Source organism: Mauremys reevesii, linkage group 3, assembly GCF_016161935.1.
Source record: "Mauremys reevesii isolate NIE-2019 linkage group 3, ASM1616193v1, whole genome shotgun sequence".
Lineage (NCBI taxonomy): Eukaryota > Metazoa > Chordata > Testudines > Geoemydidae > Mauremys > Mauremys reevesii.
The window spans coordinates 197,566,237-197,637,840 of record NC_052625.1 but is presented as its reverse complement, the minus strand read 5'-3'; the positions used below and the strand labels follow the sequence as shown (position 1 = coordinate 197,637,840).

The 71,604-nt window shown below is 43.4% G+C and overlaps 1 protein-coding gene and 4 long non-coding RNA genes across 12 annotated transcripts in view; 2 read left to right on the top strand and 3 right to left on the bottom strand.

The window, feature by feature from the left end:
• The window catches only part of LOC120402022, an 11,578-nt gene extending 9,924 nt beyond the window's left edge, over positions 1 to 1,654 (top strand). Inside the window, exon 4 of the long non-coding RNA XR_005596916.1 lies at positions 1,550 to 1,654. This is a non-coding gene — a long non-coding RNA (uncharacterized LOC120402022). The remainder of the gene's footprint in view (positions 1 to 1,549) is intronic.
• Positions 1,655 to 26,095: 24,441 nt separating this feature from the next.
• LOC120401897 lies at positions 26,096 to 39,872 on the top strand. Its single transcript, XR_005596819.1, has 4 exons — positions 26,096 to 26,378; positions 32,261 to 32,303; positions 37,757 to 37,855; positions 39,504 to 39,872. It is a non-coding gene; the product is annotated as an uncharacterized LOC120401897 (long non-coding RNA).
• LOC120401896 (antimicrobial peptide THP1-like) lies at positions 31,575 to 50,754 on the bottom strand. 3 transcript variants are annotated; one of them, XM_039532130.1, is made up of 5 exons: positions 50,662 to 50,754; positions 48,573 to 48,660; positions 33,194 to 33,317; positions 32,098 to 32,146; positions 31,575 to 31,776 (listed from the first exon to the last, which is right to left on the bottom strand). In XM_039532130.1, exons 2-5 carry the CDS (start codon positions 48,628 to 48,630, stop codon positions 31,765 to 31,767), a joined length of 243 nt encoding a protein of 80 aa, XP_039388064.1. In that variant the 5' UTR covers positions 48,631 to 48,660; positions 50,662 to 50,754; the 3' UTR covers positions 31,575 to 31,764. The 3 variants fall into 3 exon arrangements, 2 of the variants coding, with proteins under 2 accessions (XP_039388064.1, XP_039388065.1); XM_039532131.1 differs by lacking the exons at positions 48,573 to 48,660; positions 50,662 to 50,754 and adding exons at positions 34,637 to 34,724; positions 36,775 to 36,834; XR_005596818.1 differs by lacking the exons at positions 31,575 to 31,776; positions 32,098 to 32,146; positions 33,194 to 33,317 and adding exons at positions 43,089 to 43,283; positions 44,712 to 44,835.
• Positions 50,755 to 57,122: 6,368 nt separating this feature from the next.
• On the bottom strand, positions 57,123 to 63,743 carry LOC120400162. Its single transcript, XR_005595571.1, has 4 exons — positions 63,666 to 63,743; positions 60,827 to 60,914; positions 59,332 to 59,455; positions 57,123 to 57,311 (listed from the first exon to the last, which is right to left on the bottom strand). It is a non-coding gene; the product is annotated as an uncharacterized LOC120400162 (long non-coding RNA).
• Positions 63,744 to 67,525: 3,782 nt separating this feature from the next.
• Positions 67,526 to 71,604, bottom strand: part of LOC120401792 — a 6,135-nt gene continuing 2,056 nt past the window's right edge. For 5 of the 6 annotated variants that reach the window (XR_005596735.1, XR_005596737.1, XR_005596733.1 and 2 more), the window contains 3 exons: positions 71,006 to 71,109; positions 69,521 to 69,647; positions 67,526 to 67,732 (listed from right to left, as the gene is read on the bottom strand). This is a non-coding gene — a long non-coding RNA (uncharacterized LOC120401792). Of the gene's footprint in view, positions 67,733 to 69,520; positions 69,648 to 71,005; positions 71,110 to 71,536 lie in introns of all 6 variants that reach the window. The other variant, XR_005596736.1, reaches the window with a different exon arrangement.

The following is a 71,604-nucleotide window of genomic DNA, read 5'->3' as shown; positions in this document are numbered from 1 at the left end:
CAGAAACACTGTCCCACAGCAGACCTTATGCTTAGATCTGGTTACCAGTGATTTCAGTTCTGTGGTGAGTAACAAGACTCTCAGTTGAGTCTTAATCAGCTCTGTTAGTATACAGTGGAGAGAGAGAAGGAACCAAATGGTGTCTAGGATCCTTAAGCAGAATGCACGCACAGTACCAAGAACAAGTGCCTGTGCCCACCCCCTCTAAACTGCACTCGGCTTTGGCACCCATGTCCCCTTCCTAGCGAGTACTGTTTCATTGAGGGTGAGTCCCTCAATCGGGGCATGCCAAGCACAGTTCTGCTCCCTTTGATTTACACAACAAGGATAACCACCCATTATTACCCCTGTCTCAATAACAAAGAGACTGGGGATCCAACACCAGCTAAAAATGATCATTTGGGCAAGAAATCCCATCATGCTGAGCCCCTAGGCAGGGTGGGTGTGCCCAGGCAAACAAGGTCAGCTCCTGAAGTCCTCTTCCCCAGCTCATCACTAGATTTCAGGGGAGAACTCATTCAGACTCTGCTTACATCAGTGACTGAAAACAAGGGCATATAAAAAAAAGTGTCAAGGAACCTCAACTTTAGATGTTGTTACCTACCCCACCTATAACGTCTAACTAATTTTAACAAAGGTAACAAAATATTTGGTTTCTATTAAAGAAAGTGATACATTTGAAGTGAAAATCTGAAGGGTGAACTTAGATAATATCTATGTTATAAGGCCTAAACAACCACAAGGCCTGATTAACCTTAACATAATCATCAGTAGTATTTGTAATCATATGATGCAATCTGACTATCTCACAAATAAAGTGTAGCGATTACACGACTACTGGTACAGAACCACTTAGAGCCGTATCTCTTAATACTGATTGAATAGTTAGCAACATTATTACTATTAAATCAATGAGTCAAATGACTTTGTTGCAGCATTGATGAGTTATGAAAATCATACAGAATCATCCAAAAATGTGAAAGGACTTTACATAAATGGACATTTCTGCCAGTAGCTCAAAGTGCTGACAGAGAAACTGCCACTTGGAGAAGGACACAGAGTCATGGCAAGTTGGCCAACGGCCACAGCGCAGGGAGGCATATGGGAAGTGGCCTACAGAAGTGTATTGCTGGTCAGAGCTAAACCAGCAGGTGTTCGTTATATGTCCCAAGATATTTTACAAAAACCATTGTGGTCTAATGTGTCTTATACAATCTGGGATGGCACAAGATGTTTTGCACAAAGACCATGAATATTCCAGAGACAGAACTGCAAGAATTCCAACCTCCAAATTATGGTTGGACATTTCAAATCTTCCCCACAAGCAAAGATCTTTCTGATTGGCCCACAACAGCCAATAAGAAACCAAGCATTCAAAACTGTATAAAACAGGCTGTTTCGGTCAAAGCATCACTCCCTGAAGCTCCTATAACTGGATGAGAGAGACGGCGAGCAGGACTGCCATCGCCTAGCTACTGAGAGTGCCCCCTGTCTGGTAACTACTAAAGTCGCTTCTCTTATAATCCCCCTATTAACTCTTCCTCTAAAGTTCTATCTAGGGAGATGATTGAGAGATCCAGAAAGAGAAGAAGAACACAGCTCTGATAACCCTTTGAGTGAATGAGCTACCTGAATATTTCTAGCTATCTCGAGAAACCACTCAGGACCACTGTAATGCAGAGATGGAGAGCAAGACTCCATGCCAGTTTTAATGGATAAGTAGCAAAATTAAATGTATTTTGTTTACCCAAATAGAAGCTTGGTTATTTTAATTTTACCTGAATTTAAACCATTTACAAGACAATTCCAGTTATGCCAATTCCCTGTATCCAGAAATCCTAGTTATCCAAATGCCCAATGTGTCCCCCCTGTAGTGCTGCATTAGTTAATCACCCACTGATGAACTAACCTTAGGGCTGTGGGAGCTGCGATTTGGGAGGATTTCCAGAGTTAGAGATGAGGACGAGGAGAAAAGGTGGGGAGGGAGAGAAAAACAAACTGGGAAGAAAGAAACAGATGAAGGGGTTTACGGTGAATACTGAAAGGCGAAACTTTGAGGAGAGAAAGGACAAAGGGAGACACAGCACAGGAGTTACGGGAAAGAGAACAGAGCAGGAGGGAGGAGAATGAACAGAAGCAGAGGAGGGTGGAGAAGAGAAAAAGGGAAGGAAAAAGGAGGAGAGGGGGCTTAACTACAGGACACAGGAGACTCCTTGTTGCTTCTTGAGGGCATGCTGACACTGAGTGTCCTGGGCTCCACAAACACCAGTGCAAAACTTGAGGGGTAGGGCCGGCTTGCTCCCCCGGGGCTGTCAGTGCTGGGAAATGTTCAAGCAGCACCAAGGAGGCTCTTGTTTCCCGTGGATCCTCCCCGTCTCCTTCCCTCTCTCCTCTGGCCTTCCTTCCCCTTTTCTCTCCCCTCCCCTCGCTGCCTCCTTTGGGGATCTGTCCATGCTCAGGGGGACCGCCATCATAACAGCATGCAGGGACAAAGTCCTGCTTGGCTCCATCCCCTCCTCCTGCTACCTCTGCCTTCTAGCACTAAATTGTCTTGCACATTTGTTTGTCCAAATGCCCAGTTATCCAAAGTTTTGGATGTCGCCCAGACCGGTCACAGAAATGGGAGTGTGTGCTTTAATAGAATGTGTGACGTATATGTGTATTTCCCTAATAAACTGAACCTTAGTTGTCTAGAAATTAGGCTAGCTCAGAATGTGATTGAGTGTTAAAGTTTTGAAATATTTGTAAAAGGAAAAGCAGCAAAGAATCCGGTGGCACTTTATAGACTAACAGACGTTTTTGCAGCATGAGCTTTCGTGGGTGAATACCCACTTCTTCGGATGCAAGTGGGTATTCACTTGCATCTGAAGAAGTGGGTATTCACCCACGAAAGCTCATGCTGCAAAAACGTCTGTTAGTCTATAAGGTGCCACAGGATTCTTTGCTGCTTTTACAGAACCAGACTAACACGGCTACCCCTCTGATACTTGTAAAAGGAAATATCTCCTCCATAGAAGATAGCTGAGAGAGACCCAGAGTGTTTCAGAGTTTAGCCTAGAAATCATACAGTGTTTGTGTTTGAGAGAAATTGACAGCTTCTTTCACAAAAAGAGGAAGCAGATTTGAATTGGCTGGTAAGCTCAAAATTGTTGCCACTATTGGAATATTTATTTAACCTTGAATATTTAGTTCAAGTGGCCTAAGAACAAAGAATATTGGTAACATTCTACAGAAATTGGAATAGTGATCTACATTATGTGTTTGGGGTTCAATGTGTGAGGACTAATTCAATTCTTGTTCTTAGTCAATACTTGTCAATACTTAAAGTAACTTTTCTGGTTTTCTAAATTGTAACTTTAGAGCTCTTTGTTAGAACTGCCACCGGCACTCCCATAATTCCGCTGATGAACACCTTTGATTAGAAATGCATAAGAATCTGCTTTAAAGGATTCCTAGTTCCATGTTGGTACCAAAGTCAACTGCCCAACATTGTACAGAACTAGGGTAAAGTTTGCCTATGTAACATGACTGTGACAAGGTCTTGAATGAATCGATGTGTTTTATCATTTCCTGGTAAACTGTAACATCACATCATAAATTCATTGTTAAAAATTTCATAAACATGAAAATCCAACCTCCTTCCTTTTGCTTTCTTTAATTTAATAATTGCTTTCAATTCTATCTTGATTAATAAAATATGTAATTGTGCAATAATTCTTCAGTCTGAACTTTGGCTAAGGAAAGAGATTACCACATGAAACCTAATTTAAGACACTGGAATCTTAAAATTACTTACAAGACAAGTGCTTGTAATATGTCTCTTGCCTCATACAATAGTATTTCTCTGAAATCCTCCTATTATTTCTATGGAGCTGCATAGACAACAATCATAATTATTAAGAGATTATAGAACACATATGTCATTTGAATTAAAATTATATTTCTAGAGCTCAGTATATCTCCATGACCTATAAATATAGGGACTCTATGTCCTCTCTGTCTTGCTATCTCTTCTCTCTAGTGACATTGAGTTCCTGGCCGACCTTGAGCCATGAAGATCCTTTACCTGCTCTTTGCTGTTTTCTTTTTGGTGCTCCAGGGTGCACCAGGTAAGATGTAAATGAAAATTAGGGATGATACAAAGGGATATCTGGGAGCTTGTACTAAGATTGCTTAACACTTTCTGTAAGAAACATGTTTCTGACTTATTTCTCATGAGTTCTAGCACGTCTTTAGTTTGCAGATGATACATAAAATTTGAGAGGAATTATTCTGAGGTGAGGGAGGTGTCTTTGCTGCCCCGAGTAAAAATCACTGAGATTTGACTGAATTATGACCATTAGTGGGAAAATTTCCCATAATGTTTTCGTCGGATCTTTCTGAGGCTTGCTGCTTAAAGCACAGCTCAATCTACCTCCACTGCATGTATTTCTCCTGAATCAGGCAATCATAGACTTGAGCAACTGGATGGGATAAACACAAAATGAACTCATGCCAACCACGCTCAACATACCCTTGGTCTAGGTTATGACAAAGTTCATAGGGCTGGAAGCTGGAAGACTGTAACTTACAATCTCACTTCTGCTGCTGGCTAGTGTTAATACTTCTCTGCCTGGAACAACCTGTATTATAAACTCAAGCCTCATGTCCCACTGAGAGGTTACACAGCTGGGAACAGAACTCAGATCTCTAAAATGGCAGCCCATCATCTCAGTGACTCAGCCCCATTCTAAGAACCTGTCACTACTATATGCTTGGCTGCATTTCTAGAAATGATATCATCAGGGTGGGACAGTGTTTGCAGCTGTGACAATGGATCCCTTTTGGTTGCCCAACAACTTCCAACTAAAAATGGTCTAACCTAACTATTCTACAAGCTTCGGTGTGCACCGTAGGGCTACATTTTCAAAATAACAGGTCCTTGGGTATAGCCAAAGAGTGGCAATTGGTCATCAAGAAACTATTCCTGAGTGAGTCTTCAGAAAAAATCTGCCCAGAGTCTCCCAGACAGGCAGGCAGGCGTTCATACCAGAAGGGATTTTTTTCAAGCCCTTCTCTTTCAAACAGTTGTAGTCATCCAACTCAGTGCTGAGCCAGTTCAACCCTATGTAGCCAAATTGCATTGATGGTACTGCCTGGCACATCACTGTCACAGCCTGAGGGAATCACACCCATAGCAGCAGCCGCTAAAGGAAGATAGAGATGTGGGCAGCTACTTGCTTTCCATTGCTTAAAGGCAGGGCGCAGCAAAGATGTCTGTGCTCAGAGCTACAATTCTCAACCCTGCAGCTTGAGAGCCAGGGCCCCTGTTTAATTACCTCACTCTGTTCCCTTCTTAGAGTCAGCCACGGAATGTGCACAAAACTACACCCATTTAAGAAGTAGTACTAAAATTGTGATAAGCTTTTACACTGGGGATAATTGGGCTATCTTGGCCAGGTGTAAGTGAATGGGAAATACCTGGCATTCTGGAATTACAGCTCTTATTTACCCTGCTCTGCAGAATGATAATTCAGACTCTTTTCCTTTCTGCAGAATTCTCCCAGGCTCAGGAGTCCAGAATTCGATGCATACACCAGGGGGGTTCCTGTGTCTTTTGGAAATGTCCCCCGAATTGGAGACTCATTGGAGGATGCGCTAACGGGTTCGTTTGCTGTCGAAGGTAAGTTCAACTTTCCACAAGGCAGACATTGCAGTGTGAACAGAAAAAATGTGTTCCTCTCCTTTTTACATCCAAGCTGTTGTTCAATGTTCTTGGAGGCTCCGCACACCTGACCCAGTCCAGAGGCCAAAGAGTCTTCAAGCCACATCTGTGCTGCCCACATGGGCCACCTGGGGACTGGAGTGGCCCCAACATGTATGAGAACCACTCCTCTGGTTGCTGTTACATACAACAGCCTTACCCAGGCTGCCTGTGGGACACTCCACAGCCTGGAGCAGCTCAGATTCTCTGCAGTGCTCAATGCTACAGGGATTTCCCCCAGAGACCTGAGAGCCTCCACCGTCTCCAGCACCTCCCCAGCTCCAATGTTTACAACAGGGACCGCATAGCCCTATTATGGCAGCCGTGTGCTGCTCACGCTTTGGGAGAATCCCCCCTGAGTCCCTTTATGGTTCTTTTATATTCTCCATGTGTTCCTGAAGCTTCATACATGGGCAGGGGCTGGGACCCAAACACCCCATTGTCTACATTGCTTTTATATTTTAGAATAGTGAAGTCAAGTAGGAAAACAAAGTTTGCAGGAGTGAGTGCACAGGCTGCATCTGCTCTGTATCAGTCTGCAGGGGAAGTGAAGGCAACAATTAGAAATAAAACAATATCTGTAACAAATGGGAAACCGGGGAAATAGATAACAGTCAATCTAAAATTAGAATTCATGAAGTTTAGCTATATGAGAGGGGAAGCTAAGGACATCAGGGAAAAACCTATGGCTGGTAGGGCTAAGGACAAGAAGGCATTTTTTAAAAATATCAGGAAGGAAAGAAATCCTAAACATGGTACGGGCCCATTCATAGGTGGTGATAAAATTGTTAATAATGAGGCAGGAAAAGGCAGACGTTTTCACTAAATATTTCAGTGCTGTATTTGGAAAGAGACAGGTTGATGTACTGATATTACATGAGGATGGAGACTACTATCTCTGCATGAGTAAATAAGGAAGATGTTAAATAACATCTACTAGGGATAGATACTTTTAAATCTGCAGACCTGGATAACTTCCATTCGAGAATCCTCAAAGAATTGGGTAACAACATCTCTGTTCCATTGATCATTGTTAATGAATTTTGGAATGTTGGGGAGATTCCAGAAGAGTAGAACAGTGTTACTGTTCTGCCAATAGGTAACAATGGCAGGTGGGATGATTTGGGTAAGGATTAGCCTGACATCAATTCCCGGCAAAATAATGGAAAACTGACTCAATCAATAAATAATTAAAGATTCAGAATATAGTTAACGTCACTCAGCAGGGCTTTTAGGACATTAGATCTTGATAAGCAAACCTAGTTTACTTTTAGATGACATTACCTGTTTAGTTAAGAAAGGTAACTGTGTAGGTGTGACAATTATTATTCCAAAGAGTTGGACTTAGCACTGCACAAGTTTCTGATTAAAAACCTACCACCATAGAACCTCATTAAAGCACACATATAATAGAATGTACAACCTAAAATAGTTGTCAATGGGGAATCATCATTGTATGTGGGTGTCTCCAGTGACTGGATTAAAGTGCATAAGTGCAGTCACAGGGAGATAATACCAGGTTCTCAAGGACTCTTTAATCTAGCAGAGAAAGCAGAACAAGAACCAATGGCTGAAAGCTGAAGCCAGACAATTTCAAGTCAGAAATAAGACACAGATTTTTAACAGTGAGAGTGACTAACCATTGGAACAAACGGCCAAAGGAAATAGTGTATTCTCCATCTCTTGGTATCTCCAAATCAAGGCTGGATGCCTTTCTGGAAGATAATCTGGGTATACAAGTTTTGGGGCTGAATACAGGTGTAACTGGGAGCAATTCTATGGCAAGATGATCTAATGGTCCCTTCTGGCCTTAGAACCTGTGAAATTCTGGGAACAAAATGGCTGCTGTCTGCAGAGACTCAATATTTATAGGGCTTTAAAGCTGTAACGCTACAGCTTTATGATGAAGAAAAAATAAACAAGGTGAAGTATTTTCAAACTAGTTAACTCAAAACTGGCAGGACATTGTAACCAGACATGTGACCTGTCCTCACTCAAGGGTCCTTCCTGACGAATTCATTAAAATTGGAGACAGACCAGCACAGTGCAGCATTTCACAACAACTGTACCTGGATGTGAGTCATGCCTTTGTGCAGTATAGATTTTATAAGCAGCCAGTTCACCTGTTTAGATACAAACGACTATTCCCCTTAAAACTCTGTAATAGAATGTTGCAGTAGGGAAAATGTATTCCGTGTGCCAGAGTTAACCAGGAACATCTCCACCCACCCAAGGTGAATGGGCTATTCCTCCTTTTGATTTTAAATCCACCTTCATATTAGCCCTTTTCTATGGAAAAACATCCACAAATCCGATTCTCTTTTCTTTGTACAGGCGAATTCGTTACTGATTGTCTAAGCAGGATCTCCGGGAATCTGGCAGACAGCCACTTGCTTCTAAAATCCTCAGATCCTGCTCAATGGAACCCTGAAGTGCTGTTTATCTGGGCTGTAAAGAACCTTGTGAGCTGGAGAAATTCCAGAAAGGAGCCCTTGAATCACCATATAAGTTTTGTTACTCTCCTTTTAATAAAAGCAAGTTGGTTTGAGATAATCTTGCTGAAGTTTGTGTGTGTTGGTGGGAGGCAAGGGGGCTGTTTCTATCATTTGTCTCCTTTAGAAAGCCATTTAGTTTATTTTTAAAAAATTAAATATAAAACATCCTAAAAACATCGCTATCACGTGTTAGTTCCAGACCTGGGTGTTTGCAGACCATGGTCCACACATCTCTGTAGGTTTCAAGGGACTCCTTTAGGTAGCTCTCTATTTCTTATAATTGTTACAAATCCTTTCACTTTGTGGTGTCAGAGGGGCTGGGTTCAGTCACAGCTTGACTGTACAGTGGAGCTGCATGGCACCTGGACCCTCCCCCGACCTCTGTTCCAAAACCTTATCTTCTACATTGAGGAGAAAAGGGAAATCAGGCCAAACTGCATTCCAGTCTCATGCCTGATTCTCTTCCCTGTTACACTGACTGCTGTAAATCAGGAGAAACTCCACAGAAGCCCTCATAGTTACACTAGCATAAAATTGGTGTAATTGAAATCAGAATCAAGCACATGATTGTCCATAAAAGGATGAGAACTAATTTCCAAAAGGTAAAGGTTTCTGCTATTTCAATTGGTTACATGATATCCCACAATTCATTTCTGATCCAATCTTCAAGTTTCCCTGAAACTCACCTCTGCCATTGGACCATAGATCAGAAATCTCAGGCAGATTTTTTTAATGCTTTTAGATGTGCAGGAATTACATTTTGAAAACTGATCACAGCCTTAATTCATCTGAGACTGTCGCCATTCTGTGGTTGTCTACATTGTTCTGTCACTAAAATCCAGCAGGCTGCACTTTGAGACAGCAGGTTCCTACTTGAAGAAAGATGCTCAACTAGAAGGAGCATCTTTCTGCGGCTGCTGTCGTGGAGTGGTTGAGAGTCAGGAGTGCCAGTGAAAGACATGTTGTAAAGGTTGCTAGATCATGGATGATGGGCGCTTAACATCTCTGTTCCCCAACCGTGCAAACTTATCCTTCTAAGGGTGCCTTTACATTGGGGCTTGAGGTGTCATCTCCAGTTCAGGGAGATGCACCTGCACTAGTTCTGCTTCAGCTAGGGCACAAAAGGAGAAATGTAGCTATGTCAGCACTAGCGGTGAATGTGGAATTAGCTGGCTACCTGATGTGTGATCCCTTCTGAAACCCTACACACATACTCAGTGTGGCTAGCCAAAGTTACATCTCTGCCTCCAGTGTAGCCATTCACTTACGGACACTGGCATTAGGAGGAGGTGGGGATCGGGTTTGAGGATTTGGGCAGCTAGGAGTGGTTGAAGAGTTCGATAGCTCAGGAGGTGGGTCTAACTCCAGAGGATGCTCAGAGGCTGTGGGCATGTCAGGTTGAAATTGACTTCTTCTCCAGGTTACATCTTAGGTATCTTGCTGGCTTGAGGGCTTTAGATCAACCTCCATGAATTCTACTCAGTGCCAAATTCAGTGGGTACATTATCTGGGAAGCTTTCCTGTGTGAGTTTATGTGGACCTTGCCAGACACACCTGACGGCTTCGTGTGATGGAATTATCAAATGTGTGTCTGAGCGGCTCGTCATCGCTGTAACGTGTTGGGATTTCAGCCAAGCTCTTACTACAGCGTTGTGTGAACTCTGACCCCAAATGAGTGAAATCCTGGTCAGCTCATTCACTCCAGTTTTCCCTTTGGCAACTGGCAGACATCTGGGACAGGCCCCCATCTCAAGCATACACAAGATGGGAATGAATAAGGCTTTTGGGAGCTCAGCCAACCAACTCAAATAGCTGAAACATTTCCCTTTTGTAAGCTTGTTCTAGTATTTTTGTAGAAATCATTATCCTGATTCATATCTCCATTATGACACTGTCACACCAGTGTAATAATGATGGCTTCAGGGGAGTCACCCCTGGTTTATACCAACCAGTGTAACTAGGGGCAGACTCATGCTTTAACCCTTAAAGCAGCTTGGCCTGAATCCTTCTGTTCTCCTCAATGTGGCCTTGTTTGGGGAAGACCACATGTGCACAGTCCCGTGTGCACGGTGAAAGTTTAGAGGTTTTGGGCTGCCATTTTAAGTTCTGCGAGTGGAAACTGCTGGCTCTTGCCATGTCTGGGTGCTCTGGCACAAGAGAAGGAGTCCTGGGAGTTGGGAGGTTTCAGGACAGCGGGACGAGTGTAGGTGCCACACAGCTCTCTGGCAAAGACTATACACCCTACAGACAGGCTATGATTGAATCCAGCTCTGATAACCACAGAAATCAAATGAATTTGTAAAAGCTGTAAGGAATACATGAGGAGCTGCCCACATGAGATCATTGAAGCATTCAATGCTTGTGTGGCATTAACACGCAAGAGGGACTTTTTGAGGGTATTTCATTATATTTCTAATTTTAAAAAGAGAAAAGAAATAGATTTGTAAGGAGAAAAACAGCCCCTCACCTCTACCTCCTCTTCCCACCACAACACATGTGTACAAGTTTCAGCAATGTGATCTTACACCAACTTCCTTTATTAAAAGGAGAGTAACAAATCCCCTATGGATGATGCAAGGGCCTCTTCTGGGAATTTCTCCAGCTCACTAATTTCTCTGCCACCCAAATAAACAGTGCTTCTGACTTCCATTGAAGCAGGAGTCAGTGATTTTAGAAGTGAGTGTGTGTCTTCCAGATTCCCACATATCCTGCCAGGACAATCAGCGATGCCTTCACCTGTAGAAAGAAAAGAGACACTCAGAGGTTTTGTGGCCATCCATAAGAAAGGGGATAATAAAACATTTGATAACAAATGCAAAACAGAACAGGAATTGCCCAATCCCTGATTGCTGAGTGCAGATATTGCTGGTTAACTTCAGAGCAGGGAATTCAATTTCCCAACAGCATCCTTCAAAATTCCATTAAAATTTCAGGTGAAATTTGAAATTATTTATGAAAATTATGACAAAAAGTACACTGTAGAAGAAGAAGACCCCCATCCCCATACAGTTGTTCTATCAAACACACCTTTGTCCACAAGTCAAGATAAAATGAAAAATACTTATTTAGGTGATGAATAACTAAGTCAGAGAAAGCCGGGAAACTCCAATTCTGCCTAAAGATCAACCCTATTCTTGCGACCGCTCCATGCTAGCAGCCCTGCCTGGTGATAGCAGGGATCTCTGGGCATGCTCAGTGTATTGGCCAGGAGAGCAACCCTGCAGCTGGTAGCAAGGCCACTCTACCCTAGGTCCCTGGCTCCCACACTCCAGGACCAAGGTGCTCCCAGCTTTATAACACGTGCCCCAAGCTGCTGCTTTGGTATTTCAGTGGCTGGGAAAATCTCTCACCCTCCCAACTGCTTCTCTGGGACCTGTCTCTGCTGTAGCATTAATTTGACCTTGCTGGGTGTCCTCTGTGGCTGTTGGAATATCCAGCAGGTAACAAGAGAATGACAATGTTCAGCCATTGGCCAGGAAAGAGACTGAGAATGACTCTGTAGCTTGGTGATTTGGGCACTCACCTGGGAGTGGAGCGGCTCAAGATCCAGTCCCTGCTCCAATGGCTATTGAATTATTTATAAAAAGTAGGAAAACTTCAACAGAGCCCCATCCTAACATCATGCCATGTCTAGGGCACTTCCTGCAGTGCAGGAAGCTTAAGGTCAAATCCCTTCTCTACGTCAGCCAGTAAGGGGATTGAACCACGGCTTTCCACAGCCCCAGTGAGACCCTAACCCCTGAGCTAAAGGCTGTGGAGGGCAAGAGCACTGTCTCCCTTCCTCATCTGGCCATTTTGTGACAGGCATCTAATTCCCCCTCAAAACAACAACAAAAGTTGGTGTGACGTTGTGCAGTCTATATGGTTTTATAAAAACATGATAAGTGAATATAATGTAACTGGAATAGTTTTATAAAAACATAAGTTAATATAATGTAACTGGAATATGCTTCATGCAAAAGGTCTCTTGTAAGGTATCATTACAAAGCTTATAATCTACTGAGTGATCATCCTATTTGTATAAATGTACCACTCTTGTATCTAAAACTATAAATATAAAATATAACTCTGAGGGCCTATTGTAATTATGCAAAGGGTGGGCCATTAATGGTGGTTTGGAATCTTGATGACTCCCATTAACCAGAGCCATTGTCTGCAGATGGCTGTATTTACCTGTGAGTCTTCCTGTAGATGTGTGTGCTGGCAAGTGAGTAATGAAGCCTTGCAGTGACATGTGATCATGTCACCTGAACTGGAATCCATCTTTAACCTGGTGTCTTTCCATTGAGAAGGATGGGGGGGAACCCGAAGGGGGACAAAGGATTCCCGCCTTATGCAAAAGATATATAAAGGGGTGGAGCAGAACAAAGTGAGAGAGGAGCCATCATGAAGAATCCCCTAGCTATCACCTGAGCTGGAACAAGAGCTGTACCAGGGGAAAGAATTGTGCCCAGGCCTGGAAGGTGTCCAGTCTGAGAAAAAACTTACTGAAGCATCTCTGAGGGTGAGATTATCTGTATTCCGTTTGATTAGACATAGATTTGCGCATGTTATTTTATTTTGCTGGGTAACTTACTTTGTTCTGTCTGTTACTACTTTGAATCACTCAAATCCCACTTTCTGTATTTAAATAAAATCACTTTCCACTTATTAATTAACTCAGAGTATGTATTAATACCTGGGGGAGCAAACAGCTGTGCATATCTCTCTATCAGTGTTATAGAGGGCGAACAATTTATGAGTTTACCCTGTATACGCTTTATACAGAGTAAAACAGATTTATCTGGGTTTAGACCCCATTGGGAATTGGGCATCTGAGTGCTAAAGGCAAGCACACTTCTGTGAGCTGTTCTCAGGTAAACCTGCAGCTTTGGGACAGGTAATTCAGACCCTGAGTCTGTGCTGGAGCAGACGGGTGTGTCTGGCTTCACCAAGACAGGGAGCTGAAACCACTGAGCTGGCAGGGAGAATAGAAACAGAGGTAGCCTTTTCACATCGGGTGACAGGTCCCAAGGGGGTTTCTGTGATCCAACCCGTCACAGTTGGCCAAAGTATTTGTGTCAAATTCATGAATAGTTTCGGTTTGACCAAAACTGACTTTTTTGGCGAACAAACTATTCGTCCAAAAAATATTTTGCCCAGCTCTCCTTCTGTGTTGATCCAGTGAGGTTGTGAGCCTGCTAGAGTTGCCTCAAAGAACTGGGCTCCTTCCCTCAATCTGTAGAAGCTCCTGCATTTTACTTTGGAGGTCCCTGCTTCCAGTGGGTGAGGAAGATAGCTGTGGTCACACATTTTGTTCAACAGCACTCCAATCCCGCAAACTCTTACACAAGAGAGATGCAATCACTATTTTGCTTCTTTACAGATAGAGAACAGAAATATTAACTGACCACTTCTGCCTTTTCTCTGTCATTATTATTATTTTACCTTCTCCATGGGCCTGTACCATTGTTGGAATCGCTTCCTGAAATACTTTAAAAACTCCTTGTTGTCCTTGGCCCTGCCAGCCATGGAGTTTTCCCCAATGGCCTTAGCTTCCTTTATCATATTTCTGCACTTCATTGCTTCTAATTTATATTGAGGGCTACCTGCTTCCCCTGTTTCCCCTTTGTTTTCTTTATTTTTTTTAATGTTGCCTTAATTTCTATGCAGACACATACAGAGGAGACAAACACCTCACATACTATCCAGGAGACTTTACTTTTGTTCTTCCTGGTTGATTTCCCTATGCTAAAATGAAAAAAAACAATGCAGACAATGGGTTGTTTCTGGCCCCAATCTCTGTCCAAATATGCTGCTCTGACAATAAGGGAGATGTCAAAGGACTACAAGGGGCTTGGGGAGAATGCTCCCGAAACATGAGTAGCACACGGCTGCCATAATTGGTCTACACTGTTCTTTCAGCAGGCATTGGTGTTGGGGTGGTGCTGAAGAGATTGCTGCAGGTGTAAGGGAGCAATCTCTGTAGCTCTGAGCACTGCAGAGAATCTGGGCTACTCCAGGCCATGAATTACCCCATAGGCAGCCTCAGTAAAGCAGTTGTAAGTAGGAGCAGCCACTGGGATGGGTCTAAGATCTGATGGAGCTACTCCAGCCCCCAGGCAGTCCAGAATCTGGGCATCAAAAGTACAGAAAAGCTTCCTTTGCTGCCGGTTCCTGGGTAGAGTCATATGTACTGAACCTCCAGGAGCACTGAACAACGGCTTGGATATAAGAAGGAGACGAAGGAATATTTCTGTTCACACTGCAATGTTTGCCTTGGGGAACGCTGAGCTCATATGAGGAACCAACATCCACTACAAAGCATGTTGCAGATTTTATAAAATTGGGGGTAACATAGCCGAGTGTAACCGCAAAGTGTCTACGTTATGCTCTGTTGCTCTGAGTCCAGGAGCATCATGTACAAATAAACTCTTCATTATCATACAGCTCTTCTTTACCCTGCCCAGCTGAGACTTTTTCTTTAACTGGAGGTAGCTGTGTTTTCACAAAACTATCCCAAAACCACAGAGGGGATCCCAAACCTTAAACTGATACATTGTCATTTCTGCACATACTGTCCCGACCTCCGATAATGGCATTTCCAAGAGTGAAACCAAGCATGCAGATGTGGCAGAGTCTTTCTAAGAGAAAATGGGGGGCCAATACAGTGAGCTGAGGGTCTGCCATTTTACAGATTGGGTCCTATTCCCAGCTGGGTAACCTCTCAGTGGGGAATGAGGCCTGGCTTTATAATTTGAGTTGTGGAGGCCAGGGAACAGAATAATTAACACTAGTCAGCAGAAGAAGATACATTTTAAGTCATGGTCTCCTGGCTCCCAACCGAGTGTACCTTCCCCTGGGAGAAAGGGTATTTTGAAAGGATTTGGCCTAACTTCATTTTGTCTGTGACCCATTTGGATGTTCTGTTCTGTGTGGCCTGTGATATGAAGAGCACGTGCAGTGCAGATAGAATGTCAGGTGGTTTAAGCAGCAAGCCGTAGCAAGCTCCAGTGAGGAAAACACCAAGGGGAAATGGTGACGTGTCCAAATTCAATCTAATCTGAATGGATTTTCAGGGAGGTGGCAGTGTCACCTCCCTGACCTCAGAACTATTCCCCTGCCAAATTTCATACATCTATTCCAAACAACAGAGGTGCTAGAGCTCAGAAGAAAAATAAGCAGAAAAATGTTTATAATGGAAGGTGTTGGGCAGCCTTAGAATAGGTTCTGAGATGTTCTTCTGTATTGTCCCTTATTTTCAGTTATATCTTACAGAAGCACCCTGTAACACCAAGAAGACAACAGCAAAGAGCAGGTAAAGGCTCTTCATGCCTAGAGGTCAGCCTGGAACTCAGTGTCAGTGGAGAGAAGAGACACCAAGACAGACAGGAGACAGAATCTGTGTATTTATAGGAAACTGGAGATTGTGATATGCTGAACTCTAGAAATATTGTTTTAATCCAAATAACATTTATAATATATCTGTTCTGCAATCTCTTAATGATTATTATCTAGACAGCACAATAGATGTCCTAGGAGCATGTCAGGGAATTCAATGATGTGAAGGGAGATATATTTTTAAAACCGATGTTTTGCAAATCATTTTAATTTGCCAGTTACATATATTAGGTTTCTCACCGTCCTTTGGATCTCTGTTCCATTGCCAAAGTACAGTCTGGAGAATTATTTCAGGGTTATGAGTTTTAGTAGCCACAATAGAACAAAGTAATTTGATGCATTTTTGGTTGACCACAAGTAATATTGATAATAATTATTGGAGTAGGAAACAAAATAACTCTGCCCTCTGTACACCGACCTGATTATTCTCTACACTTCCTTTGATAGTTAGAAAGAAGGCTACATACATTATGAGATCTCTTTGGAACTGGCCATCCAACAGATGATAGGCCAAGTGTCCTATAGGCCTTATAATATTTCAGTGGGATTCACTTTAGAGATTTTTACTTTTCCTCAGCTACATAACATATAAATTGAGGGTATCACGTTCTTTATTGTAAAAGAATGCCTTGTTATAACTTTGTTAATTATAATTAACAAAGTTATATATATATATAACTAAATATATAACTTAAATATATATATATTTAAAATACACAACACTGTCCAAAATGCTTACAATATTTCTTATAATGAGGACAATGAAATTTCCTCAGACAGCAAGGCTCTGTTGCCAAATACCCAAGATAGATTATAATTTTCTATTTAGTTTCTAAAATTGTGCGTTATGTTGCCATAACAAGTAAGAGTTGATCTACTGTGTCTCTATTATGAAATTCTAGGCATAAAGCAAATAATGCAGAAGACACTTATAAAAGATTAAGTTACTTCACAACTTAGTGAGAGTTTGTGGTTAGCTTAGCTAGTGACTGTTGCTATTACTCAATCTAACTCCTCTGTGAACCACAGACGCTGCATCTGAGATATTTGAGATGTTTTAAGAACTTAGGCCAAAATGATTCCAAGGATTCTGGCCTATGCCTGGATGTATATGACATTATTATTAATAATAAATACTATATGTTGTGTGTCACCATTATAGCTGACTAACCCCTGTTTGGAGGCAAATTATAATCTAGAGTGAAATACTGGCCACATGGAAGTCAATGATAGTTTTCTTATTCACTTCCATGGGGCCAGAATCACATCCTGAACATCTATGCCAATTAAACATCATCACCCTGGTAGAAAATGTACTAAAGTGAATGGAAAGAGTCCCTTTGACTGCAGGGAGCTTTGGATGAGACCCCATTGTGCAGAAATGCCAAGCTAGAGAGGTAACAGAGAGGCCCTGTATTTATGGCGCTGGGAATTGTGATACATTGAGCTGAAGAAATCTTGTTTTGATCCATGTAATATTTAAAATATGTTTGCTTCAATCCGTTAATAATAGTGATTATTATCTATACTGCAGTATGTTAGAATGTGAGAGAAATGAAATTTACACATGCCTGCTGCCTTGAGGAAGTTACAATATGAATATTTACACCTGGCAAACATCTACAGCCTGGTCCAAAACCCTTTGTAGTCAATGAAAATGGTCCCACTGGCATCAATAATTTTAGGAAAGGCCGCTAGTGCAGACTAAAATTCCAGCAAACAGCTCTTGCTGGAAAGTCACTTGGAAGAAGGAGTTTTGTGTATCAGTTTTATACCATTTTTATCAAGGGGGGGGGTTGTTTGTTGTTTCTTTTTTGTTTTGTTTTGTTTTCTGTTTTTATGTATGTAAACAATAACAAGATTTCCTATCCTTTTAAAAACTGAAAAGAAAGTTCACGATGAAGCCAGAACAGAAACCAAAAAAGAGCTTTGCTGCATGGGACATGTAGTAGCATAATTCTACCAGTATAATTCTACTGCTATAGTGATACTGGTACTACACCCTGTGTGCATACTGTCATTCCCCAGCAAGAGGGCCTTTTCCTGGTCTAGTTATGTCCCTCTGGAAGGGGTGTAAGGCAAACTAAAAAGAGGCACTCTTATTGCAGAATAAATGTCCCCATAAGGATTTATATCAGTGTTACTATAGCAGTAGAAGTATACCAGTATAGATATTCCAGTAAATTTCTCCATATAGACTAGCCCTTATATTCTTTAAGCAAGAACGAGAGCTTTAGGGACCAAGCCTGGCCTTAGGCCATGTCTAGTCATAAAATGTAGGTTGACCTAGGTACGTCACTCCAGGGTGAGAAAAATTCACACACCAGTAAAGCCAACCTGAACCCCAGTGTAGACAGTGGTAGGCCAATGAAAGAATTCTTCTGTAGAACGAGCTACCGCCTCTCACAGAGATGGAGTTACTACTGTGATGGAAGAATCTCTTCCATTGCTGTAGTTCGTGGCCACACTACGGTGCTACAGCAGTGCAGCTGTTTTCAACTTCTCAGGGAAACTCTCTTTTCTTAGAGGCTGATCCTCCATGTGTGTGCCTGAGTCCAGCTACCATACTGATCAGGGCTTTGTTGTTAGAGGTCCTAGCTGCAAAGTCTTCCTTTGCCTGAGATTGTCAGTCTGGGAAAAACAAGCCAGACCATCTAAGAGTATCCACTAGAATGGTAGTTCCATTGTTTGGCCTTCATACCCATGCAGTATTAATGGCTTGAAGTCATAGGCCTTGTGGCTGTGGGTAGTGTGCTGATATTGCCACCCTCCATCCTAGGAATCCTAGGCAGACATGGTGGAGTTCATATCAATGTTCATTACCAGGCACCCCCATATTCATCTCCATGGAGTTTGAAACTTGTGCTCACTCAAGGTCCAGGTAGGATAAATGGGGGAGTGTAGCTATATCTCTGCTAGGGGACAAATTTACATCTAGTGAAAGATCTGCTAGTTTTTAAGGGCTAGACTCTGCCATGTTTACGTTAAGCATCTCCTTACTCCAGGTTTTCCTATTGCTATTGATGGCACAACTCACAGAACAAGAATTACTCAGTGTGAGGGAAGGTGGCAGAGTCTGGTCCTGTCTCTGGTCATTGTGCCCCGTGCATTTCTTGTGCTGCCATTGTGGCTCTGGGAGCAACCCTAGCAAATCCCAGCCTGTCCAAGCAGAGTGGATGCCATGAGCCACCAAATTCATATCCTCCACGTCGCAGCTTATTATGGCATGAGCCTGCAGTGACACTGCTGGGTGCAGCAAGCACTGATTGGAATTAGGAATAGCCCATTAGAGCCCATTACTTCCTGTTGGCTCCTGCTCACCATGCAGAGAATAGACACAAGCAGAAGGAAATTCCTTCTAACCAGGGTTTTGAACCAACACAATTTGAACCCCGCCACTAAGCTTCCAACCTTCCTTCCCATAGTCAGATTTCCCCTCCCCCTTATCACCCTGAGTCCTTCTCTCCTGTTTCTTCTCAGCAGGCCCTTTACATCCCCTGGTCCAGCTCCAGCTGGGCTGGCCCCAAAAGTCTTTCAAAATAAAGTTTCTCAAACCCCAAACCTTCGTAGCAAAAATCCCTCCCCACAGTTTTCCTGTGCAGGATGAGCTGCGGGTGTTCATCCCTCTTCCACAGCCTGGAAAGGAGACTCTTAGTCACCCCATTTCCTATAGGGGGGTTGCCAGGCCATTGGCAATAGACCTTCTCTCTTTCTCCACCCCATCCCAGTGACAGCAGGGAGCGTTTGTGCTGGTCTTCCCTCCCCAGGGTGTGTCTTGATTAGTTAGACATACCTGAGTTAGCTTTATCTAGCTCGCTGGAATAACAATAGCAGTGAAGCCAGGGCAGCTTGGGTAGCAGCACGGATTGTACAAATGACTCGGAACTCTGGGTATGTACCTGAGTTGCTAGCCTGCGCTTTCATGGCATTGCTGCTACTGGACCTCAGCTGGCTAGATCAAAGCTGCAGTCACACCTCCGATTGCAGGGCAGACATATCCTGAGAGTGGGAGACTTGTGAAATTCCACCCTAGGACAGGTCAGTGCCCAAGGCCTAATGCCTGAGTGGGACATTCAGAGACTAGCAAGGGGACAGAGATGCAAGCAGCCCTGTATCTTGACATCCATCACAGAACCCTTCACATTTTTCTTACATCAACAATGTGTGTCTTTACTTTTGACTATTATTGTTAAGACTGAGGGTTTGACATGGAGTCATGTCAAGTTGGCCAAGCAGCACAATGCAGGGCGGCCACCATAAAGTGGCCTGCAGAAGTAAGTTGCTGATCTGAGCTAAACCGGTGTTTTGCACAAAGGCCTAATGTGTCTTACACAATCTGGGATGGCACAAGATGTTTTTCACAAAGACCATGGAATTTTCCACAGAGTTGCAAGAATTCCAGCGTTCAAATTGCGGTTGGATATTTCAAATCTGCCCCAGAAGCAGAGGTCACCTTCTGATTGGTCGACAGCAGCCTTGCCAGGAAGAAACCAAGCCTTCAGAAACTGTATAAAACAGGCAGTTTTGGTCAAAGTGTCACTCCCTGAAGCTAAAATATCTGAGCGAGAGAAACAGTCATCATCTGGCTACTGAGAGCGCCCCTGTTTGGTAACTATTATAGTCACCTCTCTTGTAATCATCCTGTTAACTCTTCCTTTAAAGTCCTGTCTAGGGAGATGGCTGCTAGATCCAGAAATAGAAGAAGAACACAGTTGTCACAACCCCTTGAGTGAGTGAACTACCTGAATGAACTTTCTAGGTGCCTCGAGAAACCACCTGGGGCTGAGCTGGAGAACATGCCTTCATGCCTGTTTGAATGAAAAAGTAGCCAAGCTACGCATGCTAAGTTTATCCCAAGGACACGTTAGTTATTTTAAAACGACCTGAGTTAAAATCATCTACAGGATAATTCCAGTTATCTAAATTCCCTTTATCTGGAAATCCTAGTTACCTAAAGACACAGTGTGTCCATCCTGTAGTCCTGTGGTAGTTAATCACCACTGATTTATGAACATGAAGGCTGTGAGAGGATTTATGGTTTTAGGAATGAGGACAGTCAAAAAAGGGGAAAGAATGAGACAGAAGCTAGAGGAGGAGAGAAAAAAATGCGGGAGAGTGAGAAAGAGCTGACATGGAAAAAAGAAAACAAATGAAGTTGAAGACTGAAAGGAGAAGGTTTCAAGGAGAAAAAGGACAGGCAGAGACAGAGGAGGAGTTAAGGAAAATAGAATGGGGGGCAGAAGGGCAGGGAATGAAGGGAGGCAGAGACGAGGGTGGAGGTGAGAAAAGGGGAAGGAAAGAAGGAGAGATACAGGAAGAGAGGGAGTAGCCACAAGAGACAGGAGCCTGGTTGGTGCTGCTTGAGCACTTCCAAGCACTGTCAGCTCTGGGCTCCACAAGCACCAGCACAAATAGCGAGGGGTGGGACCAGTTCCATCTTCCAGCACTGTCACTGCTGGGAAATTTCTTAAACAAGATCAACTAATGACCTCTATTCTTCTTTCTGTGATTTCTTATTTGCTTTAAGTGCTGTCTCAAAGTATATAAAATATGTAACTGTGCAAAAATTCCCCACTCTACACTTTGAATTTGCTGGTAAGTGAAAAATTATTTCCACTATTGGATATTTTGTGAACTTTGAACATTTTGTGAAAGTGGCCTAAGACTGAAGGATACAGGTAAAATCCAGAGAAATTGGAATAGTTGCAATGAGAGGTTCTCAGCCAGGGGAAGGGACATGTCAGACTTTCTAGGGGGTAGAGTTGAGCCTTCTAGGAATTCAGTAATTATACAGTGTCACAATGCCACTCACGCAAATTTAGCCCCGCTGCCCTTCCCCCATCAGGATGGAGGGGCATCTGGGCCAAATTTCAGTGGCACTGAGGGTGGCCAGGCAAAATTTGAGTGAGTGGTGTTGCATCTCCATGTGCCTGGTAACAAGACCACTAGTTCAATGTTAGTAGCAAAGTCACCTCCCCAGTGTAGTATAGAACCAGTAAAAAGCTTTCCTCAATAAGACTATGATTAGACCTTAAATGAATTGTTGTGATTTACTATTTCTTAGTAAATTGTAGCATCACATGAATTTATTTTTAGAAATGTCATAAACATGAGCATCCAACCACCTTTTTTTTTTGCTTTCTGTAATTTAATTTCTTTCAATTATATTTGGGGTAATAAAATACATAAATATTCAATAATTTTCCAGTCTGAACGTTGGTGAAGGAAAAAGCAATTTCCATGAGAAATCTAATGTCAGTAATCAGTTAATTAAAATTATTTACCAAACATCTGTTTTTAAAAAATATCTTGTCTCACACAATTGTATTTATCTGAAATCCTTCAAGGACATCTATGGTGCTGTGTGGATAATAATCATTCTTCTTAGATTGCAGAACACATATTAGAAATGTCATTTGGATTAAGGCAATATTTCTACTGCTCAGCATGTCACAATTCCCAGTGTCCTCTGTCTACTTTCTGTCTCAGTGTTTCTTCTCTCCAGTGACGCTAAGTTCCTGGCCGACCTTCAGCCATGAAGATTCTTTCCCTGCTGTTTGCTGTGGTCTTCTTTGTGCTCATGGATGCCCCAGGTAAGATGTAAATGAAAATGTGTGATGATATAGAGGAATATCTGGGAGCCTGTACTAAGGCTGTCAAACAGTTTCCATTAGAAAAAAAAATCTAACGTTTTCTTAGGACCTCCAGTGCCTGCTCCCATGAAAAACCATAGAGATTTGACTGAATTATCACCAGTCAAAAAAAAATATCCATGCCCCCTCAGCATTTTCCTCAGAGCTTGCTGAGGCTTCCTGCTTAAGCCACACCACATTCTATCTGCTCAGCACATACTCTTCTTATAAGGAGCAATCACAAAACTGAACATCTGGATTGGATGCTGACCAAATGAAGTCTAGGCAATCCCTTTCAGTATACCCCTGGGATTGTGAGAAGGTTCATGGGGCTGGGACTGGGCAGAAGACCATGACTTAGAATAGAACTTCTCCTGCTGACTAGTGTTAATAATTCTGTGCCTTTCACAGCCTGACTTATTATAAAGTCAGGCCTCATATTCCACTGAAAGGTTACACCTGCTCTGCAGAATGATGATTAAGACTCTTTTTTCCTTCTCAGGGTTCTCCCAGGCTCAGCTGACCCAAAAGGAATGTGAGCCTTGGGGCATCCTGTTACCTTAGACGATGTCCCGCCAAATCTCTATACCTTGCAAGATGCCGTCCTCATGGTGTTTGCTGTCAAAAGTAAGTTCAACGTTCCACAAGGGAGACCCTGCGGTGTGAACAGAAATGTTCATTACGCTCCTTCCATTTAAGAGCTGATGAATCGTCCATCCTTAAAGCAGCTGAGGACTTAGCCCTTTATTTTTCCCCTTTTAAAAACCAGGGGAGGTAACATTGTTCAAAATCAATTTTAATGTTTTAAGCATGCTCTGTAAATTTGAGTTGGCCACATTGCAAATCTGCAGCCCTTTCTATTCCTGTTCTGTTCTTTGTGACTATATGTGCCATACATTATACTGGCCACTCAGCTGGTCACATTAATGTTGCAGTGGGAACAGGTCCTAGAGAAACAGCTGGGAGTGTGAGAGACTTCCCCACCCATTAAAACACCAGAGAGGCAGACTGGGGGCAAGAGATGTGAAGCTCTGAACTCCCTGAGCCTGCAGAGTGGGAGTCAGGGACCTAGGCTGGAGTGGCCATGCAACCAACTGCAGGCTGATTTTCCTGGCCACGACACTGAGCATGCCCAGAGATCCATGTTCTCAGCAGGCAGGGCTGCTAGCATTGAACTGCCACCAGATCAGAGGCTTCAGGCAGAATTAGAGTTTCCCTGCATTCTTTCAGAGTTAGTTATCTATCTTCTAAGTAAGTGCATCTCCTTTTAGCTTCAGCTATAGACAAGGTGTGTTTGATAGAACAACTGTACATGATTTTCTAAAGTATACTTGTTATAGACAGCCAGTGCTCCGGTTTAGATAATATAACTATCCCCTTTGATACTCTGTGACAGAATGTTACAGTAGGGACAATGGATTCCCTATGACATAGTTAACCAAGAACCTCCTCATTCACCATGCCGTGACTGGGCAATTCCTCCTGTGCCTTTTGATTTGAAATCAAATATCATATTGGCCCTGTTTTAATGGAAATCAACAAGAAATATGAGTCTCTTTTCTTTGTACATGTATAGATGGTATGACTGATTGTCTAGGCAGGATCTCTTGGAATCTTGCACATAGTCACTTGCTTCTAAAATCATCAGATCCTGCTTCAATGGAACCCTGAAATACTGTTCATTTGAGCATATAAGGAGGGGAGGGATAGCTCAGTGGTTTGAGCATTGGCCTGCTAAACCCAGGGTTGTGAGTTCAATCCTTGAGGAGGCCACTTAGGGATCTGGGGCAAAAATTGGTCCTGCTAGTGAAGGCAGGGGGCTGGACTTGATGATCTTTTCCCCCTTCCTTCTTTCAGGAGATTTGGTTATATCCAATTAAAAAAAAAAAAAAAAAACCCCTCCTGAGGTGGAGAAATTCCAGAAGGCAGCCTTTGAACCTTCCATATAAGATTTGTTACTTTCCTTTCAATAAAAGCAAGCTGGTGTAAGATCATCATGCTGAAGTGTGTCTTTGTGTTGATAGAGGCAAAGAGGCTGTTTCTATCATTCTTCTCTTTTAGAAATCCATCTCATGTATCTTTTAAAATTAAACTTATAATAAAATACCCTTAAAAAGTCCCTATTGCATGTTAATACCATACAAGAGTATTTATAATCCATGGTCCACCCATCTCTGTAGGTTTCAATTAACTTCTATGGGTAGATCTTTATTTCTTACGATTGTTACAAATCCTATTAATTTGTGGTGCAGAGGAGCTGTGTTCGGTCCCAGCTTGACTGTACGGTGTGTGGGTATCCCTCACCATGGCACTCCATTGCACCTAGACTTTCCCTCTGCTCTGAATCCCCATTTTCCACAATGAGGAGAACAGAGGAAATCAGGCTAAGCTGCTTTATGGTCTGAACCCTGATTCTGCTCCCTGTTACACTGCTGTAAACCAGGAGGAACTCCACTGAAGTTATCGTAGCTATGCTGGTGTAAAGTGGTGTAAGTGAGTTCTGACTCGAGCACATGATCGTTCATAAAAGGACAAGTACAATTTACAAAAGAAAAAGTTTTCAGCTATTTCAGTTGGTCACAAGATATCCTAATGGCCAAATCTGATCCCACTCCAAAAGTTCCCTGAAACTGATCTTAGCCATTGGACCATGCAACAAACATTTCAGGCAAATCTCTTTTTTTTTGTTATTAACCCCTTCAATGTGGTGGATCTGCATTTATAAACTGATCACAGCCTTAGGCAGAAGCTTTCGTCTTGCCATGATTGTCTCCATTATATGTCACAAAAATCTAGCAGGGTGCTTTGTGAGACAGCAGGTTCCTACTTCAAGGCGGATGCTCAATAGGAAGGAGCATTTCTCTGCTGCTACTGTCATCTAGTGGTTGAGAGCCAGGTGTGCCAGTGAAAGACTAGAAAATGTAGGCAGGGGTGTGTCAACACAGCAATAAGACCCCGGAGTGGGTCTGTGCTAGCTGACAGCTTCAGGCTGAGGAACTGTTTAATTGCAGTGTAGAGGTTTGGGCTTCGACTGGAACCCAGGCTCTAGGATGCTAAAAGGTGGGATTGTCCCACAGCTCGGGATGCAGCCCAAGTCTGGAAGTCTACATCGCAATTAAACAGCCCCTTGGCCTGAGGCCCAGGAGCCTGAGTCAGCTGACATGGACCAACCACAAGTGTCTAATTGCAGTGTAGACATTCCCTTAGACATAACAGCCCATAGCAAGGTCTCTAGTATCACCCAAACCAGTGCCTGCCACAGAGACAATGGAGACCAATTATCTCAGTTGTATCCCCTTTCATGCTTTGGGAGAATTCTTCCCCAGCCCCTTGTGGTGTGATATCTCCCATACCCTCCCCGAGCAGCACATTCAGGCAGGGTTTGAGGCTGGAAACAATTGGTTGCCTACACTGTGTTTTCATTTTAGCCTAGAAAAAACCACCATGAAAAACAAAAGAAAAGTCTCTAGGATAGAATGTAGGGTGTTTGTCTCCCCTATAGCTGTGTGTATGAGAAATCAAGGGAACAATTAAAAATTATATACGACAGACCCAGACCAGTTGGGTGCAGGAATCTGGTAGAAGGAAAACACACTGGATGAATAGTTTTCTGTTTCCTGAATGATCAGGGCAGGGGCTACCCCAGAGCAGTCAGAAAGGTGCTACAAGCAATGAAGTCAGGCAGACTCCATAAGACACCTGAAACCAAATAAGAACTGATTAGAAGCAATCAAGGGAAACAGACTAATCAGATCACCTGAAGCCCATTTAGAACCAGATGGGACTAGTTTAAAAGGAAGACCCTTCAGAGAGGCTGGCTAGTAGGAGCTAGGATGTGTGTTGTGAGAAGACTAGGAGAAAGAAAGTGTGCAGTAAAAGAGTCAGGAGAACAAGTGTGGTCAGGTACCAAGGAGGGGCCATTTGGGGATGTAGCCCAGGGAAGGGCTATAGCTCCAGTAGTATAGGAAAACTACCTGTTGCTGCAGCCAATTAGGGTCCCTGGGCTGGAACCCAGAGAAGAGGGTGGGCCTGGATTCCCCCCAACCTCTACACAAACGCTTCCTGAGAAAGAAGATAGGGGCTAAAGAGGGCTCTTACACCAAACCCATTGACTGGCTAATGATGAAGGTGGGTCAGTAAGCTGTAACCATTGCCTCTAGGAAGGGGAGAGAGGCTGCATTGAGGGTCACAGCAAACCTCTGAGGCAAACCCTAGCTGCCTAGAAGTGCAGGACACCCACCCACACACACCCTGAGGCACAGCTGGTGCTCTGCCTATATCTATAGGTATTACAAATAGAAAACTGGGGAAATAGATTGTAGTCAATACAAATTAGAAGTAATGAAGAGCAGAAATATGGTAAAAGAAACTAAGGCCATCAGAGAACTCCATGGCTGGCAGGGCCAAGATAACAAAGAGGGTTTTTTTAAATTATTTCAGGAAGAAAAGAGTCTAAAAATGGTATAGGACCATTACTCCTTGGAGATGGAAAAACAAATGCATAATGATGCAGAAAAAGCCAGAAGTGTTCAATACATGTTTCTTTTCTGTGTCTGGAAAGAAGGTTGGTGTATGCTGTGATACAGCATGGCCAGAGGACAGCAGGAGAGAGTTAGAAGGGAGCCTTATTCCCTGTAAGGGGAAGAAAGTTTGCTATAGATTAACTAGAGCACCTGAAGCCAATTAGAGCATCTGCAGTCAGTCACATGATATAAACCCCGGCTTCAATCAGACACTGTGGGAGTTGGAGCAGAAAGGATTGGTGTTGGAGCAGAGAACAGTTTGAAGAGAAGCAGAGGACAGTTTGGAGAAGTGCTGCGGTGGGCTAAGAAGTCCTAGACCCTAGGTATGGGGCACCTGGCTTGTGCAGAGGGAGGGCAGGAAGCCCCCCACAAGCTGAAGGGCAGGAGAGGGAAGTAGCCCAGGGGAAGGCACCGTCAGTTCAAGTGGTTCACCACTATCCTCAGGGCCCCTGGGCTGGGACCTGGAGTAGAGGGCGGGCCCAGGTCCCTCCCTCTCCACTCCCCTCCTCTAGGACTCTAGTGGGGCAGTTAATAATCCAATTCAGGGGCAAGACATGGTGCCCTGAACTCCCCCCCAAGAAGAGACAGTGCGAGACCCATCATAATAGTGCCGGCAATTTGCCACAATGCATATCACGTGACAAATGAGGCAATGCATTAGTAACTAAGGAAGATTTTAAAAACATCTACTAGAGAAATATATTTAACTGAGGATAAAATTGATGGATGACTCAAAATTTGGTGCAGTGGTAAATAATGTTGAGGACAGATCCTGAGTGATCTGGTTTGCTTGGTAAGCTGAGCCCAATAAAAAAATGCATTTTCATACAAACAAATGCAAGATTATACATGTAGCTAGAAGTAATGCAGTCCATACCTACAGAATGGGGGGCTGTATCCTGGAAAGCAGTGACTCTAAAAAGGATTTGGGATACAATAGAGAAGCTATGGTAAATGAGCTCCCAGTGTGATGCTATGGCAGAAAGGAATAATGTGATCTTGAGACATATGAACAGATGAGTAGGATGTTAGAGCAGGGAAGTGAAATTGTTCTGTATAGCACACTGATGAGATTGATACTGGAAAACTTTGTCTAGTTCTGTTGTCCACAATTCAGGAATGATGTTGATAAACTGGAGACAGTGCAGTGAAGACCCACAAGAATGATTAAAGAATTGGAAAAAATGCCTTAAAGTGATAGACTTAAGGAGCTCAATCTAGTTAGTTTAAGAAGAAGGTTAAGGGATCAGTTAATAGCAGTTTTAAAGTTCCTTTATGGGTAAGAAAAAAATCATAATGGGCTCTAGATTCTAGCAGACAAATGTTTGACAAGATCCAATGTCTTGAACTTGACAGTAGATGAACTCAGACTGGAAACACGGTGTTAATTTTTAACAGGGTAATTAACCGTTAGAACAATGTACCAAATGTGGTGCTGAATTCTTCATCACTCAGTCTCAGCAGTGACTGCTGTAAATCAGGAGGGACTCCACTGAAGCCATCCCAGCTACACAGGTGTAAAACTGGCACCTGGGAGATCAGAGTCAGCCCCATGATTTCCCCTAGAAGACTAGAATAATTTTACAAAATGGAAATATCTCAACCAATTGCCTGATCTCCCAAAAGCCTGTCCGATGTGGGCCTGTTCCAAGTGTCTGCCAGTGTGCCGCTGGGATCACTTGAGTGAGCTGAGCAGGGTTGGGCCCTTTCAGGGTGAGAGTCCACAAGATGCTGTAGTCAGTGATTTGCTGAAATCCCAACACGTTACACCAATGACGTGCTGCTCAGCCGCTCATTTGGTAATTCCATCACACAGAGCCGTCAGATGTGTCTGACAAATCCTGTTCACTCCATGTCCTGCTCCTGTCCATGGTTCCAGTATCCCCTCCATAGAGACTCTTTTCTTTTACCCTTTGATCTACCAGGGTAAAAGTGACTTCTGGGATAGGAATTCCCAGGATCACTCTCCTTCCCTTTTGTTAAAATGCTAGCCAGGAAGGATGGGGTTTGGATCAGTCACTAGAGGAGATTGAGAAAGTCAGGGCTGAGATCCAAGCTCAGCCACAGACTCCATGTGCGACTTTGGGCAAGTCACTCTGGGCCAGATTTGTAAAGGGCCAAAGGAGAAATCTGGGCCCTTTGTTTCTCTGGGCTGCAGCTCTTCCAGTGTCAAACAGGCTTAATAATACTTCACCTACCTCATCTATTTTGATTGTAAGCAGTTTGGAGCAGAGACCATCTTTTCCTGGGTACATGTACAGTGCCCAGCACAATGGGGCTCTGATCCAGGTTGAGGCCGCTAAGCAGGACGACACCAATAATAGTTGAAAATAAAATGTGAGCAAAAAGTAACCCCGCGCTGCATAACAACAATCAGTCATTGACCACATCCACCTGCATCATGGCAGACTCTTGGGACAGGCCCACAGAACAAGCTCACAGAGGAAAACTTATCAGATAATGTACCCACTGTGTTTGGCACAGGGTGGAATTCATGGCTGTTGCTCCAAAGCCCTCAAGCCAGCGTGAGACACCCAACATGTATCCTATGGAAGAAGTCAATTCTATCAGTTCCATTTGACATGCCCACCGCCTCAAAGCACCCTCCAGAGTCTTCACTGAATGGACAAACCCTCACACCCACTTCCCCAGCTACCAACTTCTGCCTGCACCCAAACAGCCTCAACCACCCCTCAGATGCCCAAACCATCTTAATCCCAACCCCACCTCCTCCTAATGCCAAGAGTCCCTAAAGCTACATCTACACTGGAAGTAGAGCTGTAATTTCAGCTAGCCACTAGAAGGAGGCATATAGGGTTTCAGATGGGATCATACTTAGGTTGCTAACCTGTTCCGCCACTTGCGCTGCCATGGCTACACTTCTGTTTGTGGTGCACGAGCTCAGTCAGAGCTTCTGAGAGCTGGAAATGCCACCTCCACCTCCAGTGTAGACACAGCCTTAGAGGATATGAGAACTGACAAACTGTGTACAACTGGGAAAGGGAGAGGTCATGGACTCATAATCCATAATCTATCTACTCTTCTAAAGCTTGGCCTGATTTCCTCTGTTCTCCTGCTTGTGGACAATGAAGTTTCAGAGCAAAAGGAAGGTCTAGGTAACAATGGAGCACCAGGAGTGAGTTACCCACACATAGGACAGTCAAGATGGGACTGAACCCAGTTCCTGTGATACCAGAAACAGCTAGTATTTGCAACAACTGCAAGAAGTAAAAATCTACCCATAAGAGCACATTGAAATCTACTGAGACATGTGAATCGTGGTTTATAAATACCCTTGAGTGGTATTAACATATGATTGGGGAGTTTTAGGATATTTCATTTTATTTTATGTTTATGTAGCGCCCCTCTCCACCTGGTTACCTCCTTTAATGCCAATCTGTTTACAGGTTTTGATGGGCAGGTCTGGGTTCTTTTGGATCCCACCACCCACTCAGCAGGGTGTATCTTCTTTCTTTTCTTTTCTATGAAATTATTTGGCGATGTCTCCACCCCCCTTGCTCCTTCCTGGCAGGGTCACCAGGGCAGCTTGGGTGGAAAAATCTACCTACAGAGTAATCCCCACTTACTTGCCAGATAGTTGGAGACTTCCAAGATATAACACAAACACACAAAAATATATTCAACACAATAATTACATTAAGCAGGAGACAAATACAACATAACAGGGTGAAACACTATTTTTAGGGTCACCGGTGCCCACACTGAAAATACTCGTGACTTGATGTAGCAAATGTAAAATTAGTGTCCCGTTGGTATGTGTACTTTGCTGGGGCCCTTGATGGTCTATAACCACAAAATTCTTCTCTGCAGTGGTTTAGCCGTGCGGCTGACTGGGTTCAGTACAGCCCAAAGGACCCACAAGTGGGAGGAGGTGGTAAATCTCTCCATAGGTGTAATATGCAGCGGGTTATAAAATCCTCAAACCCTCACTCCCTGGCTTGAGGACACAGTTCAGGGAGTAGGGGGTCCCCAAAACAAATTCCCTGATTAACTAACTAAAAGCTGGTGCGTTTGCAGACTCCATGAATGATCCCCAGGTTTGAAGATGACGCTGGACTCCTCAGTCACTGCAGAGGGGCTGCTGTCTGCTGGCAGGGATCCTACTCAGGAAGGAATCAGGCTGCGTGGGTCCCAGGATTTCCCATCACCACAAAGGGGTGCAGGGCTCAAGGTGTAGGGTTATACAACTACACAAACATCCAAACTGTAGCCTCCTACCCCAGCCTCCAGTCACACACTCAGCAGGCAGCTTCCTCGGACTAGCAGAACTGACCATGTGGGGACTGGTCTCACCTAGGCAGCTGGAGGGTGAACTCAGCCTGGCTGGGGAAATTTCCCAGCAAACGCTACAAATTGGGAATCATCAGCGGGGATGGAAAACCCCTGCTGAGGGATCTGCTGTCAGGTCCCTTGAGGCCTGTTCTCACGGGGAACCCTGCATGCAGGCCTGGGACTCACCAGCTCCCCACTCAGCCAGTCCTGCCCTTGCCCTGCCTGGCTCAGGACTGACTCCAAATTGGCTTCTCCCCTTTCCTGAACTCCCTGGGAGGGGCATCTCACTCCCTATTGGTTGCCGGGCAGACTCTGAGTTTGCCTTGGCTCCCCCTCCCTGAGCTGCCAGAGCTCCAGGAATCTAGGTAATCTCCTTGGGGGTTACATTTAATTTTAGAAAGATAAATCAGATGGATTTCAAAAGGACAAGAATGATAGAAACAGCCCCCTTGCCTCCCACCAACACACACACACACACTTCAGCATGATGCTTTCACACCAGCTTGCTTTTATTAAAAGGAGGTAACAAATCTTATATGGGTACTGAAAGGGCTCCCTTCTAAATATCTCCAGCTCACAAGGTTCTTTACAGCCCAAATGAACAGCAGCACGTCAGGGTTCCATTGAAGCAGGATCTGATGATTTTAGAAGCAAGTGGCTGTGTGCCAGATTCCCAGAGATCCTGCCTAGACAATCAGTCAGAAAACCTCCTGTACAAAGAAAACAGAATCAGATTTTTTGATGTTTTCCTACAGAACAAGGACAATATGATGCTTCATTTCAAATCAAATGGCATGGGAGTAATTACCCATTCACTGAATGGTGAATGAAGAGGTTCTTGGTTAACCCAAGCACAGGGAATCCATTGTCCCTACTGCAACACTCTGTTACAGCTGTGGTTTTCAACCAGGGGGTCAGCGCCCTGTAGGGGGGCCACGAGCAGGTTTCAGGGGGTCCACCAAAATAAACAGGGCTTCAGCCCCAGCTGACAGGCCACAGGGAAGGAATGCCACCTACACTCCCTGACTCACCTCAGAGGGCCTCCGAGCTTGTAGGTTATCACCAGCAACAGCTTTCCCACTGAGTCAGTAAAAGAAAAATAATATTCAGTTTTTCATTGTTGTATTTATATTATCCTTTTCTTTTTTATATTATATGTGTGTGTGTTTAACTATGTAATTATCAATTTAATAGATCTTTTAATCTACTGAAGATGCAGAAAACCAGTTGTGCACAGGTGGGTGGTGGAGTTTTTATAGCATGTTTGGGAGGGGAGGGGGGCTTCACACACATCAGTGAAAACCCCGTGTTACAGAGTTTCTAAGTGGATAGTTATATGTATCCAAATGGGAGAACAAGCTGCCTATACAGACCACACTATAGAAAAGCACAATTCACACTCATATAAACACTTGTTCTATTGAACACACCTTGTCTAGAGCTGAAGCTAAAATGAGACATACTTACTTAGGAGATAGAAAATTAAGTCTGAAAAAAATACAGGAAACTCCAATTCTACTTGAAGTCTGACTCTGTTCTGCAGCAGTTTAATGCTAGCAGCGCTGCCTGGTGAGATCATGGATCTCTGGGAACACTCAGTGAATTTGCCAAGAGATCAGCACTGCAGCTGGTCGCAAGCCCACTCCAGCCTAGGTCCCTGGCTCCCACTCTGCAGGCCCAAGAGGAGGTGCCAGTATCACATCTCTTTCCCTCAGTCTGGCATTTTAGTAGGCTGGAAACACTCTCACCCTCCCAATTGTTTCTCTACAACCTGTTCCTGCTGCAGCATTAATTTGACCAGCAGAACAGCCTCTATAACATATGGCACATGCAGTCAGCAACAAACAGAACAGGAATAAGACTGGCTGCAGAACTGCAAGGTGGCTGAATTAACTTTACAGAAGAACTTTCATGCTTAAAACATTCACATTCATTCTGTACAATGTTAACATTGTTGTCACCAAGATTTTTATAATTACCTCCCCTGGTTTGCAAAAGGGGGGAAATACAGGGCTAAGAGCTGAGATGCTTTAAGGACAGAAGGATTCATCAGCTCCTAAATGAAAAGAGAGTACTGAGCAGTTCTGCTCACACTGCAGGGTCTCCCTTATGGAACGCTGAGCCTACCTGCGACAGCAATGGCCAAAAAAGCATTTGTCAAGGTATATAGCATTGGTGGGACATCGCCAAAAGTTACATTCACCCCCACGGCGTCTACACGCTCTTTGGGTCACCAGAGCATGGGAGAAACCTGACAAAGAAAAAGAGCCTTAATCATCATTCTGCAATGCAGGGTAAATTACAGTTGTGATTCCAAGAAGACAGGCATTTCTCATTCACTGAGACCTGACCAAGTCTGCCCAATTATCTTCCAGTGCAAAAGTTGATCACAGCTTCAATACAATTTAGTGGTTGTTCAATGTTCAATGGCAGCCTCTAAGAAGAGAAAGGAGTGATTTAATTGAACATTGGCATTGACTTTCCAGCTGCAGATTTTAGAACCACAGCTCTGAGCATGGGCATCCTTCATTGCCCCATGCCTTTAAGGGATGGAAAGCAAGGGGCTGCCTGCATCTCTAACTTCCTTTGTGCCAGGGGTTTGGTTTGCATTCCCTCCGTTTCTGACAGTGATGTGCCAGGCAGTATCATCAATGCAATTTGGCTAAGTAGAGTTGAACTGCCTCAGCGGTGGGTTGCATGACTACAAAGATTTGAAAGAGATTGGCTTGAGAGAGTCCCTTCCAGGTCTGAACGCCTGCCCGTCACTGAGATTCTACAGAGATTTTCTTCACAAGACGCACTCAAGAATTGGTACTTCATGACTAATTGCCAGTGTTTCATTATACCCGATTGACCTGCTGTTTTGAAAAGGCAGCCCCAATGTGCACAGCCAAATCTTTTAGAATATTTAATTTAGAACATTAGTTTTGTGAAAACACAACAAATCTACAGCCAATGGATAGAAACTGAACCCCTACATGATGCATTGTCATGGCTGCAAACACTGTCCCAAACCCAGATGACATGTTGTTGTGGAAGGTTTTGAGACCCAGTGGGGCTAAGACACGGAGATGAATGGCTGCCATTTTGGAGATCTGAGTTCTGTGCCCAGCAACATAACCTCTGACTAGGACATGAGACCTGATTCATAAGAAGTCAGGTGGTGAAAAGCACAGAATTATTAACACAAGTCAGCAGCAGAAATTATATTTCAATTCATGGTCTAGTTCCTAGCCCTGTGCATCTTCTCCCAGAACCAAAGGTATATCAGTATCACATCCAGATTCTGTGATTGCCTGTTATAAGAAGGGTACATGGTGTGCAGATAGAATGGGGAGTGGCTCAAGCAGGAAGCCTCAGCAAGATCTGAAGAAAACAATAAGGGGACATGGATTTTTTTTGTTTGGACTGGTCATAATTCAGTCAAATCTGAATGTTTTTTCTTGGTGACAGGTGCAAGAGTGCCTAAGAAAAAGTAAGAACTTTTTCTACTTGAAAGTGTTAGACAACTTTAGTACAGGCTCCCCAATTTCCCTTTTTATCATTTGCTTGTTTTCTTTTACATCTTACCTGGGGCATCCATGAGCACCAAGAAGACAACAGCAAAGAGCAAGTAAAGAATCTTCATGGCTGAAGGTCGTCCGGGAACTGAGCGTCACTGGAGAGAAGAGACACCAAGATAGAGAGGTGACAGAGGACACTGAGACACTGGGGAATGTGACATGCTGAGCTGTACAGATATTGCTGTAATCAAAATAATATTGTAATGTGTGTTCTGATTATTATCCACACACCACCATAGATGACCTAGGAGGATTTCAGAGAAATATAATTTTATGAGGCAAGATACCTTTTAACAATAGATGTTTTATAAATAATTTTAATTCACCAATTACTTGCATTGAATTTCTCAGGGAAATCTCTTTTTCTTTAGCCAAAGTACAGAGTGGAGAAGTATTGCACATTTATGTGTTTTATTGTCCAAAATAGAATAGAAAACAATTAAGAAATTACAGAGAGCAAAATAAAGGTGTTTGGATGCTCATGTTTATGAAAATTCTACAAATTAATTAATCATGTGATGTTACAATTTACCAAAAAGATGATAAATCACATCAATTCATTTAAGGTGTTTTCTCAATCTTATTACCTAGGAAAACCTTATCCTGGTTCTTTACTATACTGGGGAGGTGACTTTGCTATCAACATTGAAGGAGGAATGCTTAAATGAAGATTCTTATTCATTTTGGATCAGTCTGTTTGACAATGAAATCATGGGAGTGCCTGTGTCACTCCAACCAAAGGAATCAGACAGATTACTTAAGTACTAAGACTGACAATTCAATTAGTTCTCACACATTAAGCCCTAGACATATAATGCAGATAATGGTTTAAATCAGCTAACACCAATGTAACTCAAATTTGGCCCAGATGTTCCTCCATCATGATGGGGAAGGGCAGGTTGCCAAATTTGAGTGAGTGGCATTGTGACACTGTATAATTACTGAATTCCTAGGAGGCTCAATGCTCCCACCTAGAAAATGTGTCTTGCCCCTCCCCCTCTGAGAACCTCTCATTTTGCAACTAGTCCAATTTCTCAGGAATTTTACCAGTAAACTTTGGGCTTAGGCCACTTTTACTAACCATTCAAATAGTGGAAACAATGTTTCCTTTACCAGCCAATTCAAAGCTTCTTCCTCTTTCTGTCAGTGTAGAGTGGAGAATTATTGCACAATGACAACTTTATATGATTAACACGGCACTTAAAAGCAATAAGCAATTACAGAAAGAAGAAAGGTGATTAGATTATTATCTTTATGCTATATTCCGGCACTCACGGAGATGGAGGAGGGAACCGGCTCCACTCCTCACTATCTGTACCTGCGCTTACAGAGCCCAGGGCTGACAGTGCTTGGAAGCACTGAAGCAGCACAAAAAAGGCTTCTGTCTCATGCAGAGACAGTCCCTCTTCCTGCATCTCTCCTTCCTTCCTTGCCCTTTTCTCTCCTCCACCCTCCTGTCTGCCTCCTTTCATTCCCTGCCCTCCTGCCTGCTCTCTGTCGCTGAACTCCTCTTCTGTCTCCACTGTCCTTTCTCTCCCTCAACCCTTCTCCTTTCAGTCTTCACCTTAAACTTCTTCTCTGTTTCTTTCTTGCCTGTTATCTCTCTCTCTCTCTCTCTCCTGCACCTTTTCTCTTCTCCGCTACCTTCTCCATCATCCCCCATCCACTCCCTTGTTCTTTGTCCTTATTCTTAACTCCAGAAATATCCCAAATTGTAGGTCCCAGAGGCTTAAGGTTAGTTCATCAATGGGTGATTAACTAACACAGGGCTGCAGGGGGGACACACTGTGAATTTGGATATCTAGGATTTCCCAGTAAAAGGAACTTGGATAACTGGAATTATTCTGTAGATGGTTTTAACTCAGGTATCTTTTAAATAACCAACTTTTCATTGAGAGTAAATGTAACATGTAGCTTTTTACTTCTCCATTCAAAGTGGCATGAAGGCATGTTCTCCAGCTCACCCTCTCAGAATCCTAAGTGGTTTCTCGAGATACCTAGAAATTTCACTCAGGTAGTTCACTCACTCAAGGGGTTATGACAACTGTGTTCTTCTCTTTCTGGATCTCACAGCCATCTTCCTAGACAGAACTTTAAAGGAAGAATTAAAAGGGTGATTATGAGAGAAGTTACTATAATACTTACCAGTGAGGGGGTGCTCTCTGAAGCTAGGTGATGACAGTCCTGCTCACTGTCTCCTTCGTCCAGATATTTCAGCTTCAGGGAGTGACACTTTGACCAAACCAGCCTGTTTTATACAGTTACTGAAGGCTTGTTTTCTTGGCAAAGCTGCTGTCAGCCAATCAGAAAGTGACTCCTGCTTCTGGGGGAGAATTGAATTGTCCAGCCACAATGTGGACGTTGGAATTCTTGCAGCTCTGTCTGCAGAAAATTCCATGGTCTTTGTGCAAAACATCTTGTGCCATCCCAGATTTTGTAAGACACGTTAGGCCTCTGTGGTTTGTGCAAAATGTCTTGGGACATATAACGAACTCCTGCTGGTTGAGCTCTGATCAACAACTTACTTCTGCAGGCCACTTCCCGGGGGCCACCCTGCAATGCGGTGCTTGGCCAACTTGACACAATTTCATGTCAAACCCTCAGTCTCAAGAATAATAGTCAAAAGTACAGACACAAACTGTGCCTACTGCTGCTAAGCACCTCACAGGGTTTGTCTCATTCACATGATTCAGGTAGGAGAGAAGAAGGTGTGATTGGGCTTCACACTCTGCCTAGGAAAATGTAAGAAAAATTGGTGATGAGCTACTCAGCCACTGATCCTCCACATCGAAAGGATTAAAAATAAGCTGCCTGAAATTTTGGATGCATGGTCCAATGGCTGAGGGTAATTTCAGGAACCTTTGGGGTGGGATCAGTTACAGCTGTTGGGAGATCATGTGACTAAATGAACTGCAGAAATCTTTTTCTTCTGTAAAATTGTTCTTGTCTTTTATGAACAGTCAGGAGCTTGATTCTGAGCTCACTTACTCCAGTTTACACTAGTAGAACTACGATGACTTCAGTAGAGTTACTCTTGGTTCATCAAAGTCAGTGTAACACAGTAAGATCTTAGAGTCACCTTGGCCTGATTTTGTTCTTTTTCTCGTTGTGGACAATGACGTTTTAGAGCAGAAGAAAGGGCTGGGTGAATGGAGCACCGTGGTGAGGGCCAGACACTGTACAATCAAGCTGTGACTGAACGCGGCTCCTCTGACACCACAAACTGGTAGGTTACATAATAACTGTATGAAATAAAGATCGGCTCAAAAGAGTTAACTGAAAAACATGCAGAGATGTGGAGACCATGGTCTATCAATACCCTGGTGTGGTATTAACATGTGAAAGGGACTTTTTAATTTAAATTACTTCAATTTTATTTTATTTTTAATTTTTTAAAAATAGATTAGATGGATTTCTAAAGGAGAAGAATGCTACAAACAGCCCCTTGCCTCCCACCAACACACACACACACTTCAGCATGATGATCTCACATCAATTTGCTTTTATTAAAAGAAGAGTAACAAAACTTATATGGTGATGCAAGGGCTCCCTTCTGGAATTTCTCCAGCTCAAAAGATTCTTTCAAGCCCAGATGATCAGCACTTCAGGATTCCACTGAAGCAGGATCCAAGGATTTTAGAAGCAAGTGGCTCGCTGCCACAATCCCAGAGATCCTGCCTAGACAATTAGTCACTCCATATACGTCTGCATGAATAATGAATACTCACATTTTTTGCTGTTTCCCATAGAACAAGAAGAATATGATGTTGGATTTCAAATCAAATGTCAGGGGACGAATTGCCCATTCACTGAATGATGTGTGAAGTGGGTTTGGGTTAACTCCAGCACAGCGAATCCATCGCCCCTACTGCAACAATCTATTATAGTGTTTTAACAGACATGGTATCTAAACTGCTGAACTGGCTGGCTACAAAAAAGCTATAGTTTAGAAAAGCACAACTCACACCCTTGTACAGTTGTTCTATCAAACACACCTTGTCTACAGCTGAAACTAAAATGACAGATCGGTATTTAGATGATAGATAACTAACTCTTAAAGAATGCAGGGAAATTCTAATTCTACCTGAAGCGTGACTCAGATCTGGTGGCAGTTCAGTGCTAGCAGCCCTGCCTGGTGATAGCACAGATCTCTGGATATGCTCAGTGAATTGGCTAAGAGAGCAGGGCACCCTAACCTAGGTCCCTAGCTCCCACTCTGCAGGCCCAAGGAGCTCACAGCTCCACATCTCTTGCCCCAATCTGCCTCTCTGGTGTTTTCGTGGGTGGGAAAGTCTCTCACCCTACCATCTCTTTCTCTAGGACTTGTTCCTGCTGCAATGTTAACGAGACCAGCTGAGCGGGCTCTATAATTTATGGCACGTACAGTCAGAAAGAAGCAGATCAGGAATAGGGCGGGCTGCAGATTTGCAATGTGGTTGAGTTAACTTTACAGAGGGACCTTCATGCTTAAACCAATTCAAATTCATTCAGAACAATGTCATCACTGATGTCACCCAAATTTTAAAAATTACCTGCCCTGGTTTGCAAAAGGGGGAAAATAAAGGCCTAAGAGCTGAGCAGCTATAAGGATTCATCAACTTTTAAATGGAAGGAGCATAATAAATATTTCTGTTCATGCCAGAGCGTTGCCCTTTTGGAATGTTGAACTTACCTTTGACAGCAAATGCCACTTGGATAGCACCTCCCAAGGTATTTAGTATTGCAGGGACATTGCCTTGGGAAACAGTCACCCACAGTTTGACTTTCTCCACAGAGACAGGACAGGGACACTCGACACTTCCCTGCCCAGCGGGGACACAAGAAACAGACACGCCAGCCTGGCTGGCCAGCTCAGTCCTCTTCTTTCCCCACAGGTGCTGATGCTCCACATGGATCCCCTCCAGCTTCAGAGAGGAACCCAAGCATCTGCCCTTAATTGACACATGGCTGCAGCGGTGATGACCACACCTGGATTTGGGAGGGGCTGGAGAATGAGGCTGTCACAGTTCAGGATGGACGAACTTCTCCAGATAAAATAACAATCTCACCCTGCACAAACAATAATAAACGCCTCCTCTTCCACTTCCTCTGCCAAAAAACCTCACCTTGGCCTCCTTTCAGAATCAACTGGATGTTGCAGTGAAACCTGACTGAAATTTGAGGAAGATTCACCTGCCCCCCTAATGCTCTAATGCCCTGCAGTTATTTAACCCAGGTTAAATTCTTCCATCAACCTAGATGCGTATACATCAGGGTTAGTCGCATAATTACAGTGCTCACAGTTGTTTGTTTTTCACACCCCAGAGCTCTGTAGCTATGTCAACCCAAATTTTCAGTGTAGACAAGGCCTATAGTGGGATAATTACACAGGTATAGATATGCCAGTAAATCTCGTATGTAGAAAAGCCCTTAGTTCAGTGTGTTCTTCTCTCTGTACATGCTGAAGCATTATGAAATTCCACCTCTGGACAGGTCAGAGCCTGAGGCCTAATGCCTGAGGGGGGACCAAAAGACCCATGAGGGGTCAGAGGTGCCAGCAGTCCCATAACTCTGACATCCATCATAGAACTTTTTGAATTTTTCTTACATTTTCCTAGCCAGACTGTGAGCCCCATCACTTCTGAGTCGTTCCTCCTTGAATCATGTGACTGAGACGAACCTTGAGAGGTGATTTCAGCAGCATCCCCCATTGGCTTTGCCGGGCATGACACATCAACAGGTCGTGTCTTTACTGTCATAGTTATGGTGAGGATTTGCATGGCAAAAAAGCATGGAAAACATCACAGCTTGGCTCTAGTGAAATCTGTTCTATTTATCACATTAGTTTTACAACTCCCACAGGTTCATGGCACTCAGGATTATCTATGGTATTAACTTGATTTTTGGTTTTTAAAAGAATATGAAAACTCCATGTTATTATAGAAAAACAGCAGGAAAAAAACAAAATCAATCAACAAACAAACATATAACCCTCCACCTTGTACACACATAGAATACTGATAAAAATGCTACAGAATAGATACACACAACCCTGTTTCTGCCTAGTCACTCTCCAGGCAGTGCTGTTTGCTGCAATTTTTATCTGCACTAAGCATCTCTCCAAAGCCCGTTGAAGCCACTGGGAGACTTTCCATTGACTACAAACAACTTTGGACCAGGCTGTAGATGTTTGCCAGGTATAAATATTCATATTGTAACTTCTTCAAGACAGCAGGGACCTGTAAATTTCATTTTTCATGTCACATTCTCTGGTGCTGGATAGATAATAATCATTATACTTATAAACAGCATGCAAAGGACATTTTAAATATCGCTTGGATCAAAACAAGAGTTCCTCAGCTCAATACTTCATCATCTCTGTGCCCTAAATACAGATGCTCTCTGGCTCCTCTCTATCTTTATCTATTTTTGTCATCTTAAATTTGCACTATGTTAATAGGAAGGATGGAAAAGAAGAGGGGAGAGAGAGAAAATCTACGGTAATTTCCAGAGTAGAGAGTCAGGGAGCAGGGGAGACCCATTTTCAGAAGTCTGGCATTTACCCAGTGAGCTGGATAGGCAGGCAGTTCACATGTTTAGTTAGATATGATTATCCCTGTTAAACCTCTGTAACAGAATGTTGCAATAGGGAAAATGAATTATCTGTGCAGGAGGTAACAGGGAATGTCAGCACTCACCGTTCAGTGACTGGCCAATTCCTGTTGTACCTTTTGATCAGAAATCAACCGTCCCATTTACCCTCTTCTTATGGATCTCAATCAAAAATGTGAGGTCTGGTCTACACTGCTGGACAATGTTAGGTCAAAGTTGGCTGATTTGAATGGACCGGGTTCTCCATGTGCCTGCACCTAAATTTCTCTCCCACCGATGTGAGCACTCTAAAGCTCCAATATAGTAACTCCACCTCCCTGAGAGACTCTTGAGCCATGGTCGAGGTGTAGAAGTAAACGCAGAACAAGTGTAGACCCTACATTACCTAAGTTGACCCTAACAGTCCTCCAGCAGCTGTCCCTCAATAGCTGACACTGATTGCACTGGTCACAGCTGTAAACTCCATTGTCTAGGATCACATAATTTGGAAGTCCCCCACTCCCCTTAATCCCCCCTCCCGTACAGTTTTGAAATGGTTGTGCATTTCCTGGTTTCCTGGCTGTGCATCTTGCTGAGCACATCTCTATCTGCTCCCTGTTGCTGTGCACAACTGCCTAGCTGACCATGCCAGCTACATGCTCCAGGCATGTTCTTGGCTGGTCTGGACAGGTGATATTGGGTCTCCTGGGCATGTCTTGAGAAGATGCTATGAAAGCACAGCTACAGACCAGTCACAGAAACATGGATATCTATGAGCAGATTGCTCAGGGGATACTGAAGAAGGGGTACAGCAGGGACCAGCAGAAGTGCTGCATGAAAGCCAAGGAGCTGCATTAGGCATACCAGAAGGCCAGGGAGACCAACAATAGATGTATTGCCGAGGCGCAGACCTGCCACTTTTACAAAGAGCTGCATGCCATACTTGGGGGGCTACATACCACCATCCCACAGAACACTGGGGATACCTCCTAGGAACCCGAATCACTTGCTCCTGGTGTGAACAGCAAGGAGGAGAGGAGGGTGGAGGACATGCGACAGGGAAGTCCAGCTGTGCCACCAGCCAAGACCTGTTTGAGACACCTCTGCAGTCTAGCCAATCCTAGTGGTTGAGCATGTGTGAGCCCCATGAAAGGGAAGAAGGTCTAGGTGCAATGGAGCACTAGGAGTGGGTTACTCACACATTGTACAGTCGAGATGGGACTGAACCCAGTTCATGTGATACCAGAAACAGCTAAAAGAACAGGAGTACTTGTGGCACCTTAGAGACTAACACATTTATTTCAGCATGAGCTTTGGTGAGCTACAGCTCACTTCTTCGGATGCATAGAATGGAACACACAGACAGGAGATATTTATACATACAGAGAACATGAAAAGGTAGACTCTTTCTCTTGGTATGCATACTTCCACCTTTTCATGTTCTCTGTATGTATAAATATCTCCTGTCTGTGTGTTCCATTCTATGCATCCGAAGAAGTGAGCTGTAGCTCACCAAAGCTCATGCTGAAATAAATTTGTTAGTCTCTAAGGTGCCACAAGTACGCCTGTTCTTTTTGCGGATACAGACTAACACGGCTGCTACTCTGAAACCAGAAACAGCTAGTATTTGCAACAACTGGAAGAAATAAAAATCTACCCATAAGAGCACATTGAAATCTACCGAGATATGAGAATCATGGTTTATAAATACCCTTGAGTAGTATTAACATATGATTGGGAATTTTTAGGGTATATAATTTTATTTTATGTTTAAATTTAGAAAGATAAATCAGATGGATTTCAAAAGGACAAGAATGATAGAAACAGCCCCCTTGCCTCCCACCAACACACACACACACACACACTTCAGCATGATGCTCTCACACCAGCTTGTTTTTATTGAAAGGAGAATAACAAATCTTATATGGGCTCCATTTTAAATTTCTCCAGCTCACAAGGTTCTTTACAGCCCAAGTGAACAGCAACACTTCAGGGTTCCATTGAAGCAGGGTCTGATGATTTTAGAAGCAAGTGGCTGTCTCCGCGATTCCCTGAGATCCTGCTTAGACAATCAGCCAATAGGTCTGTACAAAGAAAAGAGAATCAGTTTTTTTGATGTTTTCCTACAGAACGAGGACAATACGATGTTTCATTTCAAATCGAATGGCATGGGAGTAATTACCCATTCACCGAAAGGTGAATGAAGAGGTTCTTGGTTAACCCAAGCACAGGGAATCCATTGTTCCTACTGCAACACTCTGTTACAGCCGTGGTTCTAAACCAGGGGGTCAGGGCCCTGTAGGGGGGCCATGAGCAGGTTTCAGGGGGTCCACCAAAATAAACAGGGCTTCAGCCCCAGGTGGCAGGCCTCAGGGAAGGAATGCCACCTACACTCCCTGACTCACCTCCGAGGGCCACCCAGCCAGTGGGTTATCACCAGCAACAATTTTCCCACTGAGTCAGTAAAACAAAAATAATATTCAGCTTTTCATTGTTGTACCTATGTTATCCTTTTCTTTTTTATATTACAGTATATACTGTATGTGTGTGTCTTGAATTGTATAACTATCAATTTAATACAGCTTTTAATCTACTGAAGATGCAGAAAACCAGTTGTGCACAGGTGGGTGGTGGAGTTTTTATAGCATGTTTGGGGGAAGGAGGAGGGCTTCACCCACATTGCTGAAAACCCCGTGTTACAGAGTTTCTAAGTAGATAGTTTTATGTATCCAAATGAGAGAACTAGCTGCCTATACAGACCACACTATAGAAAAGCACAATTCATACCCATGTAAACACTTGTTCTGTTGAACACACCTTGCCTACAGCTGAAGCTAAAATGAGACATACTTACTTAGGAGATAGAAAATTAAGTCTGAAAAAAATACAGGAAACTCCAATTCTACTTGAAGTCTGACTCTGTTCTGCAGCAGTTTAATGCTAGCAGCGCTGCCTGGTGAGATCATGGATCTCTAGGAACACTCCGTGAATTGGCCAAGAGATCAGCACTGCAGCTGGTCGCAAGGCCACTCCAGCCTAGGTCCCTGGCTCCCACTCTGCAAATCCAAGGAGGGGCCAGTATCACATCTCTTGCCCTCAAACTGGCATTTTAGTAGGCTGGAAACACTCTCACCCTCCCAATCGTTTCTCTACAACCTGTTCCTGCTGCAGCATTAATTTGACCAGCTGAACAGCCTCTATAACTTATGGCACATACAGTCAGCAACAAACAGAACAGGAATAGGACTGGCTGCAGATCTGCAAGGTGGCCAAATTAACTTTACAGAAGAACCTTCATGCTTAAAACATTCACATTCATTCTGAACAATGTTAACATTGTCGTCACCAAGATTTTTATAATTACCTCCCCTGGTTTGCAAAAGGGGGGAAATACAGGGCTAAGAGCTGAGATGCTTTAAGGACAGAAGGATTCATCAGCTCCTAAATGAAAAGAGAGTACTGAGCAGTTCTGCTCACACTGCAGGGTCTCCCTTATGGAACGCTGAGCTTACCTTTGACAGCAATGGCCAAAATAGCATTTGTCAAGGTACATAGCATTGGTGGGACATCGCCAAAAGTAACATTCACCCCAAAGGCGTCTACACCCTTTTCGGGTCACCACAGCATGGGAGAAACCTGACAAAGAAAAAGAGCCTTAATCATCATTCTGCAATTCAGGGTAAATTACAGGTGTGATTCCAAGAAGACAGGCATTTCTCATTCACTGAGACCTGACCAAGTCTGCCCAATTATCTTCCAGTGCAAAAGTTGATCACAGCTTCAATACAATTTCAGTGGTTGTTCAATGTTGAATGGCAGCCTCTAAGAAGAGAATGGAGTGATTTAATTAAACATTGGCATTGACTTTCCAGCTGAAGATTTTAGAACCACAGCTCTGAGCATGGGCATCCTTCATTGCCCCATGCCTTTAAGGGATGGAAAGCAAGGGGCTGCCTGCATCTCTAACTTCCTTTGTGCCTGGGGTTTGGTTTGCATTCCCTCAGTTTCTGACAGTGATGTGCCAGGCAGTATCATCAATGCAATTTGGCTAAGTAGAGTTGAACTGCCTCAGCGGTGGGTTCATAGAATCATAGAATCTCAGGGTTGGAAGGGACCTCAGGAGGTCATCTAGTCCAACCCCCTGCTCAAAGCAGGGCCAAACCCAACTAAATCATCCCAGCCAGGGCTTTGTCAAGCCTGACCTTAGAAACCTCTAAGGAAGGAGATTCCACCACCTCCCTAGGTAACCCAGTCCAGTTCTTCACCACCCTACTAGTGAAAATTTTTTTCCTAATGTCCAACCTAAACCTCCCCCTCTGCAACATGAGACCATTACTCCTTGTTCTGTCATCTTCTACCACTGAGAACAGTCTAGATCCATCCTCCTTTGGAACCCCCTTTCAGGTAGTTGAAAGCAGCTATCAAATCCCCCCTCATTCTTCTCTTCTGCAGACTAAACAATCCCAGTTCCCTCAACCTCTCCTCATAAGTCATGTGCTCCAGCCCCCTAATCATTTTTGTTGCCCTCCGCTTGACTCTCTCCAATTTGTCCACATCCTTCTTGTAGTGTGGGGCCCAAAACTGGACACAGTACTCCAGATGAGGCCTCACCAGTGCTGAGTAGAGGGGAATGATCACATCCCTCGATCTGCTGGAAATGCTCCTACTTATACAACCCAAAATGCCATTAGCCTTCTTGGCAACAAGGGCACACTGTTGACTCATATTCAGCTTTTTGTCCACCATAACCCCTAGGTCCTTTTCTGCAGAACTGCTGCCCAGCCATTCGGTCCCTAGTCTATAGCAGTGCATGGGATTCTTCCATCCTAAGTGCAGGACTCTGCACTTGTCCTTGTTGAACCTCATCATATTTCTTGTGGCCCAATCCTCTAATTTGTCTAGGTCCCTCTGTATCCTATCCCTACCCTCCAGCGTATCAACCACTCCTCCCAGTTTAGTGTCATCTGCAAACTTGCTAAGGGTGCAGTCCACACCATCCTCCAGATTGTTAATGAAGATATTGAATAAAACCGGCCCCAGCACCGACCCTTGGGGCACTCCACTTGATACCGGCTGCCAACTAGACATGGAACCATTGATCACTACCCGTTGAGCCCAACCATCTAGCCAGTTTTCTATCCACCTTACCGTCCATTCATCCAGCCCAGACTTCTTTAACTTGCTGGCAAGAATACTGTGGGAGACTGTATCAAAAGCTTTGCTAAAGTCCAGAAATAGCACATCCACTGCTTTCCCCTCATCCACAGAGCCAGTTATCTCATCATAGAAGGCAATTAGGTTAGTCAGGCATGCCTTGCCCTTGGTGAATCCATGCTGACTGTTCCTGATCACTTTCCCCTCCTTTAAGTGGTTCAGGATTGATTCCTTGAGGACCTGTTCCATGATTTTTCCAGGGACTGAGGTGAGACTAACTGGCCTGTAGTTCCCTGGATCTTCCTTCTTCCCTTTTTTAAAGATGGGCACTACATTAGCTTTTTTCCAGTCGTCCGGGACCTCCCCCGCTCACCATGATTTTTCAAAGATAATGGCCAATGGCTCTGCAGTCTCATCGGCCAACTCCTTTAGCACCCTCGGATGCAGCGCATCCGGCCCCATGGACTTGTGCTCGTCCACCTTTCCTAAATAGTCCCAAACTACTTCTTTCTCCACAGAGAGCTGGTCACCTCCTCCCCATACCGTGCTGCAGAGTGCAGCTGTCTGGGAGCTGACCTTGTCTGTGAAGACAGAGGCAAAAAAAGCATTTAGTACACTAGCTTTCTCCACATCCTCTGTCACTAGGGTCCCTCCCTCATTCAGCAAGGGGCCCACACTTGCCTTGACTTTCTTCTTGTTGCTAACATACCTAAAGAAACCCTTCTTGTTACTCCTAACATCTCCGGCTAGCTGCAACTCCAAGTGTGATTTGGCCTTCCTAATTTCACTCCTGCATGCCTGAGCAATACTTTTATACTCCTCCCTGGTTATTTGTCCAATCTTCCACTTCTTGTAAGCTGTTTTCTTGTGTTTAAGACGAGCAAGGATTTCACTGTTAAGCCAAGCTGGTCGCTGCCATATTTACTTCTCTTCCTACACATTGGGATGGTTTGCTCCTGCAACCTCAATAAGGTTTCTTTAAAATACAGCCAGCTTTCCTCGATTCCTTTCCCTGTCATGTTATTCTCCCAGGGGACCTTGCCCATCAGTTCCCTGAGGGAGTCAAAGTCTGCTTTTCTGAAGTCCAGGGTCTCTGTTCTACTGCTCTCCTTTCTTCCTTGTATCAGGATCCTGAACTCGACCATCTCATGGTCACTGCCTCCCAGGTTCCCATCCACTATTGCTTCCTCTACTATTTCTTCCCTGTTTGTGAGCAGCAGGTCAAGAAGAGCTTTTCCCCTAGTTGGTTCCTCCAGCACTTGCACCAGGAAATTGTCCCCTACACTTTCCAGAAACTTCCTGGATTGTCTGTGCACTGCTGTATGATTACAAAGATTTGAAAGAGATTGGCTTGAGAGAGTCCCTTCCAGGTCTGAACGCCTGCCCGTTTCTGAGATTCTACAGAGATTTTCTTCACAAGACGCACTCAGGAATTGGTACTTCATGACCAATTGCCAGTGTTTCATTATACCCGATTGACCTGCTATTTTGAAAAGGCAGCCCCAATGTGCACAGCCAAATCTTTTAGAATATTTAATTTAGAACATTTGTTGTGTTTTCACAAAACTATCTACACCCAATGGATAGAAACTGAACCCCTACATGATGCATTGTCATGGCTGCAAACACTGTCCCAAACCCAGATGACATCATTTCTCAAAACAAAGCCAAACATGTTGTTGTGGAAGGTTTTGAGACCCAGTGGAGCTAAGACACGGAGATGAATGGCTGCCATTTTGGAGATCTGAGTTCTGTGCCCAGCAACATAACCTCTGATTAGGACATGAGACCTGATTCATAAGAAGTCAGGTGGTGAAAAGCACAGAATTATTAACACAAGTCAGCAGCAGAAATTATATTTCAATTCATGGTCTAGTTCCTAGCTCTGTGCATCTTCTCCCAGAACCAAAGGTATATCAGTATCACATCCAGATTCTGTGATTGCCTGTTATAAGAAGGGTACATGGTGTGCAGATAGAATGGGGAGTGGCTCAAGCAGGAAGCCTCAGCAAGATCTGAAGAAAACAATAAGGGGACATGGATTTTTTTTGTTTGGACTGGTCATAATTCAGTCAAATCTGAATCTTTTTTTCTTGGTGACAGGTGCAAGAGTCCCTAAGAAAAAGTAAGAACTTTTTCTACTTGAAAGTGTTAGACAACTTTAGTACAGGCTCCCCAATTTCCCTTTTTATCATTGCTTGTTTTCTTTTACATCTTACCTGGGGCATCCATGAGCACCAAGAAGACAACAGCAAAGAGCAGGTAAAGAATCTTCATGGCTGAAGGTCGTCCGGGAACTGAGCGTCACTGGAGAGAAGAGACACCAAGATAGAGAGGTGACAGAGGACACTGAGACACTGGGGAATGTGACATGCTGAGCTGTACAGATATTGCTTTAATCAAAATAATATTTTAATGTGTGTTCTGATTATTATTCACACACCACCATAGATGACCTAGGAGGATTTCAGAGAAATACAGTTTTATGAGGCAAGATACCTTTTAACAATAAATAATGTTTTATAAATAATTTTAATTCACCAATTACTTGCATTGAATTTCTCAGGGAAATCTCTTTTTCTTTAGCCAAAGTACAGAGTGGAGAATTATTGCACATTTACATGTTTTATTGCCCAAAATAGAATAGAAAACAATTAAGAAATTACATAGAGCAAAATAAAGGTGTTTGGATGCTCATGTTTATGAAAATTCTACAAATTAATTAATCATGTAATGTTACAATTTATCTCAATCTTGTTACCTAGGAAAACCTTATCCTGGTTCTTTACTATACTGGGGAGGTGACTTTGCTATCAACATTGAAGTAGGAATGCTTAAATGCAGATTCTTATTCATTTTGGATCAGTCTGTTTGACAATGAAATCATGGGAGTGCCTGTGTCACTCCAACCAAAGGAATCAGACAGATTACTTAAGTACTAAGACTGACAATTCAATTAGTTCTCACACATTAAGCCCTAGACATATAATGCAGATAATGGTTTAAATCAGCTAACACCAATGTAACTCAAATTTGGCCCAGATGTTCCTCCATCATGATGGGGAAGGGCAGCTGGGCCAAATTTGAGTGAGTGGCATTGTGACACTGTATAATTACTGAATTCCTAGAAGGCTCAATGCTCCCACCTAGAAAATGTGTCTTGCCCCTCCCCCTCTGAGAACCTCTCATTTTGCAACTAGTCCAATTTCTCTGGAATTTTACCAGTAACCTTTGGGCTTAGGCCACTTTTGCTAAACATTCAAATAGTGGAAACAATGTTTCCTTTACCAGCCAATTCAAAGCTTCTTCCTCTTTCTGTCAGTGTACAGTGGAGAATTATTGCACAATGACAACTTTATATGATTAACACGGCAGTTAAAAGCAATAAGAAATTACAGAAAGAAGAAGAAAGGTGATTAGATTATCATCTTTATGCTATATTCCGGCACTCACGGAGATGGAGGAGGGAACCGGCCCCACTCCTCACTATCTGTACCTGCGCTTACAGAGCCCAGTGCTTGGAAGCACTGAAGCAGCACAAAAAAGGCTTCTGTCTCATGCAGAGACAGTCCCTCTTCCTGCATCTCTCCTTCCTTCCTTGCCCTTTTCTCTCCTCCACCCTCCTGTCTGCCTCCTTTCATTCCCTGCCCTCCTGCCTGCTCTCTGTCGCTGAACTCCTCTTCTGTCTCCACTGTCCTTTCTTTCCCTCAACCCTTCTCCTTTCAGTCTTCACCTTAAACTTCTTCTCTGTTTCTTTCTTGCCTATCTCTCTCTCTCTCTCCCGCACCTTTTCTCTTCTCCGCTACCTTCTCCATCATCCCCCATCCACTCCCTTGTTCTTTGTCCTTATTCTTAACTCCAGAAATATTCCCAAATTGTAGGTCCCAGAGGCTTAAGGTTAGTTCATCAATGGGTGATTAACTAACACAGGGCTGCAGGGGGGACACACTGTGAATTTGGATATCTAGGATTTCCCAGTAAAAGGAACTTGGATAACTTGAATTATTCTGTAGATGGTTTTAACTCAGGTATCTTTTAAATAACCAACTTTTCATTGTGAGTAAATGTAACGTGTAGCTTTTTACTTCTCCATTCAAAGTGGCATGAAGGCATGTTCTCCAGCTCACCCTCTCAGAATCCTAAGTGGTTTCTCAAGATACCTAGAAATTTCACTCAGGTAGTTCACTCACTCAAGGGATTATGACAACTGTGTTCTTCTCTTTCTAGATCTCACAGCCATCTTCCTAGACAGAACTTTAAAGGAAGAATTAAAAGGGTGATTATAAGAGAAGTTACTATAATACTTACCAGAGAGGGGGTGCTCTCTGAAGCTAGGTGATGACAGTCCTGCTCACTGTCTCCTTCGTCCAGATATTTCAGCTTCAGGGAGTGACACTTTGACCAAACCAGCCTGTTTTATACAGTTACTGAAGGCTTGTTTTCTTGGCAAAGCTGCTGTCAGCCAATCAGAAAGTGACTCCTGCTTCTGGGGGAGAATTGAATTGTCCAGCCACAATGTGGACGTTGGAATTCTTGCAGCTCTATCTGTGGAAAATTCCATGGTCTTTGTGCAAAACATCTTGTGCCATCCCAGATTTTGTAAGACACGTTAGGCCTCTGTGGTTTGTGCAAAATGTCTTGGGACATATAACGAACTCCTGCTGGTTGAGCTCTGATCAACAACTTACTTCTGCAGGCCACTTCCCGGGGGCCACCCTGCACTGTGGTGCTTGGCCAACTTGACACAATTTCATGTCAAACCCTCAGTCTCAAGAATAATAGTCAAAAGTACAGACACAAACTGTGCCTACTGCTGCTAAGCACCTCACAGCGTTTGTCTCATTCACATGATTCAGGTAGGAGAGAAGAAGATGTGATTGGGCTTCACACTCTGCCTAGGAAAATGTAAGAAAAATTGGTGATGAGCTACTCAGCCACTGATCCTCCACATCGAAAGGATTAAAAATAAGCTGCCTGAAATTTTGGATGCATGGTCCAATGGCTGAGGGTAATTTCAGGAACCTTTGGGGTGGGATCAGTTACAGCTGTTGGGAGATCATGTGACTAAATGAACTGCAGAAATCTTTTTCTTTTGTAAAATTGTTCTTGTCTTTTATGAACAGTCAGGAGCTTGATTCTGAGCTCACTTACTCCAGTTTACACTAGTAGAACTACGATGACTTCAGTAGAGTTACTCTTGGTTTATCAAAGTCAGTGTAACACAGTAAGATCTTAGTCACCTTGGCCTGATTTTGTTCTTTTTCTCATTGTGGACAATGACGTTTTAGAGCAGAAGAAAGGGCTGGGTGAATGGAGCACCGTGGTGAGGGCCAGACACTGTACAATCAAGCTGTGACTGAACGCGGCTCCTCTGACACCACAAACTGGTAGGTTACGTAATAACTGTATGAAATAAAGATCGGCTCAAAAGAGTTAACTGAAAAACATGCAGAGATGTGGAGACCATAGTCTATCAATACCCTGGTGTGGTATTAACATGTGAAAAGGACTTTTTAATTTAATTTACTTCAATTTTATTTTATTTTTAATTTTTTAAAAATAGATGAGATGGATTTCTAAAGGAGAAGAATGCTACAAACAGCCCCTTGCCTCCCACCAACACACACACACACTTCAGCATGATGATCTCACATCAATTTGCTTTTATTAAAAGAAGAGTAACAAAACTTATATGGTGATACAAGGGCTCCCTTCTGGAATTTCTCCAGCTCAAAGGTTCTTTCAAGCCCAGATGATCAGCACTTCAGGATTCCACTGAAGCAGGATCCAAGGATTTTAAAAGCAAGTGGCTGTCTGCCACAATCCCAGAGATCCTGCCTAGACAATTAGTCACTCCATATACGCCTGCATGAAGAATGAAGACTCAGATTTTTTGGTGTTTCCCATAGAACAAGAAGAATATGATGTTGGATTTCAAATCAAATGTCAGGGGACGAATTGCCCATTCACTGAATGATGTGTGAAGTGGGTTTGCATTAACTCCAGCACAGCGAATCCATCGCCCCTACTGCAACATTGTATTATAGTGTTTTAACAGACATGGTATCTAAACTGCTGAACTGGCTGGCTACAAAAAAGCTATAGTTTAGAAAAGCACAACTTACACCCTTGTACAGTTGTTCTATCAAACACACCTTGTCTACAGCTGAAACTAAAATGACAGATCGGTATTTAGATGATAGATAACTAACTCTTAAAGAATGCAGGGAAATTCTAATTCTACCTGAAGCGTGACTCAGATCTGGTGGCAGTTCAGTGCTAGCAGCCCTGCCTGGTGATAGCACAGATCTCTGGATATGCTCAGTGAATTGGCTAAGAGAGCAGGGCACCCTGACCTAGGTCCCTGGCTCCCACTCTGCAGGCCCAAGGAGCTCACAGCTCCACATCTCTTGCCCCCAGTCTGCCTCTCTGGTGTTTTCGTGGGTGGGAAAGTCTCTCACCCTCCCATCTCTTTCTCTAGGACTTGTTCCTGCTGCAACGTTAACGTGACCAGCTGAGCGGGCTCTATAATTTATGGCACGTACAGTCAGAAAGAAGCAGATCAGGAATAGGGCGGTCTGCAGATTTGCAATGTGGTTGAGTTAACTTTACAGAGGGACCTTCATGCTTAAACCAATTCAAATTCATTCAGAAAAATGTCATCACTGATGTCACCCAAATTTTAAAAATTACCTGCCCTGGTTTGCAAAAGGGGGAAAATAAAGGCCTAAGAGCTGAGCAGCTATAAGGATTCATCAACTTTTAAATGGAAGGAGCATAATAAATATTTCTGTTCATGCCGGAGCGTTGCCCTTTTGGAATGTTGAACTTACCTTTGACAGCAAATGCCACTTGGATAGCACCTCCCAAGGTATTTAGTATTGCAGGGACATTGCCTTGGGAAACAGTCACCCACAGTTTGACTTTCTCCACAGAGACAGGACAGGGACACTGGACATTTCCCTGCCCAGTGGGGACACAAGAAACAGACACGCCAGCCTGGCTGGCCAGCTCAGTCCTCTTCTTTCCCCACAGGTGCTGATGCTCCACATGGATCCCCTCCAGCTTCAGAGAGGAACCCAAGCATCTGCCCTTAATTGACACGTGGCTGCAGCGCTGATGACCACACCTGGATTTGGGAGGGGCTGGAGAATGAGGCTGTCACAGTTCAGGATGGACGAACTTCTCCAGATAACATAACAATCTCACCCTGCACAAACAATAATAAACGCCTCCTCTTCCACTTCCTCTGCCAATAAACCTCACCTTGGCCTCCTTTCAGAATCAACTGGATGTTGCAGCGAAACCTGACTGAAATTTGAGGAAGATTCACCTGCCCCCCTAATGCTCTAATGCCCTGCAGTTATTTAACCCAGGTTAAATTCTTCCATCAACCTAGATGCGTATACATCAGGGTTAGTTGGCATAATTACAGTGCTCACAGTTGTTTGTTTTTCACACCCCAGAGCTCTGTAGCTATGTCAACCCAAATTTTCAGTGTAGACAAGGCCTATAGTGGGATAATTACACAGGTATAGATATGCCAGTAAATCTCGTATGTAGAAAAGCCCTTAGTTCAGTGTGTTCTTCTCTCTGTACATGCTGAAGCATTGTGAAATTCCACCTCTGGACAGGTCAGAGCCTGAGGCCTAATGCCTGAGGGGGGACCAAAAGACCCATGAGGGGTCAGAGGTGCCAGCAGTCCCATAACTCTGACATCCATCATAGAACTTTTTGAATTTCTTACATTTTCCTAGCCGGACTGAGAGCCCCATCACTTCTGAGTCTTTCCTCCCTGAATCATGTGACTGAGACGAACCTTGAGAAGTGATTTCAGCAGCATCCCCCATTGGCTTTGCCGGGCATGACACATCAACAGGTCGTGTCTTTACTGTCATAGTTATGGTGAGGATTTGCATGGCAAAAAAGCATGGAAAACATCACAGCTTGGCTCTAGTGAAATCTGTTCTATTTATCACATTAGTTTTACAACTCCCACAGGTTCATGGCACTCAGGATTATCTATGGTATTAACTTGATTTTTGGTTTTTAAAAGAATATGAAAACTCCATGTTATTATAGAAAAACAGCAGGAAAAAACCCAAAACCAAAATCAATCAACAAACAAACATATAACGTCTGTTAGTCTATAAGGTGCCACAGGATTCTTTGTTGCTTTTACAGATCCAGACTAACACGGCTACCCCTCTGATACTAAACATATAACCCTCCACCTTGTACACACATAGAATACTGATAAAAATGCTACAGAATAGATACACACAACCCCGTTTCTGCCTAGTCACTCTCCAGGCAGTGCTGTTTGCTGCAATTTTTATCTGCACTAAGTATCAGAGGTCTGTTAGTCTATAAGGTGCCACAGGATTCTTTATTGCTATCTGCACTAAGCATCTCTCCAAAGCCCGTTGAAGCCACTGGGAGACTTTCCATTGACTACAAACAACTTTGGACCAGGCTGTAGATGTTTGCCAGGTATAAATATTCATACTGTAACTTCTTCAAGACAGCAGGGATCTGTAAATTTCATTTTCATGTCACATTCTCTGGTGCTGGATAGATAATAATCATTATACTTATAAACAGAATGCAACTGACATTTTAAATATCACTTGGATCAAAACAAGAGTTCCTCAGCTCAATACTTCATCATCTCTGTGCCCTAAATACAGGTGCTCTCTGGCTCCTCTCTATCTTTAACTATTTTTGTCATCTTAAATTTGCACTATGTTAATAGGAAGGATGGAAAAGAATGGGGGAGAGAGAGAAAATCTAATTTCCAGAGTAGAGAGTCAGGAAGCAGGGGAGACCCATTTTCAGAAGTCTAGCATTTACCCAGTGAGCTGGATAGGCAGGCAGTTCACGTGTTTAGTTAGATATGATTATCCCTGTTAAACCCCTGTAACAGAATGTTGCAATAGGGAAAATGAATTATCTGTGCAGGAGGTAACAGGGAATGTCAGCACTCACCGTTCAGTGACTGGCCAATTCCTGTTGTGCCTTTTGATCAGAAATCAACAATCCTATTTACCCTCTTCTTATGGATCTCAATCAAAAATCTGAGGTCTGATCTACACTGCTGGACAATGTTAGGTCAAAGTTGGCTGATTTGAATGGACCGGGTTCTCCATGTGCCTGCACCTAAATTTCTCTCCCACCGATGTGAGCACTCTAAAGCTCCAATATAGTAACTCCACCTCCCTGAGAGACTCTGAGCCATGGTCGAGGTGTAGAAGTAAACGCAGAACAAGTGTAGACCCTACATTACCTAAGTTGACCCTAACAGTCCTCCAGCAGCTGTCCCTCAATAGCTGACACTGATTGCACTGGTCACAACTGTAAACTCCATTGTCTAGGATCACATAATTTGGAAGTCCCCCACTCCCCTTAATCCCCCCTCCCGTACAGTTTTGAAATGATTGTTCATTTCCTGGGTTCCTGGTTGTGCATCTTGCTGAGCACATCTCTATCTGCTCCCTGTTGCTGTGCACAACTGCCTAGCTGACCATGCCAGCTACATGCTCCAGGCATGTTCTTGGCTGGTCTGGACAGGTGATATTGGGTCTCCTGGGCATGTCTTGAGAAGATGCTATGAAAGCACAGCTACAGACCAGTCACAGAAACATGGATATCTATGAGCAGATTGCTCAGGGGATACTGAAGAAGGGGTACAGCAGGGACCAGCAGAAGTGCTGCATGAAAGCCAAGGAGCTGCATTAGGCATACCAGAAGGCCAGGGAGACCAACAATAGATGTATTGCCGAGGCGCAGACCTGCCACTTTTACAAAGAGCTGCATGCCATACTTGGGGGGCTACATACCACCATCCCACAGAACACTGGGGATACCTCCTAGGAACCCGAATCACTTGCTCCTGGTGTGAACAGCAAGGAGGAGAGGAGGGTGGAGGACATGCGACAGGGCAGTCCAGCTGTGCCACCGGCCAAGACCTGTTTGAGACACCTCTGCAGTCTAGCCAGTCCTAGCGGTTGAGCATGTGTGAGCCCCATGAAAGGGAAGAAGGTCTAGGTGCAATGGAGCACTAGGAGTGGGTTACTCACACATTGTACAGTCGAGATGGGACTGAACCCAGTTCGTGTGATACCAGAAACAGCTAAAAGAACAGGAGTACTTGTGGCACCTTAGAGACTAACAAATGTATTTCAGCATGAGCTTTGGTGAGCTACAGCTCATTTCTTCAGATGCATAGAATGGAACACACAGACAGGAGATATTTATACATACAGAGAACATGAAAAGGTAGACTCTTTCTCTTGGTATGGGTACTTCCACCTTTTCATGTTCTCTGTATGTATAAATATCTCCTCTCTGTGTGTTCCATTCTATGCATCCGAAGAAGTGAGCTGTAGCTCAAAGCTCATGCTGAAATAAACTTGTTAGTCTCTAAGGTGCCACAAGTACGCCTGTTCTTTTTGCGGATACAGACTAACACGGCTGCTACTCTGAAACCAGAAACAGCTAGTATTTGCAACAACTGGAAGAAATAAAAATCTACCCATAAGAGCACATTGAAATCTACCGAGATATGAGAATCATGGTTTATAAATACCCTTGAGTAGTATTAACATATGATTGGGAATTTTTAGGGTATATAATTTTATTTTATGTTTAAATTTAGAAAGATAAATCAGATGGATTTCAAAAGGACAAGAATGATAGAAACAGCCCCCTTGCCTCCCACCAACACACACACACACTTCAGCATGATGCTCTCACACCAGCTTGTTTTTATTGAAAGGAGAATAACAAATCTTATATGGGCTCCATTTTAAATTTCTCCAGCTCACAAGGTTCTTTACAGCCCAAGTGAACAGCAGCACTTCAAGGTTCCATTGAAGCAGGGTCTGATGATTTTAGAAGCAAGTGGCTGTCTCCGTGATTCCCTGAGATCCTGCTTAGACAATCAGACAGCAATTCTCCTGTACAAAGAAAAGAGAATCAGTTTTTTTGATGTTTTCCTACAGAACGAGGACAATACGATGTTTCATTTCAAATCGAATGGCATGGGAGTAATTACCCATTCACTGAATGGTGAATGAAGAGGTTCTTGGTTAACCCAAGCACAGGGAATCCATTGTCCCTACTGCAACACCCTGTTACAGCTGTGGTTTTCAACCAGGGGGTCAGGGCCCTGTAGGGGGGCCATGAGCAGGTTTCAGGGGGTCCACCAAAATAAACAGGGCTTCAGCCCCAGGTGGCAGGCCTCAGGGAAGGAATGCCACCTACACTCCCTGACTCACCTCCGAGGGCCACCCAGCCAGTGGGTTATCACCAGCAACAATTTTCCCACTGAGTCAGTAAAACAAAAATAATATTCAGCTTTTCATTGTTGTACCTATTGTGGCAAATTGCTGGCACAATTATGATGGGTCTCACGCTTTCTCTTCTTTAGGGGGGGTTCAGGGCACCATTTCTTGCCCCTGAATCAGAATATTAATTGCCCCACTAGTGTCTTTGAGGAGGGGAGTGGAGAGGGAGGGACCTGGGCCCGCCCTCTACTCCAGGTCCCAGCCCAGGGGCCCTGAGGATAGTGGTGAACCACTTGAACTGGTGGTTCCTTCCCCTGGGCTACTTCCCTCTCCTGCCCTTCAGCTTGTGGGGGGGTTCCTGCCCTCCCTCTGCACAAGCCAGATGCCCCTTACCTAGGGTCTTGGACTTCTTAGCCCACTGCAGCACTCCTCCAAACTTTCCTCTGCTTCTCTTCAATCTGTTCCAACCAAACCTTCCTGCTCCAACAACCCACACTGTCTGACCTGAAGCAGGGGGTTTATATCATGTGACTCACTGCTGGTACTGTAATTGGCTTCAGGTGCTCTAATTGGCTTCATGTGCTCTAGTTAATCTAAAGCAAACGTTCCACCCCTTGCAGGGAATAAGGCTCCCTGCTAACACTCTCCTGCTGCCCTCTGGCCATGCTGTATCATGCTATATTATCCTTTTCTTTTTTATATTATGGTATATACTGTATGTGTGTGTCTTGAATTGTATAACTATCAATTTAATACAGCTTTTAATCTACTGAAGATTTAGAAAACCAGTTGTGCACAGGTGGGTGGTAGAGTTTTTATAGCATGTTTGGGGGAAGGAGGAGGGCTTCACACACATTGGTGAAAACCCCGTGTTACAGAGTTTCTAAGTAGATAGTTTTATGTATCCAAATGAGAGAACTAGCTGCCTATACAGACCACACTATAGAAAAGCACAATTCATACCCATGTAAACACTTGTTCTATTGAACACACCTTGTCTGCAGCTGAAGCTAAAATGAGACATACTTACTTAGGTGATAGAAAATTAAGTCTGAAAAAAATACAGGAAACTCCAATTCTACTTGAAGTCTGACTCTGTTCTGCAGCAGTTTAATGCTAGCAGCGCTGCCTGGTGAGATCATGGATCTCTGGGAACACTCAGTGAATTGGCCAAGAGATCAGCACTGCAGCTGGTCGCAAGGCCACTCCAGCCTAGGTCCCTGGCTCCCACTCTGCAGGCCCAAGACGAGGTGCCAGTATCACATCTCTTGCCCTCAATCTGGCATTTTAGTAGGCTGGAAACACTCTCACCCTCCCAATCGTTTCTCTACGACCTGTTCCTGCTGCAGCATTAATTTGACCAGCTGAACAGCCTCTATAACTTATGGCACATACAGTCAGCAACAAACAGAACAGGAATAGGACTGGCTGCAAATATGCAAGGTGGCCGAATTAACTTTACAGAAGAACCTTCATGCTTAAAACATTCACATTCATTCTGAACAATGTTAACATTGTCATCACCAAGATTTTTATAATTACCTCCCCTGGTTTGCAAAAGGGGGGAAATACAGGGCTAAAAGCTGAGATGCTTTAAGGACAGAAGGATTCATCAGCTCCTAAATGAAAAGAGAGTACTGAGCAGTTCTGCTCACACTGCAGGGTCTCCCTTATGGAACGCTGAGCTTACCTGCGACAGCAATGGCCAAAAAAGCATTTGTCAAGGTATATAGTATTGGTGGGACATCGCCAAATGTTACATTCACCCCGAAGGCGTCTACACCCTTCTCGGGTCACCAGAGCATGGGAGAAACCTGACAAAGAAAACGAGCCTTAATCATCTTTCTGCAATTCAGGGTAAATTACAGGTGTGATTCCAAGAAGACAGGCATTTCTCATTCACTGAGACCTGACCAAGTCTGCCCAATTATCTTCCAGTGCAAAAGTTGATCACAGCTTCAGTACAATTTCAGTGGTTGTTCAATGTTCAGTGGCAGCCTCTAAGAAGAGAAAGGAGTGATTTAATTGAACATTGGCATTGACTTTCCAGCTGCAGATTTTAGAACCACAGCTCTGAGCATGGGCATCCTTCATTTCTCTATGCCTTTAAGGGATGGAAAGCAAGGGGCTGCCTGCATCTCTAACTTCCTTTGTGCCTGGGGTTTGGTTTGCATTCCCTCAGTTTCTGACAGTGATGTTCCAGGCAGTATCATCAATGCAATTTGGCTAAGTAGAGTTGAACTGCCTCAGCGGTGGGTTGCATGACTACAAAGATTTGAAAGAGATTGGCTTGAGAGAGTCCCTTCCAGGTCTGAACGCCTGCCCGTCTCTGAGATTCTACAGAGATTTTCTTCACAAGACGCACTCAGGAATTGGTACTTCATGACCAATTGTCAGTGTTTCATTATACCCGATTGACCTGCTGTTTTGAAAAGGCAGCCCCAATGTGCACAGCCAAATCTTTTAGAATATTTAGTTTAGAACATTTGTTGTGTTTTCACAAAACTATCTATAGCCATTGGATAGAAACTGCACCCCTACATGGTGCACTGTCATGGTTGCAACCACTGTCCCAAACCCAGATGACATCATTTCTCAAAACAAAGCCAGAATGTTGTTGTGGAAGGTTTTGAGACCCAGTGGGGCTAAGACACCGAGATGAATGGCTGCCATTTTGGAGATCTGGGTTCTGTGCCCAGCAGCATAACCTCTGACTAGGACATGAGACCTGATTCATAAGAAGTCAGGTGGTGAAAAGCACAGAATTATTAACACAAGTCAGCAGCAGAAGTTATATTTCAGTTCATGGTCTCCTGTTTCCTAGCCCTGTGCATCTTCTCCCAAACCCAAGGCTATATTGAAAGGAGTTGGCCAGACTTTGTTTCTCAGAATCACATCCAGATTCTGTGATTGCCCATTATAAGAAGGGTACATGGTGAGCAGATAGAATGCGGGGTGGCTCAAGCAGGAAGACTCAGCAAGATCTGAGGAAAACACTGAGGGGATGTGGATTTTTTGTTTGGACTGGTCATAATTCAGTCAAATCTGAATGTTTTTTCTTGGTGACAGGTGCAAGAGCTCCTAAGAAAAGGTAAGAACTTTTTCTACTTGAAAGTGTTAGACAACGTTAGTACAGGATCCCCAATATCCCTTTTTATCATTGCTTGTTTTCTTTTACATCTTACCTGGGGCATCCATGAGCACCAAGAAGATGACAGCAAAGAGCAGGTAAAGAATCTTCATGGCTGAAGGTCGTCTGGGAACTGAGCATCACTGGAGAGAAGATACACCAAGATAGAGAGGTGACAGAGGACACTGAGACACTGGGGAATGTGACATGCTGAGCTGTACAAATATTGCTGTAATCAATCAAGATAATATTTTTAATATGTGTTCTGATTATTATCCAAACAGCACCATAGATGTCACAGGAGGATTTGAGATTAATATAATTGTATGAGGAAGATATCTTTTAAAAATAGATGCTTTGTAGATCATTTTAATTCATCGATTACTTGCATTGCATTTCTCATTGAAATCTCTTTTTCCTTAGCCAAAGTACAGAGTGGAGGATTATTGCACATGTAAGTGTTTTATTGCCCAAAATAGAATTTAAAACAATTAAGAAATTACAGAGAGCAAAATAAAGGTGGTTGGATGCTCATGTTTATGAAATTTCTAATAATTAATTCATCAAGTGATGTTACAAATAACCAAAAAATAATAAATCACATCAATTCATGTCAGGAGTTTTCTCAATCTCCTAGGAAATCCTTATCCTGGTTCTTTACTATACTGGGGTGGTGACTTTGCTACCAACATTGAAGTAGGAATGTTTAAATGCATGTACTTATTCATTTCAGATCAGTCTGTTCGACAATGGAATCGTGGGAGTGCCTGTGCCACTCCAACCAAAGAAATCAGACAGATTACATAAGTACTTTGACTGACAATTCAATTAGTTCTCACACATTAAGCCCTAGACATATAATGCAGATAATGGTTTAAATCAGCTAACATCAATGTAACTCAAATTTGGCCCAGATACTCACCTGTCATGAGTGAGTGGGGTTGTGACACTGTATAATTACTGAATTCCTAGAAGGCTCAACACTATCCCCTAGAAAGTGTGACATGCCGCTCCCCCAGTCTGAGAACCTCTCATTTTGCAACTATTCCAATTTCTCTGGAATTTTACCAGTAACCTTCGGGCTTAGGCCACTTTTACTCTACATTCAAAGGTAAATAAATATTCAAATAGTGGAAACAATGTTTCCCTTTCCAGCCAGTTCAAAGCTTCTTCCTCTTTCTATCAAAGTGCAGAGTGGAGAATTATCGCACATTTACATACTTTATATGCTTTAACACAGCACTTAAAGGCAATAAGAAATTACAGAAAGAAGAGTGCTTAGATGATCAACTTTATGCTATTTTCCAGCACTCACAGAGATGGAGGAGGGAACTGGCCCCACTCCTCACTATCTGTACCTGTGCTTACAGAGCCCGGGGCTGATAGTGCTTGGAAGCACTGAAGCACTACAAACGAGGTTTCTGTCTCATGCAGATAAAGCCCCTCTTCCTGCATCTCTCCTTCTTTCCTTCCCCTTTTCTCTCCTCCGCCCTCCTGTCAGCCTCCATTCATTCCCTGCCCTGCTCTCTTCTGTCTCCACTGTCCTTTCTCTCCCTCAACCCTTCTCCTTTCAGTCTTCACCTTAAACTTCTTCTCTGTTTCTTTCTTGCCTATTATCTCTCTCTCTCTCTCCCGCACCTTTTCTCTTCTCCGCTACCTTCTCCATCATCCCCCATCCACTCCCTTGTTCTTTGTTCTTATTCTTAACTCCAGAAATATTCCCAAATTGTAGGTCCCAGAGGCTTAAGGTTAGTTCATCAATGGGTGATTAACTAACACAGGGCTGCAGGGGGGACACACTGTGAATTTGTATAACTAGAATTTCCTGATAAAAGGAACTTGGATAACTGGAATTATTCTGTAGATGGTTTTAACTCAGGTAGCTTTTAAATAGAATCATAGAATCATGGAATATTAGGGTTTGAAGAGACCTCAGCAGGTCATCTAGTCCAACCCCCTGCTCAAAGCAGGTCCAACACAAACTAAATCATCCCAGCCAGGGCTTTGTCAAGCCGGGCCTTAAAAACCTCTAACGAAGGAGATTCCACCACCTCTCTAGGTAACCCATTCCAGTTCTTCACCACCCTCCTAGTGAAAAAGTTTTTCCTAATATCCAACCTAGACTTCCCCCACTGCAACTTGAGACCATTGCTCTTTGTTCTGTCATCTGCCACCACTGAGAACAGCCTTGCTCCATCTTTTTTGGAACCCCCCTTCAGGTAGTTGAAGGCTGCTATCAAATCCCCCCTCACTCTTCTCTTCTGCAGACTAAGTAACCCCAGTTCCCTCAGCCTCTCCTTGTAAGTCATGTGCCCCAGCCCCCTAATCATTTTCGCTGTCCTCCACTGGACTCTCTCCAATTTGTCCATATCCCTTCTGTAGTGGGAGGACCAGAACTGGACACAATACTCCAGATGTGGCCTTAACAGTGCTGAATAGAGGGGAATAATCACTTCCCTCGATCTGCTGGCAATGCTCCTACTAATACAGCCCAATATGCCGTTGGCGCTCTTGGCAACAAGGGCACACTGCTGACTCATATCCAACTTCTCATTGACTGTAATCCCCAGGCCCTTTTCTGCAGAACTGCTGCTTAGCCAGTCGGTCCCCAGCCTGTAGCAGTGCAACTTTTCCATTGTGAGTAAACATAACATGTGTAGCTTTTTACTTCTCCATTCAAAAGAGTATGAAGGCGTTTTCTACAACTCAGCCTCTCAGAAGACTAAGTGGTTTCTCAAAATACTTAGAAAGTTCACTCAGGTAGTTCACTCACTCAAGGGGTTATGACAACTGTGTTCTTCTTCTCTTTCTGGATCTCACAGCTGTCTCCCTAGACAGGACTTTAAAGGACGAATTAAAAGGGTGATTATGAGAGAAGTTACTATAATACTTACCAGAGAGGGGGTGCTCTTGGTGGCCGGGTGATGACCGTCCTGCTCACTGTCTCTCTCTCTCTCGTCCAGATATTTTAGCTTCAGGGAGTGACACTTTGATCAAACCAGCCTGTTTTATACAGTTACTGAAGGCTTGTTTTCTTCTTGGCAAAGCTGCTGTTGGCCAATCAGAAAGTGACTCCTGCTTCTGGGGGAGAATTGAACTGTCCAGCCACAATGTGGACGTTGGAATTCTTGCAGCTCTGTCTGTGGAAAACTCCATGGTCTTTGTGCAAAACATCTTGTGCCATCCCAGATTTTGTAAGACACGTTAGGCCACCGTGGTTTGTGTAAAATATCTTGGGACATATAACGGACACCTGCTGATTGAGCTCTGATCAGCAACTTACTTCTGCAGGCCACTTCCCGGGAGCCTCCCTGCAGTGTGGTGCTTGGCCAGCTTGACAAGATTTCATGTCAAACCCTCAGTTTCAACAATAATAGTCAAAAGTACAGACACAAATTGTGCCTACTGCTGCTAAGCACCTCACAGGGTGCCTTAATCCAAATTATATTTGTAATATATGCCCTGTAATCTCTTGAAAATAATGATTATCAACACAGCACCAAAGCTGTCCTAGAAGGATTTCAGAGAAATATAATTGTGTGAGGCAAGATATCTTTTAAAAATGGTCATTTTGTAAATAATTTTATTTAACCACTTACATTAGATTTCCCATGGAAATCGCCAGTTCCTACGCCAAAGTACAGACTCAAGAATTATTGCACATGTGTTTTATTACCCAAAGTAGAATTAAAGCAATTAAGAAATTATAGAAAGCAAAAGAAAGGTGGCTGGATGCTCATGTTTTTGAAATTTCTAAGAATTAATTCATCATGTGGTGTTACAACTTACCAAAAAAATAATAAATCACATCAATTCATTTAAGGTCTAATTGCAGTCTTATTACCTAGGAAAACCTTATCCTGGTTCTTTACTACACTGGGGAAGGGACTTTGCTACTAACATTGAAATCGGAATGTTTAAATGCAAATTCTTGTTCATTTCTGATCAGTCTATTCACCAATGGAATTATAGGACTGCCTGTGTCACTGCAATTAAAGAACTCTAACCTTAGAATTTAGAAAATCAGACAAGTTACGTAAGTACTAAGACAGGCAGTTCAGTTAGTTCTCACACATTACACCACAGACATTTAATACATTTTTTTTACCTGCACTTGTTCTCTGCTCTTTTACAATAATAGGAAGAATACTGCCACCTAGCTGTGGTGATGCATTTGTGGTATCAGGAGGGCTTTTCAAAGCACATGCCTCAGTAGCCACAAAGTTTTCCAGGCCATATTCCTTAATTTCAGCATAAAAGACTGCTAGTGGGTGTTGTGACCCCATGCGCCAGGTCGCAATGTCACTCACTGATGGGGTTGCAAATGTTTAGTCATGATGGACGGCCATATGTGAATGAGTGGCCTCTTTACCAGGAACACGGGGGCTCCACACCACTCACTCTAATTTGATTTGGCTATCCTCAGTGCCACTCAAATTTGTCCCAGATGCCTCCCCATCATGATGAGGAAGGGCAACCAGGCCAAATTTCAGGGAGTGGTGATGCAGCACCATATAATGACTGAATTACTAGAAGGTGCAACACTGCCCCTAGAAAGTTTAACATGCCCCATCCCCTGGCTGAGATCCTCTCATTGAAACCATTCTAGTCTCGCTGGAATTTTACCAGAAACCTTCAGTCTGAGGCCACTTTCACTAAACATTCAAAGAAAACAAAATATTCCAATAGTGGAAACTGTTTCACTTACCAGGAATCAAAGGTTTTTCCTCTTTTTGTCAAAGTGTAGAATGGGGAATTATTGAACATTTATTTGCCATGACAGCTCTATAGCTTTTAAGAAATTGCAGAAAGAAGAATAAAGGTGGTTAGACGCTAATCTGTATATTTCCCAGCACTCACACCAATAGACGAGGAAGCCAGCCCCACTGCTCCCTATTTGTACCAGCTCTTGCAGAGCAGGGCTGACAGTGCTTGGAAGTGCTCCAGCTGCACAAAGGAGGCTCCTGTCTGATGCAGAGACAGCCCCTCTTCCTGCATCTCTCCTTCTTTCCTACCCCTTTCCTCTGCTCCAACCTCCTCTCGGTCTCCCTTTGTTCCCCTCCCTCCAGCCCTGCTATCTTTCCCTGTACTCTTTTTGTATCTCCCCCTGTCCTTTCTCTCCCTGAATCCTTTTTCTTTCAGTCTTCACCTTAACCCTTCGTCTGTTTTCTTTTGTGTGTGTGTCTGTTATCTCTCTCCTCTGCTTCCTTCTCCCTCATTTCCCCCCACCCTTTCTCATCGTCTTCATCTCCAGTTCTGGAATCCTCCCAAATTGTAGTTCCCACAAACTTAAGGTTAGTACATCAATCGGTGATTAACTAACACAGGATTGCATCAGGGACAAGCTGCGCATTTAGATAACTAGGATTAAAAGGAAGTTGGATAACTGGAATTAAATCATGTAGTTTTGCTACTTCTCCAGTAAAACTGGTATGAAGGTGTGTTCCCCAGTCGTACCCTCAGTCTTAACAATAATAGTCAAAAGTACAGACACAAAATTGTTGATGTGCCAACCTTGGTGCAGGCAATGGTGCCTGCTGGTGCTAATAGGATGACCAGACAGCAAGTGTGAAAAATCGAAATGGGGTGGTAATAGGAGCCTATATAAGAAAAAGACTCCAAAATTGGGACTGTCCCTATAAAATAGGGACATCTGGTCACCCTAGGTGCTAAGCACCTCTCAGGGTTCATCTCACCCACATGATTCAGGTAGGAGAGAAGGAGAAGTGGTTGGGCTTACACTCTGCCTAGGAAAATGTAAGAAAAGTTTGAAAGGTTCTAGGATGAATGTCAAGATTAGAGGGCTGCTTGCTCCTCTGTCCCCTTGCTGGTCTCTGAATGTCCACCTGAGGCATTAGGCACTGACCTGTCTTGGGGTGGAATTTCACAAGTCTCCCACTCTCAGAATATGTCTACCCTACAATCAGAAGTGTGACTGCAGCACATGGACACACACCGGAACTAGCCAGCTGAGGTACTGTCAGGGTTCCCTCATCACTCTGAACTCTAGGGTACAGATGTGGGGACCCTCATGAAAGACCCCTTAAGCTTATTTCTACCAACTTAGGTTAAAAACTTCCCCAAGGCACAAATTTCTGATGCATGGTGCAATGGCTCAGGTTCGTTTCGGGGAACCTTTGGAGTAGGATCAGATATGGCCAATTGGATATCTTGTGACAAGCTGAAATAACTGAAACCTTTTTCTTTTGTTCTCATCGCTTTATGAACAATCTTGTGCTTGAGTTTGATCTTACTTACACCAGTTTACATGAGCATAGCTACAATGACTTCAGTAGAGTTACTCCTGATTTACAGCCCTCACTGTAAAAGGAAGGAGAATTAGGGCTCAGAGCCTAAAAGAAGCTTGGCCTGATTTCCTCTGTTCTCTTCAGTTTTGACTATGATGTTTCAGAGCAGAGGGTAGGGCTGGTGAATGGAGCACTGTGGTGAAAATTACACACTGTACAGTCAAGCTGGGACTGAACCCAGCTCCTCTGATACCATAAACTGAAAGGATTTGTAACAATTGTAAGAAATAAAGATCTACCCTTAGGAACTCAATGGAACCTACAGAGATGTGTGGGCCATTGTTTATAAATACCCGTGTGTGGTATTAACATATGATAGGGATTTTTTTTAGGGTGATTTATTGTATTTTTAATTGTAAAAAATATAAACCAGATGATTTCTAAAGGAGAATGATAGAAGCAGCTCCCTTGCCTCCCATCCACATACACACACTTCAGCATGATGATCTCACACCAACTTGCTTTTATTAAAAGGAGAGTGACAAATCTTATATGGGTGATGCAAAGGCTCCCTTCTGGAATTTCTCCAGCTCACAAGGGTTTTCCTTGATGATCTGGACAGCACTTCAAGGTTCCATTGAGGCAGGATCTGATGATTTTAGAAGCAAGTGGCTGTCTGCCAAATTCCCAGAGACAATCAGTCAAACTATTGCCTGTACATAGAAAAGAGAATCAAATTCTTTGATGTCTTCCTATAGAACAAGAATAATACAATGTTCTATTTCAAATCAAATGGCATGGGAGGAATTGCCCATTCACTGAAAGTTGAGTGAACAGCTTCTTGGTTAACTCCACCACAGGGAATCCATTGTCCACATTGCAACATTCTGTTAGCGTTTCAAAATGGATAGTTATAGGTATATAAATGGGTGAATTGGCTGCCTACAAAGATTATACTCTAGAAAAGAACGACTCACATCCATGTACAGTTGTTCTATCAAACACACCTTGTCCACAGCTGAAGCTAAAATGAGACATCATTATTTAGGTGATAGATCACTAACTCTGAAAGAACGCAGGGAAACTTTAATTCTGCCTGAGGCCTGACTCTGTTCTGGAAGCAGTCCAATGCTAATAGCCCTGCCTCCTGAGAGCAGGGATCTCTGGGCATGCTCAGTGAATTGGCCAGCAGATCAGCAATGCAGTTGGTAGCATGCTAGATCCTGGCTCCCACTCTGGAAGCCCAAGGACCTCCCAGCATCACATCTCTTCTTCCCAATCACCTTCTCTGGTGATTTAGTTGGTGGGAAAGTCTCTTATCCTCCTGACTTTTTCTCTAGAACCTGTTCCTGCCGCAACTTTAATTTGACAAGCAGAACAGCCTGTCATAAACAGATAGTTAAGGGTTAAAGTCTGTGTTACCTGTAAAGGGTTAACATGCAGTACCTGGTGACCACCTGACCAAAGGACCAATCAGAGATGAGATAATTTCAAATCTCTGTGGAGGGAAGCCTTTGTCTGTGTTCTTTGTGAGAGTTCTCTTTTTGAATCTAAGAGAGACAGTCATGTCTCCAAGTTCTCCTGGAGTAGTTTCTACTAATTAATAGTGAGTATTAATTAGGAAGGCGAATTAGTCTTATGATTTGTTTTCTACATTTGCAATTGGGTGTTTGCTAAAGGAAATGCTTTATTCCTGTTTGCTGATATTGCTTTTTACTGAGAAAGGGGGAGAGGGGATTCTCTCCAGAGATTAATAAGGTTATACCCTATGAGTGTCCAGCTTGGGCTCATAGAGATTCTGTATTTTCTTTTTGTTCTCTTAATAAATTCTTTTCTTTTCTTTGGACTTGGTAAATTCCTTCTTCTGTGGAAATTCAGGGGAAGGTGAGGGGGGAAGAGACAGTTCCTCCTGGGTTTGATTCAGGCAGTTGAATCAGAAATCTCCCCAGAGTGGCTAGGGGAGAGGGAGGGGGAAGGTTCCTCCTCTGTGAGTGGATCTGTGTTCCCAGGGAGTGTCTTTGAAGGAAGACAGGGGGGAACAGGGGTGTCCCGGCCCACGGAATTGACCGGGTGGTGGCAGCCGAAGGGGAGACCTACCCTAGGATTTTGGGGTGGGGGGAAGACATGCTGGTCCTCACTTTGAAACCGCCCAGTTTCAAGTGAGGGTTCAGACCAGGACACAGCCTTTATAATTTATTGCACATACAGTTGGAAACAAACAGAATAGGAATAGAAAGGGTTGCAGATTTGCAAGGTGGCCGAATTAACTTTAGAGAGGAACCTTCATGCTTAAAACATTCAAATTCTTCTGAACAATATAAACATTGAAATCCCCAAGATTCTTATAATTACCTCCCCTGGTCTTCAAAAGGGGGGGAAATAAAGGGCTCAGAGCTGAGCTGCTTTAAGGATGGAAGGATTCATCGGCTCTTAAATAGAAAGAGAGTAATGAACAGTTCTGTTCACACTGCAGGGTTTCCCTTGAGGAATGTTGCGCTTACTTTATACAGCAATGGCCAATTGGAATGCATTTGTCAAAGTATGTAGAAGTGGTGTCACATTGCCAAAAGTGGCAGGAACCCCCACGGCGTTTACATCCCCTCGAGGTCACCAAGGCCTGGGAGAATCCTGAGGGGAAAAAAAAGAGTCTTAATTTTCATTCTGCAGAGCAGGTAAATAAGGGCTGTGATTCTAGGGGGGATGCCAGGCATTTCCCATTCACTGAGACCAGGCCAAGTCAGCCCCAATATCTCCAAGTGTAAAAGTTTATTGCAGTGTTAATACTATTTAAATGGTTGTAGTTCTCTCCAAGTTCAATGGTAGCCTCTAAGAAGAGAATGGAGCGATTTAATTAAAAAGGGGCACTGAGTCTCCATCTGGAAATTTTAGAACCATAGCTCTGAGCACAGGCATCCTTTGCTGCCCCATGCCTTTAAGGGATGGTAAGCAAGGGGCTGCCTGCATTATTAACTTCCCTTTGTGGATGGGATTTGGTTTTGATTCCCTCTGGCTCTAACAGTGATGTGCTATGTGGTATCATCGTGAATATTTGATTAAGTAGGGTTGACTGGCTTAGTGTTGGGTTGGATAACTATAACTTTCTGGAAGAGAGGAGCATGAAAAAGTCCATTCGGGTTTGAATTATTGCCTGTCTGTGATACTGGGCTCAAATTTTCTTTGCAAAATTCACTCGGGGATAGTTTCTTTCTAATTGCCAATGTTTGGTTTTACCTGATTGGCCTGTTATTTTAAAAGGGCAGCCCAAATGTGCACAGCCAAAGCTTTTAGAATATTTAGTTTAGAAGCTTTGTTGTGTGTTCACAAATTTATCTACAACCAACTGGTAGAAACTGAAACCCTAAATGATTCATTGTCATGTCTGCAAACACTGTCCCACCCCCCGAGATGATATTATTTCTCATAAAAAAGCTAAGTACGGTTTTGAGATCCAGTGGGGCTAAGAGATAGATGTGAGTGGCTGCCATTTTCTAGATCTGGGTTCTATTCCCAGCAGTATAACATCTCAGTGGGAAATGAAGCCTGATTTATAATAAGTCAGATTGTGAAAGGCACAGAATTATTAACACTAAGAAACAGCAGAAGTTATAATTTAAGACATGGTCTCCTGACTCTTAGCTCTATGCACCATCTCCGAAACCCACCAGTATATAAGGGGTTGGCCAGACTACATTTGTCAGCATTCCATCCATACGTTCAGTACTGTGATTGCCCGTTATAAGAAGAGCACATGCTGTGCAGATAGAATGTGAGGTAGCTTACACAGCAAGCCTCAGCAAGATCTGAGGAAAACACTGAGAGGACGTGGATTTTGTTTTGAGTGGTCATAATTCAGTCAAATCTCAATGGTTGTTCTTGGGGACAGGCCCTAGAGTTCATAAGAAAAAGTTAGAATTTTTTTTCTAATGGAATGCACCAGACAGCCAGATATCCCTCTGCATCACTGATTGTTTTCCCTGACATCTTACCTGGTGCATCCATGAGCACCAAGAAGACAACAGCAAAGAGCAAGTAAAATATCTTCATGGCTGAAGGTTGGCTGGGAACTCAGAGTCACTGGAGAGAAGAGACACTGAGACAGAGAGGAGACAGAGAACACTAGGACACTGGGGATTATGACATGCTGACCTGTATAAACATTGCTATAATCTAAATGACATTTTTGATATGTGTTCTTTTAAGAAGAGATGTTTTTTAAATAATTTTAATTAACCAATGGCTTACATTAGCTTTCTCATGGAAATCACTTTTTCCTTAGCCAAAGTACAGACATTTATCACACATTATGTATTTTATTGCCCAAAATAGAATTAAAAGCAATTAAGAAATTACATAAAGTTAAAGAAAGGTGGTTGGATGTTCATGTTTATGAAATTTCTAAAAATGAATTCATCATGTGATGTTTCCATTTACAAAGAAATAATAAATCACATCAATTCATTTAGGGTTTTATCACAGTCTTATTATTTAGGAAAACTTGATACTGGTTCTATAGCTACCCTCGGGAGATGACTTTGCTACCAACATTGAAGTAGGAATGTTTAAATTCCAATTCTTGTTCATTTCG

Coding starts and splice junctions, on each gene's coding strand:
- LOC120401896 (XM_039532130.1), bottom strand. CDS start 48,630: ATGAAGATTCTTTACCTGCTCTTTGCTGTTGTCTTCTTGGTGCTCATG. Junction 33,318..48,572: donor GGTGCTCATGGATGCCCCAG/GTAAGATGTAAA, acceptor TTTCTTTGTCAG/GTTTCTCCCATGCTCTGGTG. Junction 32,147..33,193: donor TTTGGCCATTGCTGTCGCAG/GTAGGCTCAGCG, acceptor TTACTGACTCAG/TGGGAAAGCTGTTGCTGGTG.